The sequence below is a fragment of the Arvicola amphibius genome, chromosome 12, assembly GCF_903992535.2.
Source record: "Arvicola amphibius chromosome 12, mArvAmp1.2, whole genome shotgun sequence".
Lineage (NCBI taxonomy): Eukaryota > Metazoa > Chordata > Mammalia > Rodentia > Cricetidae > Arvicola > Arvicola amphibius.
This window is the reverse complement of record NC_052058.2, coordinates 87,960,247-88,031,156: the sequence shown is the minus strand read 5'-3', so window position 1 is coordinate 88,031,156 and position 70,910 is coordinate 87,960,247. Positions and strand designations below refer to the sequence as shown.

The 70,910-nt window shown below is 50.3% G+C and overlaps 1 protein-coding gene across 3 annotated transcripts; it reads right to left on the bottom strand.

Moving 5' to 3' along the window:
• Positions 1-39,880: 39,880 nt before the first annotated feature.
• On the bottom strand, positions 39,881-65,986 carry Cdk18 (cyclin dependent kinase 18). Of its 3 annotated transcripts, none has more exons than XM_038349688.1 (16): positions 65,699-65,986; positions 49,304-49,452; positions 49,024-49,103; positions 48,493-48,618; positions 47,181-47,237; positions 45,639-45,753; positions 45,391-45,485; positions 45,056-45,118; positions 44,362-44,485; positions 44,086-44,206; positions 43,046-43,143; positions 42,782-42,887; positions 42,631-42,673; positions 42,011-42,101; positions 41,677-41,754; positions 39,881-41,162 (listed from the first exon to the last, which is right to left on the bottom strand). In XM_038349688.1, the coding sequence occupies exons 2-16, from the start codon at positions 49,425-49,427 to the stop codon at positions 41,128-41,130; spliced, it is 1,356 nt and encodes a 451-aa protein (XP_038205616.1). In that variant the 5' UTR covers positions 49,428-49,452; positions 65,699-65,986; the 3' UTR covers positions 39,881-41,127. The 3 variants fall into 3 exon arrangements, with proteins under 3 accessions (XP_038205616.1, XP_038205617.1, XP_038205618.1); XM_038349689.1 differs by having other exon boundaries at positions 49,340-49,452; XM_038349690.1 differs by lacking the exon at positions 49,304-49,452.
• Between the last annotated feature and the right edge of the window lie 4,924 nt (positions 65,987-70,910).

The following is a 70,910-nucleotide window of genomic DNA, read 5'->3' as shown; positions in this document are numbered from 1 at the left end:
CAGCTCAAAGTTCTTGTTCCCATGCCATTTTCACGGCCAGTTGAAGAATTCTCTCCCTTGCCAGGAGGCTACATGCCTATGTTCCCAGTACTTGAAGGATAGGGGGAGGAGTTCCAGGTCACCCTAGCTGCATAGAGAGTTGGCTAGGCTACCTCAAAAACTAAACAATAAATCCCTATGAGACAGCCCAATATTTGCATAGGTCAGTAGTTTCTTAAAGTTCCCCCAATTTCATTTATTTATTTATTTATTTTTCTTCTTTCTGAGGCAGGGTTTCTCTGTGTAGTCCTGGATGTCCTGGAACTCACTGTAGGCCAGGCTGGCCTCAAACTCACAGAGATCTGACTGCCTCAGCCTCCCGAGTGTTGGGATTAAAGATGTGTGTCACCACATTCGATTTATGGCTCCAATTTTATTTTAAAGTTAAGCTTTTATGAGGAAGGGAGGCTCACAAGGCCCCATCCTTCCTTGAGGATCCTTAGGTAGTTAGTGGTTGCTAACTAAGGATGTGTAAGAGACATTTTCTTCAGTGATGTGGCCTCTGGTAAATCACTCATGTTCCTATAAATAGCCCCCTCGCGGGGTCCTGTAAGTAATCCTAGTTAAATTCATTGGATCAACACCCACACACACAACACAAACACACACACCACACACAAACCACACAAACACACATACCACACACAAACACTCATACCACACACACATACATATACCACACACAAACACACATATGCATGTTACATACAAACACACCAAATACACACACCACACACAAACACACATAAGCAATATATTACACATATACACCACACAAACACATACCACACAAGCATGCACACAAACACACACACAGGAAAGTACCAGGAGGACTAGTAGGGAAGAGGAAAGGGCTCTGTGGCAGTGGAGGGGATGAGAATAATAGGGAAGATGAACATGGTTAAAGTGCATTTTGAACACATATGAAAATGTCATAATGAAACCCATTATTGCTACAACTAATGTATGATAATAAAAATTATTTTAAAAAAAATAATGTTTTAGTCTGTGATGGTTACTTAGAATGCAAAGGTGTGCCCTCCTCCTGCATTTAAAATAAAATCAAACTGGGGGCTGGAGAGATGGCTCCGTGGTTAGTTGCACTGGCTGCTCCTCCAGAGAACCGGGGGTTTGTTTTCTAGTACCACGTGGCGGCCCACAACCCTCTATGTCTCCAGTCCCTCTTCTGACCTCAGCAGGCAATGGGCACACAAGCGTTGCACAGATAGACATGCAGGCAAAGCATCCATACACACAAAATAAAAATGAAAAGCTTTTAAAGGGAAACAGACTGAGGGGCTGGAGAGATGGCTCCGTGGGTAAAGGCACTCGCTGCCGAGCCTGGTGACCTGGGTTCCATCCTTAGGTCCATATGGTGGAAGGAGAGACTGATTCTTGTAAGTGGCAGATATGTGTCCACACTGTCCCCCACACTAATATAAATGCATAAAACGTGAAGATTGAATAGAAACAAAATGCAAATAAAAGAAACCCACCCCCATCTCCACCAAAGTTAGTCTCATCTCATGGTAATTTTCTCTTTGACTCCATGCTCCTTTAGGAACCTTCCCAGACAAACTGCCCGACTCCCCTCCACCCTGCTCTTCTTCCTACTGCTCTCATTCAGGACTGCTCCAGCTGCTGCCAGACTCTGCACCGCACAGGCGGTCTTCAGTGCTTCAGAACTGTCCCTTGAGCTCTTGGGCCCCACGGCAATAACCTATGTTCCAGCTTCCTGCTCCTTCCCTTTTCCCAGGATACCCTGCCTGCCAAGAGGACAGCAAGAACTGGATACACAGCTGGGAGCTGTTATTTGCACAACTTCTTTACAACTTTTGGTTTTATGTTTCTATACTTTATCGCTCAACTAAAACAAGTTCCTTAAGAACAGAGGCTGTCATCGTTTTCCTGTTTTAAGACAGGTCTTGATGACTCTTGAGACAGACCCAGCTGCCCTTGAACCCACAACCATTCTTCTGCCTCAGGATCCCAAGTACGAGGATTCCAAGCACGTGCACCTGACTTGAGTTTTCATTATGTTGTGTATTGTGTATTTAAACCTTTTAATTGATCCTGGGGAGCCTGGGGGTTCCAGGGATGGAACTCAGATCTTCAGGCTTGTCAACAGCCTGTATCTGCTGAGTCATCTCACCAGCTCTCAGTTCTGTACTAAACGTCTATTCTTAGGGCTGGGGTAGAGTACTGCCTGATGTGTGTGAGGTCCTGGGTTTGACCCATAGCATCATGAAAACAAAAGACCTTGCCTGTGATCTCTTTCTTATAAATTGGAAGGAAATTGCCCCCACCCCTCACAAGCTCCAGGGAGGAATTTAGGCTACCCCTCCCCCCCGAAATGTGAAGAAGCTGGGAGGGAAGAGTGCTCAGGGGTGAAGGGTTTCTAGCTTGGAAATAAACCTGTTGGTTTTCAAAAGTCACCTAAAGCTCCTATGACCTTCCTGGGTCCCTTCATGGGACTGGTAAACTATCTCCACCATCATGACTTGTTCACTGCTGCTCTGGGTCCTTTCACGGGACTGGTAAACTATCTCCACCATCATGACTTGTTCACTGCTGCTCTTCGAAGACAAGGACATGGAGTTTGGTGCCCGGGTCTCCTAGTTCTTCACACTGAGATCCTGCACTCCATTGGGAAGCTGTGTCAATCTGCCGTCTTTTACACAGGGGTGGGGGTGGGGTTGGTGGGAGGGCGAAAACCTGACCACACCCTGGCCACCCTCCTTTATGTTCACCGCTGCTGCCAGATTCCTTAGTGTCTAAATCCGCACCGCCCAGCTTGGGTTTGCTACCATTCCTATTAGAACTGAAACTCTTCAAAGTAAAAATAACGTTCAAGGAGAAAAGGTCTGTGCCCCCAGGCTTGGGTCTGTCATCATGCTTGGCTGGGTCATCTACAGGATCCTGAAGCTCTGTAGAGTCGCAGGGCCCTACCTGGAGCAGCACCAAAAGGTCCGCTCAGTTCAAGGTCAGTCAGTACACTCTGCTGTTCCCGTGGCTAACCTGGAGCGTGCGGTCACCCTGTCCACACCTTCAATGCTGTCATCACAACTGCCACATCACTGCCCTGCTGGCAGCAGCGTGGAACAAGCTTTGGTAGGCTGTGTGTGGGGGTTGGCGGCATGGGGCAGGTGAGATAGCTGGGTGCCAAGAACATTACCCTGGTAGTTAGGCCACCTTACCACACACAAACTCGAATAGAGCAGAGGCAGGTGTGTGCAGAGAGAGCCTCCTTTACCAAATATCCACGTGAAGTCTAAGTACCCAGCCTGCCTGGAAAGGGGAGGGTGTAGTCGCTTGTTCCAAGGAGGACATGAGAGGTGGGAAGAAGTGAAATGGCCAGGAAGCACCGGATAGAGAGCGAGCTGAAGACCCTCTGGAGAGACTGTACAGGAGCTGCTATTTTGTTGGTGCTTACTTATGTGCTCAGGTTTAGAAGTACTGGCTGTAGACAGCCCACCTTGAAGAGTCCAGAGGATCTGAAATTGTCTCATGTAATCTCCCACTGGAAAGTGGAACTCCGCCCTGCAGAGAGTCACTCAGTCTCAGCTTGAATATGCCCAGAATTATGGCCAGAGGGGTCTCATCTGCAAGAATGGAGATTCAGTGCACTCCTCTCTAAAATGGGGATACTTGTGATTCCTACAGAGAGGAAATGTCACCAGTATGCAGCATAGGAGCCAATCCCCATGAATTCTTTTTGGAGGGAGGGGATGAAGAAAGTATTCTTTCGTAAGTCATTGGGCAGCAGAAATCCTTTCTCTGATGTGAGAAGCCAGTCCTTCTAGCTTGGTTTTTTTTTTTTTTCAACACATAGCCAAGGATGACCTTGACCTTCTGATTTTCCTGCTCTGCCTCCTGAACACTAAGATTGCAGGCTTACATCACTGCTCCTGGTTTAAACAATGCTGGGGATTGAACTCAAGGCTTTGTGTGTGTAAGGCTAGCATTCTGCGACTGGGGCTATATCCCCAGCAATCCCTGTGAATTCTTACTGTCAACAGCATTACAAACAGCCCTCCCGGTTTGGCACACTAAAGACTAGCAAAGTGCATTCACGCCCTAGCAGCAGAAGCATGCCCAAAGAACTTGCCAGAAATGCAGATTCTAGGTATTGCTGAGTTAGAAACAGGATGGACTCAGTAGCTGTGCCTCGGCAGCCTTCCAGGAGCATGGAGATGGCTGAGGTTTAGAATCAGTGCTTTAGGCTAGGAAGAAGTCTGCTTCCCATCGACTAGTCAACAATGGCAATCACTATTCGAAGACACTGGCTACTCTGCCTCCCAGGCCACCCTTGCCACTTCCCACAGACACCCATTTACCACAGTTCTCATATCATCTAGTCCTCAAGTAGTGCTGCGACGGCCAGTGACTTTAAATGTGACGTCCCCAGGTGTCCTAATGACTGTTGTTTCCTTTGTTCTGGAAGTTCTAGTGAGATGGTATTTTATTGTTATTTTGTTTGTTTGAATAGGATGGCCAGGGTCCCAATGCTGGGGTTATAGGTGTGTGCCACCATGCTCTGGTTATATGGTGCTGGGTGAGGATGGCCATGCACACTAGCTCAATACTTACCAACTGAGCTACATCTCCAGCCCTGCACTTTGGTTTTGTCTTTTGTTTGTCAGATAAAGCTTTGTAGTGTAGCCCAGGCTAGCCTCAAACTCAAGGTCCTCCTGTTTCAGCCTCCTGAGTACTGGGATTACAGGGGTATATCACCGCTTCCACCTTTATTCTGGAAATTATGACAAGTACTTATCTTAGGGCTTCTCTGTTCTAAACGCACGGCATACAGAAACTTCTTGTGTTTTGGGGGGTGGTTGGGTGGTCTCATTTTTTTGAAGTGACTGAACCCAGAGTCTTGTGCATGCTTGGCAAGCTCTCATCCACTGAGTTATATACCTAAGCTTGTTTTTTTTAATGAAGTTACACTTACATATACTACAATGTGCAAGTATTAAGAATAATAACATGGTGATTTTGATGTGCATACACATCCCTGTAATCTTTGCTCAGAATGAAGTCTAGGACAATTCTAGTGCCCACCCAAAGAAGCACCAGAACATATATTCAGCAATGCCTGTGAGAGAATATCTGGTTCCTCTGCATTGCCTGTTCTATGGCCCCACCATATTTCCTCACCCTCTGTTCTTGGTGGACATTCAGATTGTTTCCAAATAGAATCTACAATGCACAAGGTTCTTCTGAATACCCCCATATTGTCTTGTGGTGGAAAGTGTTGGAGAAGGCCTCTTGTTGGTTTTCGGTCGCCCGGCCTAGTCAGTTAGTAGAGCATGGAACTCTTAATCCCAGGGTCGTTGGTTTGTGTACCATGCTGGGCACCAATCTGTTGTAGGAGAGAGGCCACTAGTTAGTTCCCAGCTGCTTAGCCCCAAAATGATCACACAGAAACTGTATTAATTAAATCACTGCTTGACCCATTAGCTCTAGCTCCTTATTGGCTAACTCTTACATATTAATTTAACCCATTTCTAGTAATCAACATATCGCGACATGGCTGTGGCTTATTGGGTAAAGTTCCCAGCATCTGTCTTCAGTGGTGGCTCCATGGCTTCTCTCTGACTCTGCCCTTCTTCCTCCCAGCATTTAGTTTAGTTTTCTCTGCCTAGCTAAGTTCTGCCCTGCTATAGGTCCAAAGCAGTTTTTTATGCATTAATTGTAATCACAGCACACAGAGAGAAATTCTACATCACCTTACAACAGATTGGCACACCAATGTGGTGGACTAAAATCTATATAAAACCTGAGAAAGCTTGGAAAAGCATCCTAGACACAAAAGAACAGAGTTAAGCATGGCTCCTTTGTAGCCAGCATTTTGCTGGCAGCATGTTGCAGCTTCTTTAAGAGAGGTTTTTCTAATTCAGTGGTAGCAGGAAAAAAGTGTCGGTTTTGAAATGCTGGCTTTCTGGGCCATGCTGCCAGTGCGACCTCTGACTCTTTCTGGAGGTCCAGCTATGGAGCACTTGAATGGGGTTTGTGGGCCCGGGTACTTGTATGCCCACTCAGGAAAGTATCTGAGGCCATGCCCGCAGCTCAGCACCCCCTACCTGGGTAGGCAGCGGGATCAGGACTGCTAGGAGTGCACAGGCAGGAGAGCATGGCAGACTCCTCCCACCATACACAGAGATATCTCCAGGCCGTGCAATGATCTGCATGGCATATTTAGCTATTACTCAGATACAAAGGGTTTATGTGCTGTATGCTCATTCTCAGAGTTAAAGTGCTAAGTATGGTTCCTACCTGGCGGTCCCAGAGCTGACAGTAATGGTATTGCCACCATTTTGAAAGTGGAGAGAGGCAGAGCCAGCATCCAGAGCTGCTGCAACCAAGCTGCTTACCATTTTAAAAGCTCTTCAAGACAATAAAGAATTATAGATACACAATAGGACAGATTCAGACATAAAAGACCTCTAAATGGGTCACAGTGTTGGATAAATGTACATAGGCTTGGGAGAGAGAAGAAAAGAGTTCAGAGAGTTATAAAATAAAGTAAATTTTTTTAAAAAATAAAACAAAGTCTTTAAAGAGACAGAGTATAGACAGTCAGAGATTTAAGATAATAAAATAATAAGGAGTAAAGATAATAAAAATAAATATTAAACTTGTAGAAAAAGTAATAGAGTAAAAACAAGCCATGTAAAGATGGAAAATCACAGAGGAGCTGGATTATGTATACGACTGCGTTTTCTTGGAATTTTTTGATCGCAGAGAGATATTTAATTCTAGGGACTGCTAAGGTAAGCCAAAATATATTTCAAAGGTATCTTGAATTCAAAATTTGAGTCTAAGGATATGTTGCTTTGGAAAAGAGGTTCTTTTTTTGTTTCCACAGAGGATGAGAACCTGTGCATTGCTTCCAGACTAATATAGTTTGATGGACCAAGACTTCCTGAAAGGTTAGCTTGAACACCCCTCAAGAAATTACTTCTCCCAATAAACAGCAAGAAGCAGTTTGGAGGATAACTATGCCCATAGTCTCAAATATTGTTTGTAAATATTTCTTTACATTTAAAGGAGGATAAGCTTTAGAGATTTGCATTGGTATGGATCTTGGTTTATTGATACAAGCTTAAGGTCAATTTTGTTATATGTATATTTCTGTTCTTGATTAAGGTATTGTGTTTGTGGAGCTCATTTTAAAAATGTAATGTATAATTAAGAAATATAGGTAAACAGAGAGTTATCTCTAATAGTCAAGCTTGTAGTCATGTTAGTTAGGTTTCCTAGATATATACAGATATATTTCAGTTAGATTAGTATCCTTCAAACCTTCAAAGTCTACAGAATATGGCATTTAAAATATTTAAGAACTTAGGACTTTTTATGACAGTGAGACACATCTGTTCCTGGCAGGACCAATCTACTTCAAGAGGATGATGGGCATCAAAGAGGCTCCTTATGGAGTTGGTTAGCCATTTGGGTAAGAAACTGCTCTTGCCTGGATTGTTTGATGAACTGGACATGCAGGACCCACAGAGAAATGACTGCTGAACTTGTCAATAGGTAAGACCATCCTTTGGGGTTCCTGTTCATGAAAGAGTCTGCAAGACATTCTGCAGGACACAGAAGAAAGTGACTAACTGCCAATATAGGTGGAACTATCTTTGAAATTTCCTACTTCATGGAAAAGTCTGCTGGATTCTATAGGCCTGTAGGCTGAAGACGGATGCCCCAACAATACAGAAGAACTTTGGGTAACTGTCCAGGTAATGAGATGTCTCTGTCAATCCTAGAGTTTTGGAAGTTATTTATAATGCACTTCCTGTTTACTTAGGTAATAGTATATCCTTCTGGAGTCTTTGATGGGGTTGAAGAATTTATAGTTATAGTTATAGTTTTCCTTAGTCATGATAAGAGATAAAATAGATATAAATATTGTAACTGTAATTCTTGCTTGATACCTGTTTTGTTATATGTAATTTTACTATGTTAAAATTAAAACCTTCCTTTTTTATTTAAACAGAAAGGGGGAGGTGATGTGGGGTTTCCCTCTGTATGCTATAATTACCATTAGTGAATAAAGAAACTGCTTTGGACCTATAGAATTTAGCTAGGCAGAGAAAACTAAGCTGAATGCTGGGAGGAAGAAGGGCAGAGTCAGAGAGAAGCCATGGAGCCACCACCAGAGACAGATGCTGGGAACTTTACCCGGTTAGTCACAGCCACATGATAATATGCTGATTACTAGAAATGGGTTAAATTAATATGTAAGGGTTAGCTGATAAGAAATTAGAGCTAATGGGCCAAGCAGTTACTTAATTGATACTGTTTCCGTGTGGTTATTTTGGGGCTAGGCAGCCAGGAACTAACTAGTGGCTTCTATCCACAACAGAACAGTATGCCCAGAAATAGAGTCATTAGGTCAGAATATTCAGCCTAGTCAGATGCTACCATGGTTTTTCCAAGTGGCTATACTAATGTGAAGATTGTCATGGTTTATTGGTACTCCAGTTGTCCCATGGGCTTCTCAACATTTGTCATTTGAAGTCATGTTAACATTAGCTGCTTTGCTGGGGAGCACTGAAATCTCAGGGCTCTTTGTGTTCATTTCCCTTCTTTTTTTTTTTTAATATTTATTTACTTATTTATTTATTTATTTGTTTGTTTATTGTGTATACAGTGTTCTGTCTGCGTGTGTGCCCAGAAGAGGGCAGCAGACCCCATTACAGATGGCTGTGAGCCACCATGTGGTTGCCGGGAATTGAACTCAGGACCTTTGGAAGAGCAGGCAATGCTCTTAACCGCTGAGCCATCTCTCCAGCCCCTCATTTCCCTTCTGCTCATAAGGTTCAGTGCCTTCTGTGCATATTAGCTTTGTACATCTCTTAGGAAATGCTCCTTAAAGACGTCTACCTACTTCTTCTTTGCATGTGAGAAGCTTCAATTTCTGTTTTAAGTATTACAGCTATAAGGTATGCTGTGATATTTCAATGTAGTGTGCTACATAGTTTTTGGTCTACTTATCATGAAGTAGGGTCATCTGGGAGAAGGGAGCCTCCACTATCAGGTTGGTCTGCAGGCAAGTCTGTGGGACATTTTCCTGACTGATGATTAATGTGAGAGGTCCAGTCTATGGGTAGTGCCACCCCTGGGCAGGTGATGCTGGGTTGAATAATAAAAAAAACAAGCTGGAGGCTGTGTATAGGGATGCACTCCTTTAGCCCTCACATTTAGGAGGCAGAGGCAAGCATCTAGAGGTGAGTTTGAGGCCAGCCTGGTCCAGTGATACAAGCTCAGTGTGCTATAGAGTTCTATACAGTTCAGTGTTCTATACAGTTCTATACAGTCCCCACCTCCAGTCTTCTGTGTTGAGCTACTGTGCCATCTTCCCTTCACAGGGACTATAAGCTCTTTGTTATTTTTTAAAGTAATGTTATATTACGTTTATTTGTTTATTATATTACATTTATTTGTGTGTTGGGGGAATGCTGATGAGCGTGTGCTATGGCACACATGTGGAAATCAGAGGACAGCTGTCTAGAATTTGTTTTCTCCTCCACCACGTAAGTCAAGGGGACTGAACTCAGGGTGTCAGTGTCCTAACCACATGGGGACCTTTATGTTGGCCCCACTCTGGATCTCTGTAACACTAGCTTTTCTTTTTGCATTTCTGGAGATCCATCCCAAGGGCTCACAATGCCTCGAATCTCATTTGTAGCCCGAGGGCACATTTTTGCTTTCTACCTACATATGGAAACATGGAGCGCCTTTTTATTTTCTGTGCATAACCTTTTAAAAAATTATTTTTCTTTTTTTATTTAGAGATAAAGGATCTCATTTATCTCTGTAGTCCTGGCAGGCCTGAACTTACTACTGTGTATGTAATCCAAAGGCATCTTGAACTTGTGGCAATCCTCCTGTCTCAGTCTCCCACGGGCTAGGATTATAAGACTATATTTATCACACTTCACTTACGTACCCATTTTTATGGCAAGGTCATGCTGTTTGGCTTTTTATGGCTTTGTAATTTGTTTTGAGGTGTTTGATGAAAGAGGTTCTTGCTTTATAGCCTTAAACTAATTATCCTTTTACTTCGGCTTCCACATGCTGGTAGTAAAGTCATTCCTCTGCTGTATGAAGTCGGGCTTTGATTCTCCCCTTTATAATCTTTGCTCAGGATTACTTTGTCTTTGGGAAGGTCTTCATGGTTTTATATGAATTTTAGGAATGTTTTTTTCATATCTCTAGAGAATGCCATTGGTATTTTTATAGAAATTGATTTTACTTGATTTTTTTTAAACAAACAAATAAAAAAAAAAAACAGGGTTTTTCTATGTAGTCCAGAGTGACTTGACCTCATGAGCCTCCTGCTTCATCCAGGTTCTCAGATTACAGTACATGTTGCCATTCTGAGCTAAACATTTAACATAGTTTTTAAATCAGACTATGTGTGTTAGTTGTAGTTTTGTTGCTGTGATAAACACCCAAGAGAAACAATCCAGAACAGAAAATGTTTAACTTGGTTCATGGTTTTGGAGGTCTCTGTCTATGATCACTTGGCTCACAGTCTTGGAGGTCTCTGTCTGTGGTCACCTGGCTCATGGTCTTGGAGGTCTCTGTCTGTGATCACCTGGCTCACGGTCTTGGAGGTCTCTGCCTGTGGTCACTTGGCTCACAGTCTTGGAGGTCTCTGTCTGTGATTACTTGGTTCATGGTCTTGGAGGTCTCTGTCTGTGATCACCTGGCTCACGGTCTTGGATGTCTCTGTCTGTGGTCACCTGGCTCACGGTCTTGGAGGTCTCTGCCTGTGGTCACCTGGCTTGTGGTTTTGGAGGTCTCTGTCTGTGATTACTTGGTTCATGGTCTTGGAGGTCTCTGCCTGTGGCCAGCTGGCTCTGGGGCTTCAAGCCTAAGGTGGCGTAGAGCATCATGGCTAAAGGTTGTGCAAAAACAAAGGTTTTTTTTTTTACCTTATAAGGCCAGGAAGTGATTGAAAACAAGGCATGTCTGTCCAGGGCACATTCCCAGTGACCCATTTCCCGTATTTCCAACACATGCCTGTTGTCTGTTCCAATCTTGAGTCTATCAGTTGATGAATACCTTGATAAGGGCTGAACCCTCATGACTCAACCCCGTCTCTAAAGCCATGCCTCCAACACTGCCCTTAATATATGAGCCTTTTACAAATATACGCTAACAGCACCTGCCCCTTTGATATCTACTTTAATTTGTGATATATTCTTGCTCTGAGCAATTTACATGTTCCAATTTCATTTCTGTTTCTGTGATAATACACCCTGAGGAAAAGCAACTCAGGAGAGAAGGGATTTATATGGCTTATAAATCCTTCATTGTGGCGAAGTCAAAGCAGGAACTTAACTTGCACCCTGACAGTCATGAACAGAGAGAAATAGAGCCGAATATGCTGCTTCCTTGCTTGCTTGCTCCAGCTAGCTTTCTCTCTTATGCTGTTCAGGACTCCCTGCCTAGGGAATGGTGTCGCCTACAATGGGCTGGGTCTTCCTACATCAATTAACAACCAAGATGGTTCTCTGAAGACGTGCCCACAGGCCAACCTGATCCGGATGATGCCTCACTAAGGATCTTGTCAGGTGATTCTAGGTTGTGAAATCTAGCCAGAACACACATATCACAAATGCCTTCTTGTCTGCACATATACTATCTTTAATGCTTACAGTGATTCTGTGAGGTAGCACTCATTATCCCTGTCATAGACAAGGAAAGTAAGGCTCAGGAAGGCCTTGCCCCCAGTCACATAGCCAGATAGTACTGAAGCTGTATATTGAGTCCATATCTGACTCCAGATCTAGATCTTTCCCAGGAGCCTGTCTGCCTCTCACAGTCTGTCCCAGTTTACAAACCTACCGCAAGTGGTAGCCGCTAACACATCCTCCTCAAGAGTTGCCATGGAATCAGCGCTCCTGCCTGGTCTATATACAGCCCATGTTTTCAATCAAAGCACAGGACTTGACCCATGTGCAGCAATGGAATCAGGTGGGATGGAGTTTGGGTGGCCACACACTTGCTGTGCCAACTCAGGGTTGCCACTTTGGCATCAGGAACCTAATTGCTCATCTGTGACCGTTGGTGGGGGATGAAAAAGAGTGTGTGCTTTGGAAGCACTCAGCTTCTCCGGCTCCTGTCCTTAACACCTTGCCTGGCTCCAGCCTCGTTTAGTTTAGGCTCCTCTCCTCTGCCAATCAGCCATGCATCAGTGGGTGCCCCTCCAGCTGCTCTGGAGTGAGGATGGTACCTCATAGGCCTTGGGGATGGAACTGTTACTCATCCAAGTTCTGAGGAAACGCTGAACAGAGCAGTGTATTCTCCTCTCTGCTTTTGTCCTGATGTAGGAGATCTGGGAGCCCCGACCTCAGCACAGGGCTGCCTTGGTGCCTGACTGTGTTCCCTCCAGCCCCTCACCACCCTTTCCTGTGTTGACCCAGTTGCTGTGTCCATGACAACAGAGTGAGGTCCCATATTCATCATGGAGGATTTAGTGGGCTGAGCTGCATTTATCTATGACCTGGGAGTCTCAGAACTTGGCGGCAGTCACTGGGTGTGGTCCTGTGTTGGTATTTGGAAAGCCCCTGGTGATCCAGGGAGACAAAGACCTTCTGTCCTGGTAGTAACAAAAATTAAAATGGAGGCTTGACATGTGGGCTCAATGCTCAGAAAACTGAGGCAGGAGGATCACTGCAAGTCTGAGGTCAGTCTGGGCTTCACAGTGAGTTCTAGACCAGCCTAGGCTACAGAGTATGACCCTAGCACACTTTTTTTCTGAGTGGGTGAGAGGCTTGGGTACAGCCTCTGCACATCAGTTTGATGGGCTCAGTCTGCTGCACATCAACAGAAAAACAGGCCCCGTTGTCAGCTTTCTGTAATGGCCTGGAGTCCCGCACATTTTCTATGAATAATGAGACTGACATTTTTTTCAACATGATTTATTTATTTTTATGTGAATTGGTGCTTTGCCTACATGTATGTCTGTATGAGGGTGTCAAATCACTTGAAGCTGGAGTTACAGGAAATTGTGTGCTGCCATATGGGTGCTGGGAATTGAATCTGGGTCCTCTAGAAGAGCAACCAGTATTCTTAACCATTGAGTCGTCTCTCCAGTCCCAGGATGGTATCTTAAGACATCTCTTTCTTTACATTTTAGATTTGCTTGTGTAAGACACAGACCAGTTCTTTAAGGACCTAATGGCATCATCCTGCTTCTGGAAGAATTTCAACCTCGCAATAAGAGCATAGTTCTAGGAAAGACATACTGTCAACTGGAGAGGTGGGCAGACATATCTTCCTTTTACAGAATATGAGTTAAGAGCTCAGAGGCACCCATGATGGCTAATCTTGGTTGTTAACTTTATACATCTGGGAAGTGAGGAACGACCTCCATCAGATTGGCCTCTGAGCATGTCTGGAGGGCATTTCCTTCATTGCTAACAGATGTAGGAGGGCCCAGCACACTGTGGATAGTGCCAGACCTAGGCTAGCTGTGTAGGCAAGCTGAGCAAGCTAGAGGGAGCAAGCCAGGAAGCAGCATTCCTTCATGGTCTCTACTTCAGTTCTTGCCTCAGCTTCCTTCAGTGAAGAACTATACGACTATAAGGTATAATAAACCCTTCCCTCCCAGGACTGATTTTGGTCATGGTGTTTATCATAGAAGTAGACTTCAAACTAGAACGGTCCCTGTGAGCATCTTTGTCTCTTCATTCACACCTCAGAGTTCTTCCTCCTTAATCAAGGACACAAAGAAGCACAGGTCTCTAGCCTTTTGTGGCTATTTCTGACGAATAGATGGACATCGCCCATGTCGCTAATAGATGGACATCGTCCATGTCTTTCCTTGGAGACAGTGATTTCTTTTCACCTGATGTACTGGGGACCAGATTGGGTGGCGTTAGGTCTCTGAGGAGCTTTGAAAATCCCCCGTAAGCATTAGTTTGACTTGGAACTGGTGGAGTCAGGAAGACATGAAACTTCTAAGCGTTTTAGCACTGAAAGAGGATGAGTGTTGTGATTTACAGCTGCAATCCTGGAACTCAGGAGGCAGAGGCAGTGGGGGTTGCCGACAAGTTTGGAGCTACACAATGAGCTCTAGGCCTGATGGAGGACTCTCATTGGTTAATAAAGAAACTGCCTTGGCTTTTTGATAGGGCAGGATTTAGATAGGTGGAGTAGACAGAACAGAATGCTGGGAAGAAGGGAAGTTAGGCAATCCTCATGCCTCTCCTCTCTGGGACAGATGCCATGGAGCCAGCCACCAGGTCATACATGCTGAATCTTTCCCAGTAAGCCACCACCTTGTGGTGCTACACACATTACTAAATATGGGTTAAAGCAAGATGTGAGAATTAATAAGAGGCTGAAACTAATGGGCCAGGCAGTATTTAAATGAATACAGGTTGTGTGTTGTTATTTCGGGGTGTAAGTTAGCCAGGCAGCCGGGAGCCGGGATGCAGCCCGACATTCTCACTACATAGGCCAGCCTGAACTGGAGTGTGAGACCTTGTCTTAAAAAACAAAAAGAGGAGGTTGGAGAGATGGTTCATCAGCTAAGAACACTGACTGCTCCTCCAGAGGAGGAGGTTCAATTCCCAGCACCCACATGGCAGCTCACACCTGTCTGTAACTCCAATTCCAGGGGATCCAACGTCCTCACACAGGCAGACATGCAGGCAAAACACCAGTGCACATAAAATAAAAATAAATTTTAAAAAAGCAAAAGCAAAATATCTCTGGCCTCCACATCCACACACACATGTGCACACTAACATGCAAACCCATACATCAGACACGCACAGACCAACCAAACTGACAAGAGACATAACACAAAACTTAGAGAACGGTGACCAACTGCTCCCAAAGTGGTGGCTGCAAAGAGAATTTGAGCAAGGTTTGGCACAAATCTTCCATGGCATCCCTTTTAGTTATATGTACACTGACTTTTAGCTTCTCTATTTCTCCCTCCATGTTAACCTTTGCCTGCGTGGGGTCTTCAGCCAGTCATAACAGGTAGAGGTTAACAGGAACAGATAGACCTTCTCTGTTTTGTCAATGAAATTAGACGTGGGCCAAGGGACTTAATGAGCCTTAGGCCAGCTAGTGACTCACTGTGCTATTGTTTCCTTCATGGACCTCGGCTAAGGCTTTCGTGTTTCAGTGGTGCAGTTGACCCAGAGAGGGGAGCTGATGGTCTCTCTGGCTCCGGTCCACTCGGGTGGGGCAGCTTACTCTCGTCTTGGGGTTAGGTTGTATTTGTAAGAGCCTCTGGGTTCCTTGTTTTATTCCCTCACTGGTGTTTATATAAAAACAATTTCAGAAAAGGTCCGGTGTTTAATCCTGGAATAAGGAGAAGGTATTATAAACCATAGAGTGGAGTATAGACAAGTATCCAGTTTGACAGGAAACCACACAAAGCTGTCTTTTTGTGTGTGTGTCACCATCTGGCTATTGGATTGTTTAGGCGTTGCGCTTGCTAGAGCCCTGATTACGGACCTGGCATCTGGCCTTGACTTGATACACCTAGAGAACGTCATAACGGTGACTGGCTTTGAGTAATTCCAGTGTACAAGGTTTGAGAGGACACCGGATAGGCTGTAGCTCAAAACAAGTGACATTTAGTGGCTAGACTCACACTGGCATTTTTGTCCCATAGGTAGCCACCCCCATGAGAAGCCAAATCTTTGCTCAGAGATCTATGTACTTGAATGCACAACGAAATGGCATCACGGCAGTTTGCAGAGACTGCCTACTGGATGCCTTCTGGAGGAGCTGGGACTGCTCAGGATCAGGACTTCTGCAGCTGCCGGGTAAGAAGCCACGGGTGTGGCCGAAAGTTGTAAGAATTTGTCAGCTGTTCTCCCAGCTCTGAATAGATCTTTTGTTGACAGCTGGTGTGGCTTTTAGAGCTGTGTCTCAGATTCAGTGTGGCTCCCCTACTGTGTATGACATCAGGATTTTACCTGAGCGTGTTCCAGACTGAGTAAGTGGCCCTAAATCACCCTTTTCCTTTCTGTTGTAAAGGTCAGCGGAGGCCCCTTTGGGAGTTACTTTTGGGGCCCTTCAATGCTCCTCTGCACTGTCTAGGTCTGGTGATTCTCAACCTTCCTAATGCTGCGACCCTTTAACACAGTTCCTCATGTTGTAGTGACCCCGCAATCATAAAATTATTCTCATTGCAGCTTCATAACTGTAATTTTGACATTGTTATGAATGGTAATGTAAATATCTGATATTTCCAATGGTCTTAGGTGACCCTTGTGAAAAGGGCGGTTAACCCTAAGGGGGTTGAAACCCACAGGTTGAGAATGACTGGCAGGAGCCGATGCGGCTGGGGTTAGAGACGTACCTAAGCTTCAGATCCACAGTCATGTTGAGAGACCTGCCTGTGGGTCTCATACCATTGAGGTCCTGCATTAAATGTCTTCAGTGAATTACCCTAGGGATTTATGTCTAGCTTCAGTGTTCCCAGGGCAGAGCCCTGTAGCTCCTGGGGTTCTAGGGATTTCACGCAATGGGCTCTCCTTAGGAAAGCACATAGAGAGATTTCTGTTGGGCGTAAGGACCAGAGAAAACCGCGGTCCCCTGAGCAACCAGTTGGTGTTTAACTAAAGGATTCTGGGAATCATTTAACTCATGCTGTTTTCCAACCTTGTAGTAACTGTTCACAGCCAAAGCTGTAGACCCTCTTAATCACTTGCACAGAATTTTATGATATGTATGCTGCATATCAAATTAGTTCTTATTTTCTGTCCTTCTTTCCCTTCTTCAATGTAGTGGTAGTTTTTTTGTTTGTTTGATTGGTTGTTTTGGGTTCAGATAATTCACATATCACAAAATTCACCTTTTAAAGTGTCTAGCCTCATGAGTTTTATTATATTTGTAAGATTGAGTGATCTATTACCACTCCCTAGCCTTATTTTCTGTCATGATTTTGGAGTGTATGTGGTGTGCATGTGTGTGCATGTGTGTGTGAGTGTGCGTGAGAGTATGTGTGTATGTGTCTGTGTGTGATAGTGTGTATGAATGTGTGTGAGAGTATGTGTGTATGTGTCTGTGTGTGTGTGTATGTGTGTTTATGTGTGAGTATGTGTGTGTGTATAGGTCACAGGTTGATGGTAGGTGTGCTCTTCAGTTCAGTAACTCTCCACATTATTTTTTGAGGTAGAGCCTCTCACTATACTTAGAGCTTCCTATTTGACTAGGCTGGCTGGCTGGCTGGTAAGTCCCAGGGATCCTCCTGGCTCTTCCTCCCCAGGGCTGGCATTACAGGTATGCATTGCAGCATCTGGCCTTTTACCTGGGTCCTGGGGATCTGAACTCAGGTCCTTATGTGTGAGGTGCAATCATTTTACTGACTGAACCATCTCTCCAGTCCCTGATCTGAGAGTCTCACGTAAGTGGAACCAAATAGCACGCAGCTTTTCAGGCCCAGTTTATCTTGCTCAGCCTAAGGTTTCTACATTTCCTCCATGTTATTGCATGAACTACACCCCTCATTTTTTTCTGCTTTTGGAAATAGGGTTTCATGCAGCCCAGATTGGCCTCAAACTCACTATGTAGCCAAGAATGATGTGAACTTGTGAACCTACTGCATTTGCTTCACAGCTGTTGAGGTTACAGGCATGTAGCTCCACACCTGGCCCTCCTTCTCTCCCTCCCTTCCTCCCTCCCTTCCTCCCTCCCTCCTTCCCTCCCTCCCTCCCTCCCTTTCTTCCCTTGTTCCTCCCTTCCTCTTTTCTTTCCTTCTTTCTTTCCTTTCTTCTCTAAAATAGGCACTCATTATAAGGTCTAGGCCACATTCGAACTCATGGCTATGCTCCTGCCTTATGTCCCCAGTGTTGTCATTGCAGGCATGTGTTTAGCTTTTTTGAGACCCTGTGCTCACTAATTTTTCTGTCTTGTTGTACTGTACATAGCTCTATAAGCTACTGCAAAAGTCTCTTTTTGGAATGAGGCAGAGTATAAATAAAAATAAACCCCCAACAACTCCCGAGCCATCTGTTTAATAATCTGTGCGAGAATTTTGCCAGGATTCTATATTGAGCCACTTGGTCTATAGTTTCCAGAAATATCTTCCATCTCCTTGTAAAAACCAGAGCATTTGCTCGCCCAGTGTCCTCCTGAATCGCCTTTCTGCCTGGCCTGGTCTTTCCTGAGTCTGGCGCATGATTCATCTGAATCCAGCCCCCAGGCTCAGCTACAGCCCCAAGCTCTCACCTCCGCCTTCTCCTCTGTCTCATAGTGTTCCTTCATTTTAATATCAACGTCATGTATGCACATGGTTAAAAATATATCAGAACAGAAGCGCTCACCAAACAAGTCCCGCTCGTCCTGCCCACCCTCTCTGTTTCCCAACTGTTCTCAATTCTCAGTGCTTATGCTAGGGCAATGGTTCTCAACCTGTGGGTCGCAACCTCTTTGGGGAGCAAACGACCCTTTTACAGGGGTCACCTAAGATCAATGGGAAGCACGGAAATATGCATTGTGGTTCACAACAGTAGCAAAATTACAGTTACAATGTAGAAACAAAAATAATTTATGGGGGTCACCGAAACACGTGGAACTGTGTTAAAAGGTCAGAGCATTGGGGGTTACTGCTAGTGATGACTTGCAGGGCTCTAAAGCAGGCTCTTGCTGCCGTTGCCTGGCTTCTCATGCTAATACCCTGCATTGATTTGTGTCTATGAAACTGAAGGTTGAGTTTACACGCACCCTCCAAACAGCAGCCCCCACTCACCATGTGACTAGATGGCTGTCTCTATTTAGTTCCTCTAAATAAATTTTTTTAAAAAATCTGTTAATTATCTTTGTCACTTCAAGCAGTACACTTGAATCTCTCTCTCTCTCTTTTGAGATGGAGTCTCACAGCCCAGGCTGGCCTCCAATTCACTATGTAGCTGAGGATGACCTTAAACTTGCAATTCTCCTGCCTCCACCCCTTAAATTCTGGGATTGCAGATGTGTACTCTCACTCCTAAAGGTTTTTCACTTTAAATTTTATTTTACATACATACACACACACACACACACACACACACACACACACATATGTGTGTGTGTGTGTGTGTGTATGAGGGGTGAGGGAGGGAGAACTTTTGGGGGTCATTTCTCATTTCTTTGGGTTCCACAGTTCCCCTGGGATCTGCCCAAGCTGTCGGGCTTGTATGGCTTGTATAGGAATACACATGGACCCTGCTCACCTGTCATGTACTTTTTAAAAAAATAACATTTGTATTTTAATTTTCTAAGCATAATCTGGTCTTCCATGCTTTATTAATGGATTAGTTCTTGAAGATTAAATCCAGTACATGGTTTACATTTTTGTGAATATTTATGTAAATATAGACTATTGCAGAGCCACCCAATGGTCTCTTTTCCATTTCCTTTCTTGTTTCTGTAAGTGTTTCACAGTTTCAGACACCATTCCCTCCCTTCCCTTTGTCTTCTCTTTCAGTACGCACCTCAGCCATTTGCTCAGTGTCTTAGAGTATTTTATTGCTAATAATGGACTACCAGACTGGTGGGTTATACAATAGAGGGGTTTGTTTTGCTCACAGTTCTGGCCCAAGGTCAGGGCTGCATCTGTTTGTGGTCTTTCAGCTTTTATAGGGGACAGCATCGCCAGAGATCCTATCAACCCATGAATCCCCACGTCGCCAGAGATCCTATCAACCCATGAATCCCCACGGCAGGCTAATTGAGACTGGCCCCATAGGCTCTTTAATTTGAAAGTTTAGTCACCAGGGAGTGGAACTGTTTGACAAGATTATAAGGATTAGGAGGTGTGGCCTTGTCGGAGGAAGTGTGCCACTGGGAAGGCTTTGAGGTTTCAGAAGCCCATGCCAGTGTTGCTCTCCACCTGTGAATCTGGATGTGGTTCTCAGCTACCACTCCAGCACTTGCCCACACACGGCCATGCTCCCTGCCACGATGGTAATGAGCTAAACCCCTGAAACTGTAAGCCAACCTCTAGTTAAATGTTTTCTTTCATTTTCATAAGGGTTGCCTTGATCATGGTGTCTGTGACTAAAATAATCCCTTAATCCATTAATTCAATGATTGGATTAATCCCCTCAAGAACTAAACCCTAACTACTTCTGAGAGGTCCCACCCCGTGAGACAGACTACTCAAGTCCGAGCTCTGAGCTGGTCCCCTCTCCCAACCTGGCACACAGAGCCCTGCCCTTCTGCTTTCCTTTAGGCTCAGTGCTTTTCTGTCCTGTACTTTGCCTGAAACATCCCCCACTCTCTGAGACACCCCACCCTATAAGATAATCCCCCACTTTCTGTGACATCCCCCCAGTTTCTGTGACACCCCCACACCCTCTGAGACACCCCCACTCTCTGAGATATCCCCCACTCTCTGAGACACCCTCCACTCTCTGAGATATCACCCACTCTCTGAGACACACCTCACTCTCTGAGACATTCCCCCACTCTCTGAGACACCCCCACTCTCTGTGACATTCCCCCTAACTTTTTGACACCCAGGCCCAGCTCCGCTTCTTCCCTTTCCTTCTCTTCCTTTTTCTGTTCTTCACCTTGTTCGTGTAGTCCTGCCATCTCTAGGGTTAGTAGTCTGCAGGTTTTCTGAGTCCTTTTGTCCCAAAGTGGTGTTGCTCTACCCTCACACCCAAATGATAATTTTTAAATTATTTTTTATTCTTGACAATCACCCTGCATGACCCTGGCTGCCCTCAAAATCTCCATCCTCCTGGCTCAGCTTCTGGAGTGCTGATTATGGGTGTGTGTCACCCAGCCTGAACAGTAGTTTGGACAGCTGAATACTCTTGGTTTAAAACAGCAGCTCTCAGCAAGCTGAAGGCATTTTCTGGCCTTTTCTAATCAGACTCCTGAGGCCAAGTTGCTGATTCTTTTTCTTTTCTTTTTTTTTAATGTGTCCATGAGTATTTTGCCTGCATGTATGTCTGTGCACAATCTGCATGCAGTGCCTGAGGAGACTAGAAAAGGACATCAGATCCCCTGGAACTGGAGTTACAGACAGTTGTGAGCTACCATGTGGGTGCTGAAAACTGAACCTGGTTTTCTGGAAGAGGAGTCAATGTGATTAACCCCTGAGCCACTCTCCAGCCCCTCCTAAGTTACTATTTAAAAGAACAGTGTTCTGCTAAGTATAATATTTCAAATAACTTATATGTTAATCTACACACTCTGAATTCAGAAACTATTTTAATACAGGTTGAATATGCCTTAGAGGTAATGCTTGGAGAACCAGAAGAGTTTCAAGTTTAAGCTGTTTCTGTATTTTAGGATATCAACATACATATCTAAAGGGATGTCTTGTAGATGGGATCATAGCTTACTTATGTTTAATGTACACTTTACATGCATTGCCTGAAGGCAGTGGTGGCTGCTGCTGCCGTTTCTCCTCCTCTTCCTTCTATTATCACCAATATGATGATGATGGTGACGATGACGATGATGAAGATGACGATGACGATGATAAGTGAACCCAAAGCATTGTGCACACTGAGCACATGTTCCACTACGGGACCATATTCCTTGCCAGAAGGCAATCTTATGCAATGTTTTTAGCACACTTGCATGTAACCACAACCTGCCACATGAGGGCAAGTGTGGACTTTTCTTTCTACTTGTAATGTCAATCGGGGCTCCCAAAGTTCCAGATTGTGGAGTATTTTGGATCTGCAGTTTAAGGATGCTCAACTGGTGTAGCATAATCTTGGTTATAAAATGTGGATTTTGCTACACTAATATGCCTATAGGATCAGGGGTTACAGTTCTGTGATAGAGCACTGGCCTCTCATGTGGGAGGTCCTGGGTTCATCACCAGCACCACAAAACAAAACAATGCAGTGCATGTTGTTCTGGTTCTGTGTCTGTGGTGTGTGTGTGATCTGTAGATGTACATACCCGCACAATCTGTGCATAGGCATCAAGAGGCTACCAAAGGATGTCCCATGACTTCCTCTATTGCTCCCTACTTCATCACCTTGAGACTGGGTCTCTTCCTGGATTGGGAACTTGCCTATTCAAGTAGGCTGGTACTATTGAGCTCCCAGGATCCACCTGTCTTTATCCCCACTGCTGAGGCTACAGACTCACACAGCCATGCCTGTCTTCTTACATGGGTTCTGGGGATTTGAACCCAAGTCTGTATGTTTGCACAGCAAATGTTGTTACCCATGGAGCCGTCTCCCTAGCCACCTATAGTACATGCCTATAATTTTGCATATGGTATTAGGGATAAACCCAGGGCCTGTGTCATGCTGAGGAACACACACCACTGAGTCATAGGATGACTTGGAACTTGAGAAATTTTCTTTCAGCCTTCTCAACCTCTGGAGTCACTGGGTCTCCAGGTGGGCATTATTACACTTATCAGTATGTATTGTGTATGTGTGTGTGTTATATGTGTCTTGATGTTTGTGTGCACCCGTGTTCTGATACATCGTGTAAGCATGCATGTGGAGGTCAGGGGTCAACACTGCATGGCATCCCCTGTTGTTCCTCATCTTATTTTTTGAGGCGGTAGACTGGCTTTCTTTCCAGGTAGGTACCACTATGCTGGCCGTTTTACCTGGTGCTAGGGATCCAAACTCAGGTCTGCAAGGTTTACAGACTGAGAAATCTCTCCATCCCCCTTTGCATATATTTTAAAACTTTTATTTGTTTATTTTATGTGTATGTGTACCTTAGTATATGTATGCGTACCGTGTGCAAGCAGTACCCAGATAGTATCAGATTTCTTGGACCTGGAGTTACAGGTGGCTGTGAGCCATCTGACGTGAGACCTGGGAACTAAATTTAGTTCCTCTGGGAAGAGCAGCAAGTGCTCTTAACCACTGAACCATCTCTTCAGTCCTCATACACTTTTTGAACTGAGGCTTTCGTACACACAGGCAATACGTTTTGACCAAATCCACCCATGTTACCTCCCCTCCAGTTCTTTCCCTACTCCCTCATCACCACTCCTTCCTGACAACTTCATGTTCTCTCTCTCTCTCTCTCTCTCTCTCTCTCTCTCTCTCTCTCTCTCTCTCTCTCTTCTCTCTCTCTCTCTCCCCCCCCCCCACTAAATCTGCTTAGTGCTGTGCTAGGTACCTAGGTGTGGGACCATCTACAAGAGTATGGGAAACCTTCAATGACCACACCCCTGAAGAAAACTTACCACTATCCCCCTGGGCAGCCATATCGTCTCAGCTAGGGTGGGATGTTATGAGCCTTGCATCTGCTCATGCTTAGATTTGGGCTGGCTTGTTCTCATGCAGTTGCCCCGTCAGGTCCAGCAGATAATGTTCGGAATCAGATGCCTGCTACTTGTGGCTCTTGTCATTTTTTCACTTCGTCTTCAGAAATGATCAGTGAGTCTTGGAGAAGTGTGAGTGCTCCAGACTCTTATTGTGATGGGTTTTCTTATTGTGATGGGTTTTCTTATTGTGATGGGTTTTCTTTTTTTGTTCATTTGTTTGTTTGTTTTGTGTTTTGTTTTGTCCTGAGACAGGATCTAACTACGTAGTCCTGACCGGCCTGGAACTCACAGAGATCCACCTGCGTCTGCCTCCTGAGTGCTGGGATTGAGGATCTGTGCCACCAAGCCAGCTTTTGTGTATTGTTTTTAGTGTTATATTTATAAAAGTCTGAAAGCAAAGCATACAGGTGTCTATTGGCAACGATTAATTATGAGAATCTGGCACATGAGTAACAGTGATTTTTGTTTTCTTCTTCCCCCCTCCTCCGCAACCTTTTTTAGAGAAAGGCTCATGTACCCTAGGTTTCTCTTGCATTTCCTATAAAGGTGTGATCACAGACTGTGTCACCATGCTAGCTTGTGTGAAAGTGGGGGTCAGACCCAGCTCTTCATGCTCAGCAGTCAGCCACTCTCCCAGCTGAGCTGCAACTCACCCCGTGTTGTGCTCCATTTTTTAAAATGATGAACATATATTGCTTCTAACAGTCAGTAGGTAATGATAAGGCCCCCTCGGCCTGCACTGCTACACAGGGCCTCTGCCACGTACAGTGGGAGCCCCTATGTACCTCCCGTCCTCCCTTCATCTCCTAGGCTCCCCAGGAGGGAGGTCTTGCAGTTCCTGGGCAGAGACCTTGATGGTTCTCCCTGGCTCTGCAGAAATGCACTCGGTCTTAGGGTCTGGCTCAAATGTTACCACCATCCAGCAGAATCAGTGTCTCCCTTGCGACAGGGTGGCCACCTGTTTCCTGCTGGCCTGGATTCTTCTGGTGGTGGACCTGCTAGTGTGAGTCATTGTGCTGCCAGGGCAGGCCAGGCCCTGGCTCAGAATGAGGATGAACATTCCTACAACAGGCGTGGGTCCAGACCCTACTGGTTCCTCCACCTCCTGGCAGATGAGTGAGTTAAGAGCCTCAGAGTGGAGCTTGCTGAAGCCCTCATATATCACTTCGATGTCTCCTTTCTGCTGCTGTCTCGGGAGCAGTCTTGGTGTTCTGCCTGATGTGACTGCAGTCTGTCTGTATTCACCGGTTGCTAGGGGTCTCTACCTGGTGACATTTTCTTTTTGCTAGTAGAGGGGAACGAACCTAAGACCTTTTGTATGGGAAGCATGTCCTCTATCACTGAGTTACCCCAGTCCTCCCTATAAATATTGGCTTAAAGTGCCTTTTTCTCTTCCCTTCCCCTCTTCCTCCTTCTCTGCATGGTTTCTTATAGCCTAGTCTGGCCTTGTACTCCCAATCCTCATGCTTCTACCTCCCAAGTGCTAGGATTACAAGTACTTATACCTAGCTGTTGTCTCCCTCCCCCTTCCCACTTTCTCCTCCCTTCCCTTCTCCTGCCTTCTTTTCTTCTTCCACCCTCTTTCTTCCAAGGATGGATAGCAGGTCCTTTTGTGCTCCACTGAGCCACACCCAAGCCCTTAGCAGCATCCTTTATGTAGAACATTATCTTCACATTCATGGTGGGTACCACTCTTTCCCCCATAGCTTGCACTGAGGGGAAGAGGCTCTCCAAGAATGGCTGGCCTGCCTGAGATAAAGGTATATGGCCTTTTGGAAAACTAAGCCATGTTTGCCCCCAGAGGCTTCCATATACTTCCCAGGAACCTTCCCAGCCCCTACTTAGTGGGTAACAGAGCAGAAGAGAGGAGGCCTGTGTAGGGCCTACCCACGTGTAGCTCCTCTGCAGAGGAGGGTGACTGTTGCTGCCCCTTGGACTCAAGCAGGACAGAGCTGGCAGAGGGTCCATTCCTCCTCTAGTTTCTTGAGTGCACAGATCTAGGGATTCACAATGTGCCCTGTCTGTCTCCTTCCCGGGGACCACCCCAAGCACTGGAAGCTGAGCCTAAGGAAGCAGAAGCCCGGCTTAAGAGACACCGGTGGCAGTGCCCTCTAACCCAGCCAGTGCTGTGTCATCCTGACCCTCATTCCCAGGAAGCTGTACCAAGAGGAGAAGGCCCAGCCTGAGAACTCTGATTCCTAGTGTTGTTTCCATCATCATCTGAAGCCAGGGCAGCCAGGGCTAATCTTAGACGTGGGGAGAACACAAGCAGAAACTCAAGAAAACTCAAGAAACCGGCACACAAAATATTCCCATTAATAGGCCATCATGACTAATATTTACTGTTTCCTTAATGTATGCCAAGCATGTTTTGAGTATGTTTCTCTGGGTTAGGAAGTGGGTACTTTCATTATATTTTACACACAGGGTACTGATACACGGAGAAGCACACTTAAGTAGCCTGGGGTGGCTCACTTAGCAATCTGCCCAGTGAGGATATGAGCCCTATGCCCTTAACTCATGAAGTTCTCCTGCCAGAGTTATGCTGTCTGCTTCAGAGTACTGCAAACATAGCTCGACACTTGACCCTCTGCTCAGTGACACCTATCTGTGTCCTAGGTCATGACTCTGGTACCTAGCCACTTACGCCACACCCAGCTCTCAACTCCTCAACAGGATACGTGGGCATGAACCGTAGTAAGCCCACTGGGAGCCCTCTGCTGGTATTTCTCGAAACATGAGACATCCCCTGTAGGACCAGAGCCCAGGGACGTTCAGTCACCCAAGACCATCCAGTGTCCTAGCTTGACCGAAGCGCAGTACTTATGCCATAGGCTGGCTTTTTGACAAACCCACAGCTGCATGCTTTTCTGGGGTGCTGTAGCCTTGGGGTCTACGGGATACTGACTCCTCAGGACCCCAAAGCGATCCCATTCCTGCTTCTCCTTCTCAGGTTTCCATTTGCGTTGGGATTGCCAGGGAGAAATCTTAAAGGCGAGCCTCCTCCCCTGCCCCAGGAGGAGAGACCCAGGGCTGTCTATTCATAGCAAACCTTCAAACACTGTGGAGCAGGAGGGTCATGGATACCTGGTTCTGAGAAATCTGTTCCCAGACCCCCAAGCCCTCTTTTCTGGCAGGAAGTCAGTCAGAACAACAGAAGTGTTGATTTTATTGTATAGGTGTCACTCTTGCAGGTGGGGGGAGCTAAAATGACCAGTCCTATTTCTGTACTGAGACTGTCTTAATTAGGGTTTGTGCTGGTGTGGTAAACACCATGACTAAAAGCAACTCAGGGAGGAAAGGGTTTATTTCATCTTCCTTAGGCCGGGCTCCAGCACTGAGGACAGGAACCAAAGCAGAAACCACAAGACAACATACTGGCTCACTCAGTTTGCTTTCTTAGACACCCAGGACAACCTGCCCGGGCACGGCACCACCCCAGTGGGCTGGAGCCTCCCCCCATCATCAGTCTCAGAAAGGCCCCTCAGGCTTGCCTGGAAGCCACTCTGATAGGAGGGGGGTGTTGAGATTTCCTGTTCCATGGTATGTCTAGGTTTGTGTCAAACTGACACAAAGCAACTGGCATGGAGAACCAAATGCTTCTCCTGGGTCACCCTCTCTAGGCAGAGGTCCTGAGGGCTAGCAGCCATCTGGGGTTCTCGTGTTCCCTGACCAGGCCATGCTTCCTGGCCAAGGCCCTAAAGCAGAGCCTCAAAATGGTTTCTTAAGTTGTGATGCAGTCACTTCCGAATCATCCCTGTAAATTAAGTGCATGAGATCTCTGCCCTCACCCAAGGCAAGGGGACAGAGCCTAAAAGTCTGGTATGCGATGCCAGCATCAAAGTATGTCTTATGCACCGGAACTTTGAGTAACTTTGTTTAGGACGTGTACTTTAGAGTGCCACAGACTTGGGTTCAAATCCCGGCTCTGCCATAGAGTAGTTGTGTGGTCAGAGTCTATTTCTACATCTCTATGAACTAGGTACTCCTCAAATGTTTTGGTTTTGCTTGTCCTCACAGAGGGACTAATCTCTGTGTGTGTGTGTCTCTGTCTCTCTCTCTCTCTCTCTCTCTCTCTCTCTCTCTCTCTCTCCCACACACAGACACACATAGATGGACAGACACCCACACATGACACACACAGACACACAGAGATCTACACAAACACTGGCTTACCTGAAGTGCACGCCTCAGCCTGATAAAGAGAGGCACAGACATAAATGCTGTTCTTTCTGAGGGAACAGCTGTGAGCCAGTTACCAGCAGCGCACATTACTCACCCACTGGCAAACACTCCATAACAATTCTAAATTTCCATTTCCTCTGGGATAGATTCGGTGGAGGTTTTGAAGGTGACCAGGTCCTTTCCCATCCTCAGGAGGGAGCCAGCTCAGGTTAGGGGTCAGGAATTGCGAATAAAATACAACGTAACTGTGACTCTCCTGATGTCCCCAGCTGTGTATCTCTATCTGCCCACCAACTGCCTGCCAGGTGTCCTCCACTTCCCATTCCCAAGGCCCTCATGGGCTTCAGGCCCAGCCTGGGAGACCTTTGGGACAAACCCTTAGCTTGTCAAGGTCCTTGGAACCTCCAACTTTGAAGCTGGCCTCCAGGGATTCTGGAGTCTTCATTGTTGCCCTTCTAGGTTCTTGCAGTCCAGCCAATCCCAAGGAATGGCAGAGCCTGTGAAAGTCTCAGCATTCATAATGGATAATGGGCCACTCCTCTCCGGAAATGTTCCCTAACTCTGCTGAGAGCCTGCCAGGAGACTTGGTGACGGCGCTCTTGGCACACACAATAGACTGGGGTCAGAACAATGTCGAGGAGAGAAAACATCCGCCTGTCGCCTGTCCATAGGCTGCCGTCCTCCAGGGACACCCCTCGTCCCATTACCAACTTTGGGATCCCAGAGGAGGGGGGTGGGGAGTGCACCTCAGGGCGAGAGGCCAGCTGTGGCAGCAAGCAGGGGAGGCGCAGGCTGGATGGGATGCACAGCTGAAATTCCCCAACTTGACCACACTCTGAACAGATGTGTGAGTCAGATTAGAAGTCAAATCCGCTTAGTCTGGCTCCCCTGCCAGCCCTGGGACCGCTACTTACAGCGCCAACACTGGACAGGATTAAAACCCAAGCTAGCACACAAAACAGTCCCGAGTGCACGGCTGAGGATAGCAGGGCTCGGCAGGTGGATACCTGGTGGGCTTGCTTCGTTCACCACGCATGGGGCTAATTGCTCTCGATGGAGTCATTCCACCTGCCCTCTCTGCCCTGGGAAAGCTCGGGAAGCAAAACTGGGCTCCTGTGTATGAGATGCCTCGGTACTTAAAAGGGGCTGCTTGGTTCTCAAGTAGTCCTACCACCCTAACGAAGGCCTCAGGGGAAGGGCTCATCTGAGGAAGAGCACAACCAAATACAGCACGTGCCCTCTTCAGCACAGGAAGATCCGTCCAACAGAAATCCCACAAGTGCCAAAACCCTGGAGACCGGGGGCAGGCCACAATGATAGGGAATTTCGAGATAATCTGGATTCCAGGGCCCTCCTATAGTGTGATTTCTCCCCTAAGTTCTGCGATGTTTAAATGGTGTCTATCTGGGTGGGCTTTGTGATGGTGAGTGGGTCCCATGGCCCTCTGTGCCAGCATTGCTGGAGGATGCAACACCAAGGAGGGCTTCCTGGTAGAGGGGAGTTTGAGACAAGCTTGAGAGAAAGAGAAGGGGAAACCGCTCACGAAACACTGAAGCGCTCACTTGGGCAGCACAGACAGTGAGAATGCAATGGGGTGGGGAAAGTGAGCATGCGCACTCCCTGTGCGAGGACAACCTGCGGGGAAGGTGAGCGTGGCAGGGACGACATGCAAACTCACGAAGTAGTCCACTTTGTATTCTAATTCTTTTGTCTGTGTTTACTGACATAGAAGTGAGTGTAAGCAGATGTCACGAAACTAAAAGAGGCCCATGAAGGGTCGGAGGCTGAGGCTTTAAGGTAGGGGAGAGTAAAGGAAGATGTGTCATGTGAGTCTTGTGAAAGTGGGAAGGGGGAATTCTGGGAGTGGAAGGAGAGGAAGTGCAGGGAGCATCTAAAACCAAGGATGCATGAAAATGCCATGGGGGGGGGGGGGGCAGAGAGATGGCTCAGCAGTTAAGATCATTGGCTACTCTTCCAGAGGACCTGGGTTTGATTCCTAGCACGCACATGGCCGTGCACAGCTGTCTCTGACTCCAGGGACTCTGATGCCCTCTTCTGGTCTCTGCAAGAACTGCATGTGCATGTTACACAGAGATCCTTGCAGGTGAGACATCCACACACATAAACAAGAATAACATTTAAAAGAAAGTGCTGTGGGCTTGAGAGGTAGCCCAGTCAGTAAGATGCTGATGGCACAGCATGAAGACCTGAGTTGGAATCCCCAGCACTCAGGTAAAAAGCCAGGATCAGCACTTGATACTGGGTGGGGTGGAGAGCAAATGGGGTGGACACCGGCAGACTCTAATCCCTAGTTTATTGGCCAGTCAATGCAGCCAATCAGAGAGCCCCACATCCAGGGAGAGACCCTGCTTCAAAAACAAGGTGAGAGCAATTGAGACAAAGGCAATGTTGACATCTGGTGAACACATGTGTACCATACACAAACAATACATGTACATACATACACCACAAACACACACACATGCAAAAAATATGTCATAAGGAAATCTGTTACTTTGCATGCTAATTAAAAATTAGGTTAAAAGCTGGCAATGTAGCTCAACGGTAGAATACTTGCCAAGCATGTGTGAGTCCCTGGGTTCACCCTCAGTACAGGGATAGGTTAGCAGGCTAATCAAGACAGGGAGGGCATTCTGAAGGCATCTGGAGCCCAGTTTCGGGAACCAGGGTTGTATGTTGGTAGAGCTCATTCTCAGCTTGTATAGACCTGGGTTCCATCCCCAGCGCTTCCTGGACAATCAGGCATCTAGGGCCCATTTTCCTGATAGAGATGTGAGCATTGCAGTCCAGCACACTCAAGGGGCCTGACCAAGGCTCACTGGGTAGCAACTGGGATAGAGGTGTTGCAGAGGGGTGGGCAGGGCATCCAGCAAGGGGTGCAAAGGCTTGAGGAAGGTGGCCCCTTCCGGGTAAGTGGGCCATCAGTTAGTACGACTGCAGAGCATGCAAAACAGGAAAAGGGCACCTTGCTGAGGAGCGGGCATAGCCCTTACCAATGCTAACAGGCCAGCCAGTAACATGTGCTAAAGCTCCCCAGCCTGTGACTTGGAACACCTGTTGGCATAGACAGGGAACTAAGGAAGCACACAGAGAGGAACACCTGTGGGCACAGACGAAGCACACGGAAAGAAACACCTGTGGGCATAGATGCACACTGAAGTCTAAAGAGGCAGCACTCAAGGGAGTGGGGTCCCAGCATGCTTCCCCGTGAGGGGGGCCTGGCTGGCAGGTGGGTTCCAGCAGGTTCCCAGTATAGCAGATGCTTCCTGTTTATGCTAATCCATTTAGACTTTCAGACACCTTTGAGCCTAGAGGTAGAAGTCCCATGCAGTTTCGGAGACTGGAAACACCTGCTGTACCACGGGGCTGAGCCCTCTGCGGAAGGGGCTCCCTCTGTATGTATCATCTCTGCTCAAACCTGTGGAACGCAGATGCAGCACCCACTTGCAGCCATGCTTGTCCTTTCTGAAACAGCTCCTTTCTCCTTGACCGGACTATAAGGAAAGATCCTTCTTTTACTTTTTAACTTCTAGTGTTTTACAGAGTACTTTGAGCTGAGTGGTTTTCTTTTTCAGGTAGTTCACTGTGGTGCCCAAGCTAGTCCCTGGGTTAGCTTCTGAGATCTACCTCAGCTTCTCAAGTCTCTCTCACTGACATCCCCCCCCCTCCTCTGACAGGGCTTCTCTGTGTAACAGCCCTGGCTGTCCTGGAACTCCCTTTATAGACTAGGCTGGTCTCAAACTCACAGAGATCCTCCTGCCTCTGCCTCCTCAGTGCTGGGATAAAGGTGTGCACCACCATGCTGGGCTCTAAAATGATTTCTAACATTCCTGTTTTAATAAAAATGATTTTGAGCACGTGTGGAGGCACAGGCCTTTAATCCCAGCCCTGAGGAGACAGAGGCAGGTGGATGTTTGTGAGCTCTGTAGTTCTAGAGTTTAGGAGGTGCAGGCCTGTTGCTGGCAGATCCAGACTGGCTGGGATTCTGGCCAGAGGATGCCCTCACCAAGCAGGGAATGGGCAGAATGGCAGGTGACTGAAGGTGTCCACTTCAGGATGTCTGTCTGAGGTGGGAAGAAGAAGCAGGCCCTAACTTCCCTCCTTCTCCCCCAGCCCTGGCAGCATTCTACTCTCAAGGGACCTCAGGAACCCCCAAACCTCACGCTAATCTGTGGTCCTCAAAGGCCATCTGGTTGAAAGCCAATACCTGGTTGCATCCTGAAGTCCAGGGAAGAGGGTCAAGCACAGAAAGCTCGCTGGATGTATTCTTCCCCAGGCTCTGGAGAATGTCTTTCTAGAGAATTCTTAGAGAACGCATCTGACTGGCCAGTTATACCTGGCTGCCCTGTGTAGCAAATGGGAGAAGCTCAAGCAACAGGGTCAGGCCAGGCATGGCGGTGCTTGCTTTGGATCTTAGCACTCAGGAGGCTGAGAGATGGATCTCCCTACGAGTTCCCTGCCAGCCAAGACTACAGGGTGAGACTCTATCTCAAAATAAAAGGGGGGTGGGGTGGGGCAGAATCAGAGTAGACGTGGATCTGCTGCCTTCCTCAGGACCCTGTTGTGACCTGTTGGGGTCAGTGGTGCCCCCCAAACTCTCAATCTTTTAATCGGCCTCCAGTCAGCTTGGAAGCTCTTAGGGATGAGCGCCCCCTCCCTCAGGAGGTAGCCAGGCTGCACTGAGGAACCTGTGACCCAACGCTTTTTGCTATGAATTTCCTTTCTATGTTTACTTCAGACACATTTAAAGCTCTGGGAAAACAATGCAAAACAAACGAACAAAATCCAGGGCTGGGCGAACGGCTCTGCGGTTAAGAACACGGGCTGCCCTTCCGTAGGTTCCAGCTTCATTGCCAGCACCTACAGGGCAGCTCTGGTTCCAGGGCATCTGTTGCCCTCTTCTGGCTTCCACAAGCACATGACATGTAAGCACGGCATAGACATACGCACAGGTAAAACACTCATACACATAAAATTTAAATAAAAAACACTCTTAGTCATCTGGTTTTTAGATTTTTTTGTGTTTTTTTTTGGGGGGGGTTGATTTTATTCAAGACAACGTTTCTCTGTGTGTAGCCCTGGCTGTCCTGGAACTCACTTTGTAGACCAGGCTGGCCTCGAACTCACAGAGATCTGCTTCCCCAGTGTTGGGTCACTACCGCCTGGCTCTAAAGTCATCTTTGGAAGCTTCACAATATATTTTAAATAGATTCTGCTAAATACATTCATACTGAGATCATACCATGGGTAAAGACTGAAAGAACAGTAAACAAGTAAACTTGACTTTCAGGTTTAATTCCTGGGCTGGGCTCCCCTGGGAAGAGAGAAAGCTGGAGCTCCTGGTGTAGCCGGGGTGGCAGCATGCAGAGGGAGGGCAGCAAATTTCCCAGAGTTCTCTGGGTATCAGGTGCCCTGTGAAGACTCTGTGAAGGGCACTGGCACGAGCTGTTTTACAGAAAAGGAAATGAAGGCTCAGAGCAGTCACAAATCACTCACAGTGACCCAGCATTGGGAACAGGGTGGGACTTGAAGCTGCTGTATCCCTAGGTTTGCAACTCTGTACCCCGCAAGCTGGGATGAGCAGGTCCTTGTCAAAGGCCATGCAGGCATTGCCACATGGCTCTGTTGCATCTCTTATGTGGTATAAGGGACTGGAACTCAGGGCTTTACCCAGATTAGGTAATTATTCTACCAATGGGCTATACACAGGCGAGGAACTGTGAAACAATGACTAATGGGCCATTCCTCATCCCTCAAGGCCTGAAGTCTCAGGAGAAGAGGCAAACCCACATCCTAAAGCCACAGGCTATACGGCTCTTGAGAGTAGGCGGGGCTAAGCCAGAGTGGTGTTTACACAGGGCACTGAGGACAGCCTGGCAGGTGACTGGGAGTGGTGGCAGAGAAGGAGGGAGCTAGGGAGTCGTTGGGGGAGGAGGAGGTACTGATGTGACGTTTCCAGTCCAGCAGGGAGCAGGGGCAGGTGCTCTTGCCTGGTTCTTGCTGTCACCCACGCCTGCTAAGCCATGTGCTGACATCACTGGGAAGTGGACGGGGCGCTGAAAGGGTTGATATCTGAGGCTTCTTGGGATTTGAGGTGGGGTGGTTACAAAGGTACAGCTATTAGCTTCTTCCTTGGGGAAGAACCTGGGTTGGGCTATTTATTTATTTTAGAGACAAGCTCTATGCTGTCCAAGCTGGCGCTGAATTTTGTCTCTGCGTGCCAAGTACTTGGCACTGTAACCTGTGCCACTGTGCCCAGGTGGGTCACATGACTGCTATGCTTGGTGTTGTCCTGACACCCTCTAGAACAGTGGTTCTCAACCTGCGGGTCATGACCCCTTTGGGAGTCGACTGACCCTTTCACAGGGGTCGCCTAAGACCATTGGAAAACACAGGTATTTACATTACAAGTCATAACAGTAGCAAAATTACAGCTATGGAGTAGCAACAACATAATTTTGTAGTTGGGGGTCACCGCCACTTGAGGAACTATATTAAAGGGTCCCAACACTAGGGAGGTTGAGAACCTCTGCTCGAGAACCACTGGGGAGGCAAGCCTCTGGGCACACTTGCGAAGGATTATTTAGCCTCCAGTCATACCTGCGATTAGATTACTTCAGGTATGAGGACCCAGCCCAAAAGTGAGCTTTTGTATAAAAAGGAGACAGCAAGCTGAGCAAAAGCCTTCATCACCCTCTGCTTTGTGACGTAGAAGGATGAGATGTGACCGCCTGCTTCAGGCTTCTGCTGTGTTTTAAGTGGTCCTTGAACTAGGAGCTGAACTAAATCCTTTCTTCATCGATTTTCCTGTTAGGGCACTTTAAACCAGTATTTATATTATTATTGTGTGTGAGATGGGGTGTGAGGGTGTGTGCTTGTGTCTTATCCCTGCAATGGGAACAGAAACTAAGACAGAAAATTGATTATCATCACTGTGATGAGCCTGACCTTTGGAACTGGTTTGTGGGAGGAATGTGGAACCGTCTGAGAGTTGGGGCTAAAAATGCCCTAGCATGGAGGAAGCAGAGTGTATGGGTCATTCTTGTGGGAGCTTGAGAGACAAGAATGCCAACAGAGACGCTGGCAATGGCTCATGAGGTTTCTGAGGGAGACAAAGCTTGTATCAGTGCAGCCGAGGATCATCTGACATTTGGACCCAGAATCTGGTTTCTTTCTACCTGTGTCCTGAGAACTTGAGTGAAATTCAATTTAAAACTAATGGGCCAATTTGTTTGTCAGAGAACATCTCAGGACAGGCGAGCTCTCAGGCTGGTGCTGAGAAAGCAGCTGTAATTGAGGTCAGCATCACTGAAGAGCAACCTTCTGCATGGCACTGGGACAAAGAGAAAGGTGTCCTGAGAGCAGACCTCACCCACCCATGAGAGGTTCCATCCTAAGCTGATGGCAGAGCTTGTGAGCATCATCCCCATGGAACAGGTTTTGCAGGCATGAAAGGAGTCAATTCTAGAACAAACTCCAAATTCCTCAGACTCCAAAAGGCAGTTCATGTATCCAGAAATGAGCTCAAGCTAGACCATAGGACTTCTGGCAGTTAGATAAAAAGCCAACATTTCTCAGAAATTCATGAAACCAAGTCCTATCTGACAAAAAGAGGCATTTCCCTTACTTCTGGTAGCAAGGGACATATGGCTACAGGTGGAGCCTGTCAGAATACCAAAGTTCATGCTGACCAGTATCACAAATACCTATTAGCAGATTTCAAAGTCCATGCTACCTACCATCCTAGCCCTTCTCACCTCCTCCACTACCCTAAACTTCCTCCAGCTCACAGGCTTCTCTACCCCTAGCTACTCATTCTTATAGCCTTGCTGTTCTCACTATTATTTACCTACCTACTACCTACCTACCTACCACCTACCTACCTACCTACCTACCACCTACCTACCACCTACCTACCTACCACCTACCTACCTACCACCTACCTACCTACCTACCACCTACCTACCTACCACCTACCTACCTACCACCTACCTACCTACCTACCTACCACCTACCTACCTACCACCTACCTACCACCTACCTACCTACCTACCACCTACCTACCTACCGCCTACCTACCTACCGCCTACCTACCTACCTACCTACCTACCACCTACCTACCTACCACCTACCTACCACCTACCTATCACCCACCTACCTACCACCTACCTACCACCTACCTACCTACCGCCTACCTACCACCTACCTACCACCTACCTACCACCCACCTACCTACCTACCACCCACCTACCTACCTACCTACCTACTTGTTCTCTTATCTCTCACTATGCTCTAGTCTCTGTCTCTTGCTCTCTCACTATCTCCACTATTCTCTCCCATTTCCCTGGCCCTGGGCCATGTTCAGTCTATGACTTTCTCTGTTCTGGTCTCTCCAGATGCCGCTGGTTATTTTCTTAAAACCTTAACCTTATCATGGAATGATCATGATCATGTCAGCAGGTTTTTTTTTTTTTTTCTGTATCCCTTGCATACAAAAGGTACAAAATTGGGAAAGCTATGGGATCTTGCTCCACTGAAGGCCAAAGCAGGGGCAAGAGCAAACATCTAATGTGGAGGGAAGTGGCTGGGGGTGTCTCATCATGTTGCCGTACTAAGTGCACCCTGGCCTGTCCATCTGTCTGAGGAAAGTCAGCACACTCATCTGGAGCAAGCCACCGACCGTCAGCAATGTCACCACCCAGCGTCATAGCAGATGGAACAGGAATAGGGCCTGCTGCCCTTAAAAGTTGATAAGGGGCAGTGGGGCTGGGAACCCAGGGGGAGGGATGGGTGAGGGTAGCGGCACCTGATGGAGCAGAGGACAGTGACTTCTGGCTCTTTGACTCTGCCACACACCTCCTGGCCATGGCTGCTCTCTGTAACAACGGAGTAAGATCCCACCGCTCTGTCCCATTGTTACAGAGAGCAGCTGTGGCCAGATGTGTGGCAGAGCCAATGTTCCTGTGAAACTATGAAAGTAAAGCCTAAGTCGCCAGGGAGATTCGTGAATGAGGGATGGCCGCTGAGGAAACCCACATGCAGAGCTGGGCTGACCGGAGGGGTGAAGGGCTACCCAATCCTTTAGGAGCACAGTTGATTTCATTGGGAACCCCAAGTGCCAGACATGGAGCTACAGGATTTAGTGTCTGTTGTTTGGGTTTGGGTATTTATTCTGACCATTCCTTGCTAAGCCCTGGCTCTTCCCTTTTAGGATAGGCATGCTAACTCTATGCCACTGTGTGCTGGAGGTATGTCACTTATTTCTTTTTTATAGGAACTCACACGGAAGAGATTGCTGTGGGCCTCAGATGAGACTTGGAATTTTAAAAGGCGTTGAAATTATTAAAGACTGGGGGTGGCTTTTGAAGTTGAATTAAATAGTGGATTTTTGGGGTATTATAAATTGGTCATGAGACGGTGGAAGGTTATGGTTTAAGTGATGTGTCTGAGTGTCGACTTGACAAAGGGGAGGGGCTGTGGTGGTGCCAGCCTGTCATGATCCAGAATCATGTGGGAGGCAAGCCTCCAGGCACACCTGGGATTGATTATTTAGCCTCTGGCATGCCTGATAGTGACTGATAGGTTAATTCAGGAGGGAGGAGCCATCTAAAGTGGGCTTGGGCGCTGGACTGTATAAGAGAGAGAAAGTGAGGGGCTGGGGAGATGGCTCAGAGGTTAAGAGCACTGACTGTTCTTCCAGAGGTCCTGAGTTCAATTCCCAGCAACCACATGGTGGCTCAACAGCCATCTTTAATGAGATCTGGTGCCCTCTCCTGGCATGCAAGCATACATGGAAGGAATGTTGTATACATAATAAATAAAATATAAAAAAAAAGAAAGTGAAATGGGTCCAGGCACTCATCTCCCAGCTTCCTGCTGGTGGGTGTGGTGTGACAAGCTGCTTCGAGCGCCCATGGCTTTCCCGCCATGGCAGCCTGGGCCACTGAACCCAGAGCTGGAGCTGTGTCTCCCACGTTACCGTCTGTGTATTTTATCACGGCAACAGGAAGAGAAACTAAGGCAGGGTATGGATGCTACTCAGTCACTCACTGGGTAGGACACCTAGCACCACAGAGGGAGAGAGAAAGAAGGCCAAAGCGGGGGCAAGAGCAAACCTCTAATATGGAGGGAAGCGCGAAGTCGGCACACTCATTGTGTGGCTGTGGTTGTGCAGGCAGGAATAGGGTGCCCGAGTCTGTGAGGAGTCGCTTCTGGCTTAGGAGGCTGGCAGGGCCTAGGGATGGATCCCGCAGGAGAGGTCTGTGGAAGAATGTAGCAGGGGAGCGCCAACCCTAGGTTCCATCGGTGGGAGCCAGAGCGTGGGAGCGGCAGCCCAGCTCTGCAGCACTTGGCACACGCGATCTTCTCAGCAGCAGCTGGAAGCGGGCATGGCGGACGATAGGCTAGATGCGGCCCTGGGCATTCCTGACCCACGAATGAGGGCAGTAAATGTGGTACCAGAGGGGACAATGACTCACCAGGGACTCCAACAAAAGGCTTCTGTTAGGAGTGTCACACAGCATCAGGAAATGATTTCTGGATACCCAGGAAACAGGGCTCCAGGGCCTGAGGCTGGGCTGTGGCTCAGCTTGGTCCCTTGGGGACCAGCAGAGGCTTCTGCAGGCCACAGCTCTGGCAGCTCATAGCTAGTCACTCACCCCGCCTCGCTCCTAGATCCATCTTCCCTCTCCAAAGCCAACATCTCTCCCAAGTATGCAAACCTGGAGTAAGCCTGATCCGCAGGGTAGAGGCCCACCTCTCCCCCAGCCTGCCTGTTTTCTAGGGTGAAAGTTCCTTGATCCAGGCATGCCTCCCTGCACCTTCACAACCACAGCTGCACAGGAAGGCTCTGGAAGACGCAGGGGCTTCTTCTGCACACGCTGGGCCCAGTGTGGTAAATGTTGGCCTCCAGAGTGCTGCTCTTCCCCGCCGGTCCTTATACCTGCTTCATGCTTCCCTGTCTCACTGTTTACATGATCCCCTCTCCGCCCCTCCCCTCCTTAAAGACCAAGGAGGGCTGGGCTGAACACAGACCTAGCGTTCAAGAATTCTAGGAAGGTTTTTTTTGTTGTTGTTGTTGTTCCTGAGTTGGTTTTCCCCAGCGCTAAGGATGGAACGTGGGGCTCACAGAACTTAAGGGCCTTGTACGTGGTAGGCGAAGCCTCTGCTCCTGAGCCACATCTCCAAGTCTTAACAGATTTGGGATTCTAATTTATTATGTGACCTGAGGCCAGGCATTTTATCTCAGGGGACTCCAGTGTTTTCATATGTGATCAGGCAGAAAGAAGTTGTAGCGGTGATTCGGTGAGATGGGTCTAACTAAGCATTGGAAGCGGGCACAGGGAAGGCACCTTGTATACAGGCTGCATCTAGTCCTCTTCTCCCGGGAGCTCAGTCTGCGTGTTGCCCAGTCTTTCCCCTACAGAAAGCACTAATTTCTGCCTGAGAGGTTCTGCAAGCTGATGCTTTGATGGGGTCTAGTGTGGGAAATGGTGTGTGACCAGGGACCAAGCCCTGGCCTAGGTAAACTTCCATGGCCTTGGTGAGGAAGCAGGAGCCCCCTCAAGTAAAAAACCACAGAACAGATAAGGCCAGGAGGCATGCCTTAGGGCATCCTGCATGGGCTTGGAACAAATTTGAGCAGTGGATTGGAAAATAGCTGGATTCTCAGCACTTAAGACCTGTGCGACATGAAGGAGAGCCAGGAAGTGCATTTGAGAGCATCAGGAAGTGCGTTCAAGAACTAGTAAGGTCTGCATTTGCCACTGCCCTGGTGTGGCCACCTCAATACCAACTCAGCACTCACTCATACATTCTCTCTCTCTCTCTCTCTCTCTGTCTCTCTCTCTCTCTCTCACACACACACACACACACACACACACACACACACACACACACACGGAGAGAGAGAGATCCACCTGCTGCTTCCTTAGTGCTAGGGTTAAAGGTATACACTACTATACCTGGCCCAATTCTCTTTTATCTTTGTGCCTTCCCATCTCATGAAGCCAAGGAGCCGTGTGGTATTGGCAAAGTCGAGTGACCCATGGAAGCCAGACCCCATTCACCTCCTCAGGATTATCTCTGGGCCATCCCCGTTGGTCCCACCTCGCAGGCACACCCTGAGCCAAAGGCAGGACACAGAACACAGAGACCCGGGCCTGTGTGTTTTCTGCCTCACCCGTGATCCTCAGGTGAGTTGAAATGGCCTCGAATACAGCAGGGAGGACACCAAAGGTCCTCCCTCCCCCAGCACAGGGCAGGTCCAGCGAGGTCACAGACCAGACTCTTCACTGGTTTGTGTGTCTGTACAGGAAGCCCAGACACTTAAGAGTCTCTAGTCCTCTAGCTTTGGCATGGCCCTATTAGTCACATTTTCTGAATAAGACTGCTCACTGCTTTCTGTACAACATGAATTAAATATATTCTCTGTTTTTGCTCTGAGTCACAGGACATTCACAGTCAGTGGGGAAGGGGGTTAGGGAGAACCCAGGCTCCAAGGGGTTGGGATGGGCGTGGGGCCTGTGGAGAAAACGTGAGCTTGACGTCCCCTTGGCCTTTGCCCTTCAAGTTCAGCCAAGTGGGGGGAGACCCTGGAACACGAGGTGGGTATGGAGGAAGGGTACCCTCTCCAGCTTATACTGCGGTGCCAGCACCTTTGCTCTCAGGACCAACCTCTTTGGAGGTTGGTGCCAGGGTCAGGTAGACAGGGCTAGGAAGGAGGTGGGGGATGGAGGAGAGGCCGCACCAGCCCCAAAGAGCCAAGGCTACCTTGGTACCAGTGTCAGGGTGACCGTGCATATCTGGGTGCCAGCCTCAGGACCCTGAGACAGGGTTGACTTATCATCCCTCAGGGCTGATAACACCCATGGGCGTGGCTTAGGGAGGAAGGGACACAGGGCTAGGTCAGAGCTCCAGGAACCGTGTACTCTTCCACCTGCCAGTTTAAGGCGACCCTTTCCAGACTGGGGGATGGGCAGGGGGATGGCTGAGGTGGCAGGAGTACAGCTGGGAGTCCCAGATTACCTCCAGGTGCAGCTGGACACGGGCAGCATGCTGTGCTCTTTAGCCTTGGTTCAAGCCAGAGGGCACAGGGCTCTGGCAAGGAGGGGACAACAGCATGGAGGGGTAGTGACAGAAGGGGCTCCTTTTCTTGATGCTCCAGGGAGGTCTGCCTTGGGGTGGGGTTAGCACACACACTGGCACATTTCCAGGGTCCCAGGGCCTTGTTCCTGGAGCAGTCCTTGTTCTCGGAGAAGAAGGTGAAGGGAGAGTGTCCAAAGGCTAAGGAAGGGGTCTGTCAAGCTGATGAGCCAGGCAAACCCAGGGCCCCCCAACTCCCCTGCACTGCAGCTGGGAAAGGGTCCCAGGTTCCTCCTTGCCCCTCACTTCCTCTCAGGGAAGCAGCTTACGCCCCATCCCACAGTGGGTGACAAAGGGGTTGGTGTCCAGGTAGGAACCATCACAGAGGTGCGTGGCAAGCAAGGAAAGGAAGCAACTGCTACCACCAGGGCTGCCAAGTGGTCCTCAGACTGGCCACAGGCGTTCATTGCTCAGCCCTCCGATGGCCACACAGGCCCCATACTTCCTGAATTCACATTCCCTGTGGTCTCCCGTCCCTCGAGTCGCAGCACGGTGGACATAGCTCAGAAGATGCTCTGTCGCCGGTTCTTCCCTCGCCCTGGAGAACAGAGCGGGACAGAAAGGATTAAAGGGATCCTTGTCTTCAAAGGCTTTGATCCAGGAAGCAAGGGCATGTGACTGGATTCAGGTCTCATTCTTGCTGCTTGTGAGCTGTGCGAAATTGGGACTTATCTTCTAGGGGCCTTGGTTTCACTGAAGTGGAAAGCATTTATAGTGCCAGTCCACAGGGTGTTTCATAGATTAGGCGAGACCATGCATGTCAGAACCACTGTCAGTCCAAGGCCATTGGCTGTGCTAGGGACAAAGTGTCGACTGGCCAGGAGCTCGGGATCTTCAAAGAGAACACACCAGGGACAGGGTGCACCCCTGTCAGGGCTACTATAAGAGGCAGTGGGTGAGGAACCTCGCATAAGGTATGTATGGGGGGTGTAGACTCCTCATCTCAAGGGTAGAGCCAAGCCCATATCTTCCTTAAAGGAGAGTCCTCCCTGGGGAAGGCAGTCTACTTGGTTGCTTCTAAGAGAGGGTATAGGGGGAGCATGTGACCCTACCTGAGTGCTGGAAGGCCAGGCCACGATAGCCTGGGTCTTTTTGGAGCTGGATCTCTTTCAGGGAGAAGATGGAGGCAGCTGGGTAAGAGAAGAGAGGAGGGGAGGCCTCAGGGGAGCCACTCTGCTTGCTCCTGTACCTGCCGTCCCCACTTCCACTAAATCCACAGAGCTGAGGCAGCCTCCAGTCAAGACTCAGTTCTCCAAATGAGAATTGGGAAGGGGAAGCCATGTGTCCAAGACCACTCGCCTGGACCCAAGGGTCCATCCCTTGTGATAGCCCCACCCACATCCACTGCCCCTTCGCTTATTCTGGCCCAATCTCTTGGGTACTTACTGTCATCAAGCTGGTGTACGCGTTCTCCCAGAGACTGGAAGTAGGGGTGACTTAGGGCTGCCTCTGCTGACATACGACTCTTGGATTCATACTGAAAGGCACAGGGTAGGCTCTTGGGCCCTGCTGGAGAACCTTCTAGAAAATGGGCCAAGGTGGAGAAGCCGCCATCTGACCCAAACCAGGCACCTCAGGGCTTAGGATACCAGGGTTCAGACATCAGGAAAAAACTAAAATGGGGCTTCATGGGGGGGGGGGGGCTGCTTCTTGGGATGGGCATACATGAGCAGATGATGCCAATCATCACCTGAGGGAGTGTTGGTGTTATTCGCAGATTGTACCGCTAACTACCCTTTACCCTGTGCATGCTCCCAGGTGGGCACTGTGCCAGCCCCACAATCTTAGCGTATCCCCGGCATCTTCTAAAGCATGAACTAATACCCGCCATGCAGTTGAGAAAACTGAGCCTCCCGTCCTCAGGAAGTGCCCAACCAGGCCTTGAGTACCAAGCACATGGACTAGTGTCCCTTTGGGGCTTTGGAGCCATAGGCCTGAGCTACCGGCCGGGCCTTCTTTAGTTCTCTCTCTCTCTCTCTCTCTGGGTAGGATTGGAGGAGACTCACCAGGAGGAGGCTGGTCAAGAGGTTGATGCCTTCAGTATCCAACCTGCAAGGAGGAGGCGCTGGCACAGGCACAGCCAGGGGCAGGCTGGGGACCCGAACCTCTCTGGGAGGGAGATCACAGTGGGGAGCCAGGGGCCTGGCAAGGGACTACCTGGGAGCGTGGCTGAGCAGCGGCTGTGGCAGGTACCGGGGGAAGTTGTAGGCTCGAAACTCAGAGAGGGACGTTACACCCGGCCATGTCTCTTCTGTAGGAGTTCCTGGAGAATCGGAATGGTAAGAAGCTTATATTGCAAGGGTTCAACACAGAAGAAGCCAACAAAAGTAGTTCCCACCCCGCCCAGTCCTCCGTGCTCCTGGGTGGACAGAGTTCTGGTGACCCCTGGTGGCAACGTGGAGGGTACAGAGGGAAACTAACCCAGGAGACGGAAGATGAGGTACAATTCCTCCTTGACAGTAGAGCCTGGGAAGAGGGGCTTCCCGGTGGCCATCTCATAGAGGATGCAGCCCACGCCCCTGGGGAAGTAAGGGCAACGGTGAGGCCAAGAAGCACAACCATCCCTCCTAAGGCTTCTGTGTGAGGGAGTCAATGACACCCTAACACAAGCCTGGGAGGTCACCTCTGGGTCTTGAAAGGCTTCCAGAACCAACCAGACTCCCACTACGATCCTTCTCTGTGAGCCCTGGGCCCCCTAAGTCTGCTAGGCAGAAAGACAGGTGCATATTCTCACTCTCTGGGGAGCCTTGAGCTTGGCCAGAAATGTGGGTTGGCTTTCAAGTTGAGCTGGTTTTCATTTTACACTAAATTGCTATGTGATAATGCTCTTGTACACTGTAAAGATTTGTCACTAATGTTGATTTAATAAAACACTGATTGGCCAGTAGCCAGGCAGGAAGTATAGGCGGAGCAACGAGACTAAGATAACTCTGGGAAGAGGAAAGGCAGAGACTCAGTCATCAGCCTGATGCAGAGAAAACAAGACGAGAATGTCTTACCAGGAAAAGGTACCAAGCCATGTGGCTAAACATAGATAAGAATTATGGGTTAATTTAAGTTGTAAGAGCTAGCTAATAATAAGCCTGAGCTAAGAGACCAAACAGTTTGTAATCTATGTTTATTTGGAACTGAATGTCTACAAGACCAGGTGGGACAGAAACTTCTGTCTATACCAAATCATACATTTGTCAAATTTAACAATCAAATAGTATGTCTCTTCCAAATGTTCTGGGAGAAAACTCATCTACCCTCTGGCGATTCCCACCTCTACTCATGGGGAGGCATATCAGAAGTACAGCATTAGAGGGTCTATAAGCTCAGAGACACTGATATATTTCTGATTTAATTTGCTAGCAGTAGCACAGCAGGGAGAAGTGGCACTCTGAGCAAGGTCAGGATCATCCTGGACAGGGTCTAAAGTCATGGACAGTCTCTCCCACTCCCCTCTGCTGCTCACTCACCACATGTCAATGGGGGTGGAGTATTCTGTGGATCCCAGCAGCACATCTGGGGGCCTGTACCAGAGAGTCACCACCTCATTGGAATACGTCTTTGTAGGCACTGATTTGGCACGGGCCAGGCCTAAGAACAGACAGGTTGCTGAATCTCTGCTAAAGGGTCCTGAAGAGTCAGGTTCTCGGGCATCCCTCAGAATCCCTATATCCTGAGGAGACTGTGCATCCCAGGGGTCAGACCCACTTGCCAACCCTGATCCCTGACCCTGGTGTCTGCCTCACCAAAGTCTGCCAGCTTTAGCTCGCCCCTCTCATTGATGAGCAGGTTCTGGGGCTTCAGGTCCCGGTGCAGGATCTTGCGGCGGTGGCAGTAGGCCAGGCCCCGGAGCAGCTGGAACATGAAGATCTGGCGGAGAGAGGGGAACAGGGAAGTGCAATAGGACCAGGTCCTATGTGGAAGACCCTTTGCCTCTGTCTCAGACTGGAGAGAAAGGCTCTAGGAAGGCTCCCTGGTTCTGCTGGCCACCCTGCAGGCCACCTGGGACCTGTATACACCAGGAGGCACACACGGAGAGGAGGCAGTGAGTGTGAGGGGCTGGCACGGCCTCTACATGGGAAGTAGGAGGCACAGTGATGAGGGTCCCCTAGGCGGGGATGGATGTGCTCAGTCATTGATCACCAGAGCTGGTCATCTGCCCTCCTCGCTTCTCAGAGGCCTCCCCTCACTCTGGCAGGGAGTTCATGCTTGATAGAGTTAAGAGAGGGATCTGTGCCAGCGGCTAGACAGAAGTGGAGGGTAAGTCTGTACTCGGCTGGGGTGCTCAGAATGGCTTCTAGACTAGCTGAGTAGCCTTTCCCTCCTTCCTGTGTTTGAAGCGCCGAGCCACCTCAGCAGCTGGCGGGAAGAGGAGCATCCCACGCTGTCCTTGATGACAGGTGGCTGCCATGATGAGGTCCCTACCTTAGAGGCCCTCACCTTGACATTGTGCATGCTCATGAGGTTTCCACAGTGGTCTAGATACTGTTTCAGGTCACTGTCCTGGAACAGACAATTGGGTTCAGTGCTGCCCCCTGCCGGGCCTGTGGTCCAGACCCAGACTGAAAGGAAGCCCTCCTCAGTCTGGGCCCTGCCTGCTGGCAGCACAGGGCCCTGGCTCTGAACCCTTGGCCCACTTCTGAATGGGAACTTCATTGACAAACAAATGCTAGGGTTCTTCCCTTGTCCCACCCTTCCCAGGCCCTCACCCCCTCTCTTCCCTACCCACTTCACCCACCACAGGGGAAGAGGCTGCCAGCCCCAGTCCAGCTCACCAGGTACTCAAACACCAGGGTGAGGGAACGATCTGTGTGAATGAGGTCATGCAGGGTCACAATATTGGCGTGTTTCAGGTCCTTCAGCAGAGACACTGGGGAGACAGGCCCACCTGGGTCCCCAGGCCCACCAATACCTCCCCATTATCCCTTCCAGGGACCAAAGACGGCCCTTCACCCAGGCTCCCACCAGGTGTAGGTTGATCCCCTCCTCCCAGAGGCCCAGGGTGCAGACCCGGACATTGTACCCTCTCTAATGGCAGTACAGGGTGCTCCCTCCTCATGCTCTAGTCTGATCTCCTTCAGGGCCACGAGGTTCTCTGTCAGCTTGCTGCGCCCCTTGAAGACGGTGGCATAGGTACCCTGGGACAGAGCATCCCTGGTCAGCCCCAGGAGGATCCTGTTCCTGTTCCCAGTTCCACCCTTTAGGTGTCTGCTTGGGTTAGGATTCAAGCTGGGTACCCTACTCCCTCTGTCCAAATGGTCTGCTTTTTCTTAAAGTATCTCAATCAACTCCCCGACTGGAGTGGACTGCCCATTCCTCTGCTCCCCTGCTAGAGTGGGCTGCCCATTCCGCTGCTTCCCCACTGGAGTGGGCTGCCCATTCCTCTGCTCCCCCGCTGGAGTGGGCTGCCCATTCCTCTGCTCCTCCCCCGCTGGAGTGGACTGCCCATTCCTCTGCTCCCCTGCTCCCCAGCTGGAGTGGGCTGCCCATTCCTCTGCTCCCCTACTCTGCAGCTGGAGTGGGTTGCCTATTCCTCTGCTCCCTGGCTGGAGCGGACTGCCCATTCCTCTGCTCCCCCACTGGAGTGGACTGCCCATTCCGCTGCTCCCCCACTGGAGTGGGCTGCCCATTCCTCTGCTCCCCCGCTGGAGTGGACTGCCCATTCCTCTGCTCCCCTGCTCCCCAGCTGGAGTGGGCTGCCCATTCCTCTGCTCCCCAGCTGGAGTGGGCTGCCCATTCCTCTGCTCCCCTGCTCCCCAGCTGGAGTGGGCTGCCCATTCCTCTGCTCCCCTGCTGGAGTGGGTTGCCCATTCCTCTGTTCCCCCGCTGGAGTGGACTGCCCATTCCTCTGCTCCCCTGCTCCCCAGCTGGAGTGGGTTGCCCATTCCTGTTCCCTGGCTGGACTGGACTGCCCATTCCTCTGCTCCCCCGCTGGAGTGGGTTGCCCATTCCTCTGCTCCCCTGCTCCCCAGCTGGAGTGGGCTGCCCATTGCTCTGCTCCCCTGCTCCCCCGCTGGAGTGGGTTGCCCATTGCTCTGCTCCCAGACTGGCTGCCCCTCGGTTATTATAGCCCAGCCTTGCTCTTAGGTCATGATGATATGGCTCTTGAAAGACAGGGCCTTTTCCCCTTCACAAGCCTATACCCACTCCAGTCACAGAGCCTGACACAGCGATGTAGAAGCAGTTTAGTAACAGAGCCCTTGCTGTGTGTCAGACACCAGGAACTTGTACCAGCTTCCTTTGGTACCCTGTAATCCCCCCAACAATAAAATCACTACTTTCATCCATTGATAGAGAATGAAACTGAGGTGAGAGGCCATGGGACGCATCACAGTCATAGGGCTAGCGAGGGTTCAAATCCAGGCATAACTACTTGACTAGATTCTGTCCAGAGACCTCTGTCCTCTAGGCCTCATTCGAGATCAAGGGAGATCTCAACAGCTGCTGAAGGCCAGGCCAGGCTGCTTGGCTGGGACAGTGTGACTCGGAGGGTCTGGAGCCGTGAGGGGCAGAAGAGTCGTCACCAACCACCCTGCTGCCCAGACAGAACAACACCGACGCTTACCTCCCCCAGCTTGTCCAGCTTCACATAGGTTTCCAGTTTCCCAAAGCCGATATCTGACTGGGAAGGAGACACAGGAGACTATGAGACTCAAAGTCCCAGCAGATCTTTCTAGTCCATATTCCCTCAGGAGGAAGGGCAGGAAGTGAGACGCCCCCATTGTACAGAGAAGCGCCAAGGCTGCTAGCTCCAGGGAGGACAGCTTCAAAGTCTTCCTTTTCTCCTTACGAGAGTTGAGGGACCCCTTCGATGGGGTCTCTTCCTCCATGAGTTGGAGATGGACACATCTTGCCGAGCTGCCTTCCCAGCATCCACCTCACTGCCTGCCTGGCTCTCTTGCTCAGTAGGTTACTGGCTCCTCCAGGGCAGGCCTGTCATTCTCTACTTTGTAGAGACACCCCCCCGCCACCCACCTAAAGTCTCTCATCAGTTCATCTCATCTGACTCAGGACAGGACATATCTTAATAAGACAGGCTCTGAGGCCCATTCACTGGTGAGGTTCCTAAGAGTTCCTCACAGGAAGCTGGGACTTGAAGGCCTGTGATGGGTGTTCTGACAGGTCGAACTGTTTGTTTCTTTATTGTTTTATTGGGGAGGGCTTTCATCTTTTATCAAGCATTACATAACATATGTGAGCTATATAAGAGACCACATGGCCTTGTAGCAGAAATAGAGAACCATAGCTGAGTGTGTGTGCTTGTTCTTCTCATCAGCAGGAAAATGCTTCCTTAATCCATGTTCTCCAGGTCCCTACGCACAGCGGTGACTGACTCCAGAGACGCGCCTATCTCTTTCCGTCAAAGGCCACTGGAGAGGAAGTGACAGCTCTCTAGACTTTGCTCCCATTAGTGCATTAGTAAACTTGTGGGTGTGCACAGTGGCTATTTGGGGATGACCAAGCATATGCCCATGATGGTGAGGCAGGGAGAATCTCGAACCACGTCTCTACACAGCGAAACACCACCTGAACCCTATCTGGCTCCTGGTTTTGGTTTTTTTTTTTTTTTTTTTTTTTTTTTTTTTTGAGATATAGTCTTACAGTGTACCCTTGGCTGTCCTGGAACTGTGCAGCCCAGGCTGACCTTGAATTCTTCTCACTCTGCATCAGCCTCCCAAGGAATGCTGGGAGTACAGATATGACTCACAACACAGGTTTATTGGTCTTAACCTGAGAGACCCTGGAGCCTACTTGTTGTAGGCTATTTATTGGAATCCAGAGAGGCCAGCAGGTGGCGCCAGAGGCACAGGAATCTTTCTGCCTCTACCCTGACTGGTGTCTCCCATTCAGCAAACTCTGACCCTCCTTGGACTCACCAGGGAGGCACGACGGGACATTCGGGTGAGTGGCTTGGGCAGCCCTGGGTTCTCCAGTTGTAGCTTCTGTAGGAATTCCTGGGGCAGGCGGATATCCATGGGCAGAGAAAGCCTCTTGTTGAGGTCCTGAGGTGGCAGATGAGAAGGGGATACCATGTTGGCCTCGGGAGGTCCCTGCCTTTCACTCTGGATTTATCTGTTCATATAGAGCAGGGCCAAGCCACAGGCTGTGACCTCAAGGATTACTGTGTGACCTTTAAGCGGTTTCATCCCCTCTCTGGGCCACAGAAGCTGGACTGTAGAGCGCGAATCTCATACCCTCACAATGTAATTTTGTAAGCATATTTTTCCTATACTTAGCACAGATATGTGGGTCATAACAACAGACAAGCTGTCTAGCCAGGAATGTTCTAGTCTTTGGCATATATTCTCATGCCATTCCCTCAATAACCTGCGTCGATTTGAGCCCCAAGTGATGGGGGAGCTACCCTGCCATGTCTAAGGCTGTGGAGCCTGAAGGGGCACCCTCACCTCCATGGAGAAGCGGCGCTGACTCTGCCGTTGTTGGTGCTGCATGCCAGGGGACAGCTGCCCGGGTTCATCCCCGCCATCTGTGGGAGAGAACATGCTCGGTCTCAGTCCACAGCGCTGAGTGGCACGCCTTAGCGGGGCAGGCGTCGGCTCCTACCTCCCACTCCACGGTCTTTGGACAGCTCAGGGTACCCCACTCCCCTCTGGCCCTGATGTACAGTGAATCAGCAGGGCTCACAGGGTGTCTGGGCGGGAAAGAGCGAGGTGGCCTGACCCTCACCCTCATTCCTCTGGGTGTGGATCTGGTTTAACTTCCCTGTGAACTCAGCCAAGGACTCCTCAATGGTCTCTGGGCGGGGCACGGACAGGGAAAGCCTTCGCTTAAAGTTCTTCATCTTGTTCATGGTCAGCAGGGGGCCGCTGTGGGTCCTGGGACAGAGAGGAAAAAACAAGGCGGCCATGGGAGCCAGGCTTTAGGTCATCCTGACCAGAGCCTCAGTTCCATGATACGGATCTAACCCTGTTCCTTCCTCCGTGACTCTCAGCCACCTTCTGTCCATGGCTATACCCTCCCCTGCTCTTACAGCATCAATGGGTACAGCTACAGGATTGAAAGAGGTCACTCTTAACATTCAGCCTTCAGCTAGGGTGTCTGGAGATCTCTGAGACCGATACCATACCTGGATGGCCTTCAGGCCATTGGCTCTTTCTGAAAGACCCTAACTGCTTGGTGCCCACTTGTCAATAGGTTTCAAACTCCATGACACCTGATACTGATACCAGAATGTCCCCGCTCTCATCCTGGGTCCTGGGGAAAGAGGTCAAGGGAGAGCGAGCGCAAAGCCCAACCTCTGCTCCAGCTGCAGTGTGCAAGTCAGGAGCAGTGTGGGAAACCCAGGCAGCCCAGGAAAAGGGAAGCCTGAACTGCTGGCCCCTCCCTTGCCTCAGTCCTCTGAGCAGGCCTGGGTGCCCTGGGCTGAGGACACAGTGGGGCGGGAGCTGCCCTGTTCTATTGCCCTCTAAGTTCTGGCCTCAGATGGCACCACGAATGTTATTGCTGCTTCCCACAGATGGATGCTCCATTCCCTCCTCCCCTCCCTCCTCCCTCTCTCCCTCTTTCCCTCCCTCCTTCCCTCTCTCCCTCCCTCCTTCCCTCTCTCCCTCCCTTCCTCCCTTCCTCCTTTATCCCTATTTTGAGACACAGTGTCACTGTGTATTTCTGCTGCCTGGCCTCGAACTCACAAAGATTCATCTACCTCAGCATCCTGAGTGCTGGGATTAAAAGCCCATACAACCATGCTTTTCCCACAGGCCCCACCCTCCGTGGGCTTCAAGAGCACCCATCCCAGCCACATCGACATCCTGCTGGGCCCCATACCGCCTTCAGTTACAGAGGGGCCGCAGGCACCAGAGGCTACACAACCCCCTTAGCTCCCCACCCTGGCCAGGAAGGCATCAGGAGGGCCAACCCTATGGGAGAGGGCATCTGCACTCCTCCCTGGGCCTACTTATAACCCACTTCTAGAGGATGTTCAGGCCTGTGGCTGGCCAGCACCCAGTTGCCAAGGCAACCAGGCCCCTCCTGAATCCTCCTGGTTTAAAGGATTATGGGTCAGTAACATGTTTGCTTTGCTTAACGATCATATCCTCTGTCCTCTGTTAGCCTGGAAAAGGTCCTCTTCCTGGCACTCCATGCTCCTGGCTGCCCCTACCACAACTGAGCTGGGCCCTCAGGCTCTCCTGACCCAAGAGAAGGCTCTGGCCTGCACGGCCCATTGAGTCCTCCTCTGCTGAGGAGCTTGCAGACCAAGTCAGGATGGCACACCACCGGTGGGTGGAGCATCTCCTGCGTACAGCCTGGCACCGGACACTTGGTTACAGTAACTACACAAGATCCCCGTTCCCTCCCGAGGAGCTCAGGCTAATGACAGTGCTCTACTGAGGGCTCTCATCAGCTTCCTTGCCTTGCCCACCTGGGCCCACCCCAGCCGGATGCCCACTTATAGCCCAGCCTGTATGACGTCACAGGCTTGCCCTCTGCAGAACTCAGGGAGCTCCCAGAGGACAGCCACCCTGCTACATGCCCCCGTGTATGGCATCGGGCTCAAAGGACCCACAGAGGCTCTGTGATGCTAACGGGACAGACGGGCTCCAGGGGCAAGAAGACTCAGTCGCTACCTGCCTGGTAACCCTCGTTCCTAGCAAGACCAGAGGGCGGCGAGCATTCCATGTACATGTTCACTGGTGTGCAGCCGAATGCTGGCGTGATCAGGGACATCCGAACACATGCTAACTACCAGCTTCTGGAGCTGGAGCCTCGGAAAACGCTTGGGGACTCGGGGCCTTGCAAGTGGTAGGCAAGGACTCTGCCTCCACCTTCTCCTTCTCCTTCAGGGTTCTTAAAGTCTCTCTCTCTCTCTCTCTCTGTGTGTGTGTGTGTGTACGTCACATGGGTACAGGTGCCCCTGGAGGTCAGAAGAGGAAGTCGGATCCTCTGGAGTTGGAATTTTGGGCATCTGAGAGCTGCCTGAGATGGATGCTGGGAACTGAACCCAGGTCCTCTGAAAGAGCAGCAAGCACTCTTAACCATTGAGCCATGGTACCCACTCACTCTACTGTAGCAATGGGTATTTCAATGTAGTCTTGGCTAGTTTTGCATTTCCAATCTTCCTGCCTCAATCTCTCAAGGGCTAGGATTACAGCCCTGTCTCTCCAAGACAGGCAGAGAAGATGTGTGTTTAAAACAGGGTAGCCGGGCAGTGGTGGCACACGCCTTTAATCCCAATCCTTGGGAGGCAGAAGCAGGTGCATCTCTGTGAGTTCAAGGCCAGCCTGGTCTAGAGTTGGTTCCAGGACAGCTTGGGCTGTTACAGAGAGAAACCCTGTCTCAAGAAAACAAAAACAAAACAAAAAAATAGGGTCCCTGATAATCAGCATGTGTAGACATGGCTGGCGGCATCTGGGGTTCAGGTGAGGTGGGCTTCCAATCTGCCATCTGGGCTAGGAGGGGAGCCCTCAGAGCTGCAGAGGGTACAGGAAGGAGACAGACACAGCTGCAGGAGCCCCACAGGGGAGCTGCTAGGACTGGGGAACACACACATACGCTTCCTAAGCTCTAGCTTAGGAAGCTAGAACAGCGTGTGTGTGTGTGCGTGTCTGTGTGTATGTGTGTGTGCATGCACATTTGTGTATGTGTGTGTGTGTGTGTGTGCGCGCGCGCGCGCGCGTGCATGCTACCAGAGCTATCTGAGGGGACATGGGGCACATAGCTAAGGCTGTTCAAGGGATGCAGGGGACACATGCACTTGGCTGTTCATGGTGTCAGCTCTATCAAGAGGGACCAGACGTGTCTGAAAGCAGCTCTCCCATAGGCCATCCTACAGTGTGGGCTTACGGGATGGTGGGATGGGTTGCTGGCTCGGTAACTCCCAGTAGCTGCCATGATTTAAACCCTGGCTTTTGTTCAGGGCGAATAATTTCTATCAGACAAAGATCAAGCCAAAATCCCATCTTCTCTCTCTAGGGAGTAAAGAGCCTATAGCTGGCCTAGGATGGAGTGGAGAGCAGAACAGGGAGGAAGAGCTGGAAAAGCGGAACGGAACCGAGGCTCCAGCCTCCAGGCTTAACCTGAGTAGTGTGATGGATGACCGCATAGCAACAGCAACCAGCTGTTCCCTGTACTGGAGAAGTGGCCAAGAGGAAATGGCTGTCACTACAGCATAAGGAACGGAGGTCAGACGTTAGGACGGACTTCCTGATGGTGACATGGGAACAGGCAGCAGGAATGGTGACCAGAGCAGAGAGTGGCTACTTCTCTCTGGTAGGACAATTAGGGCATTGAACCCAATAGGGTCTTGGGTGTGACAGGGCACCCGGGGCACTGAATGGTTTGTTGTTCCCCAGCTCAAGACACAAGATACTCTGTCACTCTTGCCTTGGGAGAATCAGCTCCTCAGATTTGGGGGCTGAGGGGGAAGGGAGACAGGGAAAGGGTCTGTCACCTTGGTGCTGTCTGCCTCTCGTCCCCAACCCAAGACAGAAAGACCCAGTGTGACCCAGTCTGAGGCCCGCCCAGGGCCAGGCACAGTGTGGCCTTTGTCCCCAGGCCAAAGAGCCATCTGGGTCTGTCCCGTGCAACTGGTGCCAGGGTAAGAGACGTGTGGTGTAGGGGTGTCACCCGGCAGAGTGGCATGGGGGAGGTCACAGCAGAGGCCCTTCTGAGACAGTGGGCTGGGTAGGCAGACCCTAGCCAACTGGCCTCCCGCCTCCTGCCCAGGTAAGCCTCTGCCTCCTAGGCACACACCAGCTGCCGGCACTTCCTGATGGTGCCAGAGACAAGGGTGTCACAGGGGACGGGAGGAGGAGCCAGACCTGGAGGAAAGGGGCCAGACTCCCAGGCCAGCAGGGAGCCAGTGAGGAAGGAGAAGGTGCTTAAGGAGAGTTTCAGTCTGCACCATAGACGCCCGCAAGAAGGGACTGTCCTGCTCAAACCAAGTGCATGACATTGACCACATCACTCCTCTCTGCTAGCAGAGCTTCTTCCCACTCCTGTCCCCTCCCTGAGCCCGGAGTTGCAAATGTTCTTCCCCACCTCAGTCAACAGTCAGGCAAGCACTCTCCAGCTGAGCCACCCTCCAGCCTGGCCTTGTGCCTTCTGATGGGTAGAGAGATAAACAGCCAGGGAAACAGGCAGGGTTGTAGACGCAAGAAGGACAACCAAGGAGGTGGGAGGAGGGATGGGGAGGAGGGATGAGTTTTAAAGGGCGGATGGGAAAGGGCTCCCTAGGGCTGGAGAGATGAGTCAGTAGCTGCTCTTCCAGAGAACCCTAGGCTCAACTCCCAGCACCCACAGGGCAGCTCACCACGGTAACTGCAGTTCCAGGGGATCCGCCACCCTCACACAGACATACATGCAGGCAACACGCCAGTGCACATACAATAAAAATAATAAATTGTTAAAATGAAGGTGAAACCTCAGAAGTAGTTCAGAATAGAATGTAAGGGAGCAGGTCAGCGTGGGGAGGGAGGTCAGTGGGGGAAGTGGGGGCAGGGGGGGAAGTCAGTGAGGATGGGGGAGAGTCAGTGAGGGTGGGGGGAGCAGGTCAACAGGGGCGGGGGGGAGCAGGTCAGCGGGGATGGAGAAGGGGCAGGTTAGCAGGGGCGTGGGGGGGGAGCAGGTCAGCGGGGACGGGGAAGGGGCAGGTCAGCAGGGGTGGGAGAAGCAGGTCAGCAGGGACTGGGGGGCAGGTCAGCGGGGATGGGGAAGGGGCAGGTTAGCAGGGGCGGGAGGGGGGAGCAGGTCAGCGGGGATGGGGAAGGGGCAGGTCAGCAGGGGCGGGGGGGGAGCAGGTCAGCGGGGATGGGGAAGGGGCAGGTCAGCAGGGGCGGGGGGGGGGCAGGTACAAAGGTCCTGAGGCAGAAGTGAGCAGTGAGCGCTAGCCTTTTGAGCAGTCCTATGCAGTCCAGGGGAATGCATCGCAGCTGCTGTGTCGGGAATCTTGGCATACCGGAGGCTGCGAACAGAGGAGTGGCAAGATCCCACCCGTGTTTGAATGGACTCCCTCTGGCTGCTATGCTAAAAACAGACTGTACATAGGCAAGCAACCCTGTCAGGCAGCTCCAGTAGAGACCCAAGTGAGAGACAGCGGACTGGGCCCGTCATGGCAGCCTTGGAGGAGGGAAGCGGTGGCTGGCAGGTAGGTTTTATGTGGGGTGAGAATGCAGTCAAGGACATGCGGCTGAGCAGTCATAGCGTGGAGCAGTGGGGGGGGGAGGCAGGGGGAGGCTGGGAACGTAGGTTTGTGTGGAAAGATCAGGAGCTGGATGGAGCGGTAAGGTTTTGGTATCAGATGACCTCGGGTAGCATCAGCACAGCCCGTGGTGGCTCTCGGTGCGGCTGCAACCTAACCACACAGCCCCGCCCACTGTCTCCCCAGTGGCCCAGATGCCAGCAGGGAAGACAGCAGGCACTGGGGGCAAGCCAGTTCGGTGCCCTGGAAGAGTGTATGCTGAAGTCCCCCTCTTCAGACAGCTCTGCAGGTCACACGGCAGGGCCAGTGCAAAGCAGGGGAGAGGTCTTAACGCCCCTCTTAGGAGGAAGCAAGCGCCACACAGTAGCTCAGGCCAGCTACAGGGGCCCATGGTCCAGATGGAGGGTACACTTAACCTGCTGTTCCCTAGCCCAGGACAACCCCAGGTATCTCCTATCCCTGTCCTGAGCTTGGGACCCTGGCCAGGAGAACATGGAGGCTGAGGAGGTTGGCAGAACAGACGGGCACTAGGAAGGAGCTAAGGGTAGGGATGAGCATGAGTTCTTAACTTCAGAGGCCAGCCCTGAGCTCAGCGAACTCCTTCCGGGCTCTCTGGAGCCTCCCACCTAGACAGGATTGCAGATACCCAGCCTGCACCAAGCTCTGTCAGGATCTGGGCCCTCCTGACTGGCCTCCTGTCTCACCAGCCCTGCTCCATGGGCTCTGCCTCCAGAGCTCTGCACATGTGCTCTGGGTCTCTTGGGTCTTCAATTTTGTCACCCCAGCCCAGGGTAGCTGGGTGCCCTGCTCCCAATGGGGACTGACTTACTACTTGTCCCACACCAGGGCATGGTGGTTCTTATGCTTTGCTGGCATGGGACAGTGGGCAAGCGTGGACACCTACTCTGTTTGGGGCACCACTCACTGGGGGGGTGAGGCTTTGTTCTGGAGTCAGTTCCTGGGCCTACGGCCAGAGGCTGAAAGATATAATGAGGGGCTACCCACTTTCTAAAGCCCAAGAGGGTCTGACCCTCAGTCCCAAAGGCAGACCAACAACTGGGGACTTCTTGACACCCTCTGCTCCCCTGCCCTGTCCTTATCTCAGGCACCCAGCCACTGTGTGCCTTGGGGAAATTTCAAAGAACCAGAGGCAACAGCTGACCAAGTTTGCAGACGTCATAAGCAGGGACTCAAAGGCATTCACCTTCAGGGGAAGCTGTACTTCGGGGAGCTGGCAGATCCCATCATCCTCCGCCAGCCACCAGGCCCTGCGGGAGGATGAGGCACAGGGAAGCTGGCTGCCCCTGCTGCCTGGGGCAAGAGCAGCAGCTGGAACTCACTTCACTGACACCCTGTCCCAGCTGGATGAGAAAGGCCGTGGGTCTGGTTCCTTCAGGGTGGCCAGAGCTGAGGAGGACAGACAGGCCTGCGGTCACTGTGCCAAGGAACAGATGCTGTGGACAGTGACTGAACTCAAAGAACATTCCTACAGATTCTGGAATGCAGGAAGCAGGAGAAGGCCTTCTGGGACCAAGCTGGGCAAAGCCTAGAGGAAGCCGGCTCTGGAGGCTAAGTGTTGGGCTCTGGGCCCTGCAGCGTCTTTCGTCTGGCTTTGGTGTGGGGATGTAGCTCAGTGGTTAAATGTGTGCAGTGTCTCATTCTGACCAGAAGGATCCTATAGTGAGAGCCACATGCCATGAGCCCTATTCACCAAAGTTCTCCATCTGTGTCTGTGTCTAAGAATGTACACATTCTGGCAGTGCGCGCCGGAAGGTACCCTGTGTCTTAGTCTTGCTTGTAAGCAGAGGTAATGCCTAGCCTCTAATCCTACTATGACGGGCACCTATGCTCCACTTTAGCATGCTTCCAACATGATGCCCCGACATGCTAAAAATCCCTCAAGTGTGCAGAGCCTTCACAGGAAGCACAAACTCCAGGGTCCGGCACACAGGACTCTGGTGCCTGGATTTCTTGTCTCCTCCCCCTCTTTTTCTTTTGGTGCTGTTTTAGAGACAGGGTCTCTCTATGCAGTCCTGGAGCTCACTATGTAGACCAGGCTGGCATCAAACTCACAGAGATCCTCCTTCCTCTCTGTGTCCCAAGCACGAGATCAAAGATGTGCACCACCACATCCAGCCCTCTTGTCTTCTCAACAGCTCCCAACCCTTCCAAGAGGGACCCATTCGGTTGACCACCCTTGCCACGCTCAAACCCCACTGCTCTGCATACAGCACCCTTCTAGAATGCTCTTCTTCATTCCTCACCTCCTGGGGAAGCTATACAAGAGCACACCTCCTTCCTCCAGGATAAAGGAGAGGCTTTCTCTTGCTGTCATCTGAGCAGCCTGCATATACTCAGAACCAAGCCTGACGTCGGTCAGGGCAGGTATGGGGCCTTCCTCACTCAGTGTTTCCCTTATACACAGCAGTGCCTGGCTGGACTCAGCAGCTCCTCAGAAGGAATAAACAAGGGAGTGACAAGCCCACTGAGCTCCAAGTCACAGTGCTTAAAACGTCTTTCTTCCTAGATACACACAAACATTAGACTCCTCAAGGACAAAGATGGTACCTCGGTCAAATACGAGTTCCAGGACCCACTGCCACATGCATTCAGGGACTGCTGTCCTTCCTACTACCTCTTTCAGGCAGCCAGAGACCTGTCTCTAGGCTTATCATCCCCTTGGTAGGGTCACAGGAGGGCTAGCCTGGCCCGGCTTTCTTCTTGGGTACCCTAGAATAAGCTATACAGCTCCCCAACACTGGACACTCTTCCTTGGCTCTCTGTGGCTAGAAAAAGAACTGGATTGCAGTGGGAGGTGGACCAGGGACCAGAGGAGAGCCAGCTACTGACCCTCCAGACCCACGTCAAGTGTGACCTCTCCCCCAGTGATATCTCCTCCAGCCTGGGACTTTGGGGTCCCCACCATATCATTCTGGAACACCTGGCAGAGCACCTGACTCGGCCCTGTAGCTGTCTGATCCATCACTTCCCTTGCTTGCCTGTGCATAGACAAGGGCCGGGTCTAACTCACCACACCCCCACGATCGTGGTCTGCCCAGAGCCACTCATGAACATGCAAAGGCTGGGCTCAAGGCTTGCATTATACCCTAGCCCTCCTCATCCACATCTATGGCTGTGGGGATGGGAGGATGGGGCAGAAGGGACAGCTTCCTGGCCAGTAGAAATTCTCACAGGAAGTCACACAGTGTAGAATCTGGAGGTGTTCCAATGAGGGCAGACAGTGAAAAGAACCAAATGCATCTGGCCGCTTTCAGGGCTGTGGGATGTGGCGGGTGCTGTTCTGGGGCCTCGTCTTAGCCCTCCCATCACTTGCAGGCAGACTCCGCTAGGCACAGACCTGGCTCCAACCCCACTTCTAGCCCTCCATGTGGACACCTCAGGCTCCTGATGTCCCTCTTTACCCTCTGGTTTCTCGGAGCGCAGGGACTTCTGCACATATGGAATCTAATAGTTTTTTCTTTTGAGAGAGAGATGGGGGAGTGGTACTCGGTTAAGGTCTGCCTGTAATTTTCAAGGAGGTTCTGGGTTTCCCCGGCCATGAGTTAGGACAAGCTGCCTTCTCTCCTCTGTCAGCTCTGGGCCTGGTAGACAGAACAAACCATCTAGGGCTGACAGGGCCTTCCTCAATCTTTCTCTTGGCAAAACCACTCCCAAACTCAACTAAAGTGCCACTTCCCTGAGAAGCAGTCAGTACATGACCACACCACAGCCGGGAGCAGGGGCAGGGCAGGCCCAGCCTCCATCTCCTATCCCCTCTGCTCCCACTCAGAACTCTCTTTGTCCTTTCTGGCTCCTCTCGGCCTCTACCTTAAAGGTCCTCCCTCAGACGCCCTCTCAAATCTGTGACCCCAAAGGTGTATACCCAAAGGAAGGGAAAGCTGTCTAAGGAGCCACTTTCCTGCGCCCATGAAATACGACAGTCAAGTGTCCAGGGCACGTGCGTGGATTTTAAAATCGGGAATGCTATTCAACCGTTAAGAAGGAAATCTTGCGGGTTATGCCATGGGCAAGCCAAGTGGATAAGACAAGACACGGAGGAGACACACAGAAAGCTGCTGTTATGAAAAAGGACAGCAGAATGGTGGGTCCCGGGGCTGGGGCAGAGAGACAGCAGGAGAAGGGAGAGCCAGCAGGGCAGAGTTGGAGCAGGGCACATAAATCCTGCTGCTGCACACAGGATGGAGTCTAGAACTAGCTAGGAAAGGCTCTGAGCATTCCCACCGCTAAGTAACAGTTACACCCAGGTTTAATCACTAGGCAAGGGCTACATGTAACATGACATCACAACGTGTCCTCGAAACATGTGTAATTCTTATTAGACAGTGCAAAATAAATTTGTGTATTTTCTAATCCAAATTCTGCAACCTTATCTGGGGTTTTCTTCAAGCCCTAAAGGAACAGCTGTTTTCCCTCCTTCTACATCTGTAGACACTGCCACTGTCACCTTCGGAACAAACAGCAGAAACACAGGACATCAAGTTCAGGCCCCTTTGGTTTTCCCTGGTAGCTCATGGTGTCTCAAGTTTTTGTCTCCATGCCTAACTTTAGCGCAGAACTGCAGGGGCCTTTGAACACTAGTGTCCCGGGGGAACTCAGAGTCCTAGAAGCAGGGAGTGAGTATACAAGGGAATTTCCTGGCATCTTTTAGTCACGGTCCTATTTATTTTCCACCCCACCAGCCTGACCCACACTAACCCCTAGGCACATTTTGACGGGTCACTCTCTTCTAAAGCCCCTTGTTCCCATCCCCAATGCGGGGGTTGGCCACTCCCGCAATCACGGCCAGGCTCACTGACAAGCCCAGGCTCTCCTTGGGACTGTCCCAGGTGACCGCCCTGACATGGGCTCCCCCATGCCCTCCTCTGGAGAGCCTCTGGGTGGCCCTGGCTGTTCCACAGTTCCCTAAATATCCCCGTCAGTGTCACTAGCCAGGTCACAGGCCCCTCGAGGGCTCCCTTCTGCTTCCTGGGCTCACAAGAACCAGGCCCTCTCCCATGCTCTGTGCTGCTTGGTCTCAATAACAGCTCAACTCCTGGGTCCCCTCCATTTCTTCTCCTTTTCCTCCCCTCCCCCCCATCTAGTGAACTCACTTCCTCACCTGTCCCTGAATGACAGCACATCCCAAGTTCCCTCTTTGGCCCTTTGCTCTTCCCCTCTACAGTAGATTTCCTGGGTGATCTCATCCTCTCCCGGGGTGGAAACCACAACCCCCGTGCTGGTGACTCTCAGACCCACAGCTCCAGGCCCCCTCAACCCTGGGCCTCGGCATGCAAGGGCCAACTATCTACCAGGAATCTCTGGCCGAATGTCTCCCATGAGTCCAGTTTGAGAGGCATTTTCAAGTAAAAAGGGCAGCTGTGTACAACTATGTACAGCAGGAGAAGCTGCATGTCAGGTTACTGACACGCCGGCCCACATGCATATGCAAACACCATTGCAGCAGATGAAGAGCGGTCAGTTGGTCCAAATGCCGTGAGTGGTCGCCTGGCTTCTAGAGCCGTGGGTGGTTTTCACTGCCCCTCAACTGTGCCTTCTACCATTCCCATACTGTACACTTACCGCTCACCTAGCAAGGAAACAGCCATACCTCTTTGTAAATAAAGAGTATTTTTAGCTTGAGATTCCAGAGCAATTTAGTGCAAGGCCCAGAGAATAGCATGATTACTTTGAGCAAGGATCAGAAAGCTTTTCCTGTAAAAAGTCAGCCAGCCACTCTTCCCAGGCTCATGGGTTACGTTCCCTGCTGTGGTCATGCAATACCACCCTTGTGAAGGATGATTGTGTCTTGCGTTTTAGGAAACTTTTAAGGACACTAAAATCTCAGTTTTACACATTTAAGTGCCATAAAACATTCTTTTGAGTTCTTCCCAACCACTCAAAAAAAAAAAAAAAAAACCAAAAACCTAAGACCAACTCTTAGACCTGGAGCGCTAGCGCATGTCTATAATTCTAGTACTCGTGAGTGAGAGACAGGAAGATTGCCACAAGTTGGAGACCAGCCTGGTCTACAAGTCCCAGGCCAGCCAGGGCTACATAGCAAGACATTGTCTTGAAAAGTCGAATCAGGCCTACAGGTAAAGTTCAGCGGGCAAAGTTCTGGCATGCATGAGGCCCTGGGTTCAATCCTAGTACTACATAAACTATAGAAGTTGCATATGCCAAGAGAAATGAGGATTAGAATTTCAAGTTGCCCTCAGCTATATAGTGAGTTCCAGGCTAGCAGGGGAATACATAAGACCCTGGCTCAATAAACAAACAAACAAATAAAACCATTCTTATTTCATAGACCATTCTAAAAGTAGGCGAGACTTGAAAGGGGCCCTACCTTACAGCCCCTGCCCTTGAGAATCCAACATATACAATATTTGAATTCTGCATCTACTTCCTTGCTAACGCTTTTCTCCTCCTACCTGACTGGAGGGTGAAGCTCCTGGAGTTTCCTTGCCTCTCTGAACCATGGCAAGAACTAGGTACCCAGACCTCAGTGGAAAGAAGTTTCTAGGCTGTGAAGTTTGGAGGGTCGCAAGGCTAAGACCCTGCTGGGGCTTCACAATACAGCTCACCAGCCAAAGATGGTGGCATAAGATGGGGGTTGACGGGGCATAGGAATCCGTGGCCTATGTTTCTGTCTCAAGCAAGACAGCTTTCTGTCCAAGGCTCTTGAGAGCGACAGAACAGAGCTGAGACCAGAAGTGAGCTTGTGACATGGAGCTCAATGTCCTTTCTGCTCCCCACAGCTACTGGGTACCATTGTCAAGGAAGCCAACAGCCCACTCCGCCTGCCTGGCTTGATGAAGAAGCTTCATGGGAGAATCAACTCAGAAAATGGCACCCAGCTCAAATGCAACAGTTAGATCAGGGGAGGCTCTGTGACCTCCTGGCTGGCCGTAGCTAGTCTGGAGACCCTGCCCTCCAGCCCACACCTGCTTCCTGGCAGTGAATCCCACCAGCACATGGAAAGGACAGCTATGTCCCCTAGGCCTGTCGACCCTGCAAGAGTTTCCTTGGCTGGATGGCTGTCAGCAGAGGAAAGGCCTGGTTCCTGAAGGGACTCCCCAGACAGAAGAGGGAGCGATCTAAAGTGTGTAGGCAGAAATCAGAAGTGCTCTCAGGATTTCCTGTGATAACAAGACAGACCTGGTGTTCAGAGTGAAGAAAGGGATATTGTCAGAGAACTCTCTTCCTACTTAGGGGACTAAGCCTTGTGTCTCTACCACAGATCTGGATCCTTCCTTTAGAGAAGATTCAGGTGCAGGCCCAGCAACTCCATGCACCACCACCTCTCAATAATGACAACAGGTAAGGCACGAAGCTGAGGCCCAGGGAAGACATGACGTCACTGCAATCCTCACAGCCACAGGAACCACTGCAAAGCCAGGAGGCTGAAGCTTGCGGGGAGAAGATTGCTTGCCCAAAGGCAACCAGTCATTGAGTGTAGGGGTGGATTTTATACTAAGCATCAGCCTGCACCAGGGGCCAGCAGGAGACACACACATGTAAATGGTGAGTGAACTAGTCAACCTGCCTCTTCTGGGCCATTCTTTCTGCTTCACCTGTTTCCAGGGAAGACCAGCTAATGGCGGGGAGAGGGAGGACATGAGTTCAAATCTCCAGGATCTATGGAAATGCCAGACACAGTGGAGTAGGCTTATAATCCCATCATCAGGCAGCAGAAACAGACAAATCAAAGGACAGGTGGCAGACAAGTCAGCCTGACCAGAGGGTGAGCTCCGAGCTCAGCAAAAGACTCTGATTAAAAAAAAGTAGCGCAGACATCTGACATCAGTCTCTGGTCTAAACACAGTGGGTTTGTTGTTTGTTTTTGTTTTTGTTAAAGAAAGGTCAGCTTGGGGCTGTAGAGATGGCTCAGAGGTTAAGAGCATTGCCTGCTCTTCCAAAGGTCCTGAGTTCAATTCCCAGCAACCACATGGTGGCTCACAACCTGTAATGGGGTCTGGTGCCCTCTTCTGGCCTTCAGGCATACACACAGAGAGAATATTGTATACAAAATAAATAAATAAATAAATAAATATTTTTTTAAAAAAAAGAAAAGTCAGCTTAGCATGGTGCCATACGCCTTTAGTTCCAGCATTTGAGTGGCAAAGGCAGGCTGGGTGGCAAAGGCAGGCTGATCTCTGTGAGTTCGAATCCAGCCTGGTCTACATAGTGAGTCTGAGGACAGCCAGGGATTTGTAGAAAGACTCTGCCTCAAAAGGAGAATTCATTATATCCAGGGTATACATACTTTGGCCCTTTCCAAAGTTTGGGACAATGTCTTCCACGGCAGAGTGTCCTGACTTACCAGTGTTCCATTGGGCAACTGTGTGACCCTGACCTATCTCCCAAACCCACCTCCTCAGCTGACAGGGCCTTGGGATCATTGGGGGCAGATACTTCCTACAGGCAGTAGGGTATGCAGAAAAGCACCCACTTTCTCCCTCCTTTTTCCTACTGTGCACAGGCTAGCTCAGGCCTGGACACCAGCTCTATAGTGATCCTGGGCCTCTGGCCACCTGGGAGCTGCAGTGTGTGTGTGTGTGTGTGTGTGTGTGTGTGTGTGTGTATGCACATACGTGTTCATATGCACTCATAAGCACAGGCCGCTGTAGGATCCGGGGCTAACCTTAGCGTGTTCCTACCCCCTGAGATGGGGAAATGCCTGCTCAGCAGCCAGTACCCAGAGAGCGAAGGTGAAGGGTCCAGGGAAGGAGAAAGAAAGGGTTACTGGGGGACACAAAGCCCAGGGAGAGAAATGTGACTGATTCTCAAATGAGTGAAGCCAAGCAGGTAGGTCTGGAACTCAGCCAGCCAGTCCCTCGTGGACAGGGACCTGCTAAAAGGCTGAAGTCTACCTGACCCACTGGGCTTAGCACAGAGCCCTGGCCCTTCCTGGCAGGTTTCCATTCAGCTCCCCTACTCTCTTATAGAGAACCCTCCTCTCCAAACTAAAGGGACAAAACTTCCAGTCCAGACTCAGCCCCAGGGCATCGCTGAGAGACTTGACTTTCCCAATTCTTACCACACACGGCTTCCGTGTGTTATCTTACACAGCTCACATAATAGCCTCCTTATCAGAAGCCCCTCTTCACACACCGAGGACACTGAGGAAGTTCAGGCTGGGAGGACATGGGGCCCAATAATGGCTTAGGTGTGGCCATCCTTCTTCCCCTCCAGGTCCCAAACTCAGTTAGGAAAGGAAAGGAGGAATCAGAGGAGGAGGAAGAGAGATGAAGGGGGAGGCTAGAGCCAGAAGACACACATCAGGCAGGCTCTGGGAGCAACTAGCAGAGTAACTAGCAGAGAACACACAGTCTGTAGAGAAACACAGCCCCATTCCCTCTAGATCCTAGGGCAGGGAGCCCCTCTGTGCACAATACCATACTAGGAACCGACTTGCTTCTCAGATCTTGTCCCTCTAGTAAAGCCTGGTTCTGCCTGGCACAGGACAGGGGAGCCCGGTCACTGAGAGAACTACCCCAATCATCCTTGCTGAGGATGCCAGCACAGGGTGGGTCCTGCCCAGGTGGAGCAGGGTTGAGAGCAGGCTTGAGGTCAGCTAGAAAGAGACAGATCACACCTCTACATCCCCTTGGGAGCATTCATCCCGGGGTCTGTTCCCTGGCTAGCGAAATGGTGATAACAGCAATCATGAAATATCATGAGATTATTGTGACACCTTGCTTGGCACTCAGCAGGGACTGGAGGGAGACAGGAGCTTGGCTGGGGCAAAGGAAACATCTCTCTGGGTCTTTTACCATGCACACCAAGCCCACAACCACAGTTGCCTGTTGGCCACACCCCAGGAGATATTCCAGGCCCAGGGCATGATAAAACAAGAACTGTCCAGGATACAAGGATTTGTCTCCCCCAGCGCCCTCACCCCCACCTCACTGTGTGCTATGTGTCTATGCTGAATCTCACATCTAATGTAGTGGGGGCCGGCTGGTAGTGAACCACAGGGCCCGGGCCACAGACTGCAGCAGGGTAGGATGGGGAAGGTTGTTGTGGGCTGAGCTGGGATGGGAAAGTCAAAAGGTTCTGAGGACAGCTTTTATCCTACAATTCTACCTACCCCTGCTACTGTGAAAGGCTTCAGGAGAAATAAATGAGACCACTAAAGCCTAGAGGGGCGCTGACCCCTCAGTATAGAAAAAAAAAAAAAAAAAAAAAAAAAAACCACCAGGCATTCAGAAGCCAGTGACCTGTCCCTCAACAGGGTGGAATAGGGCCTCTGATCCACCCCATTTTCAGAGTCCTGTTTGCGTCTTCCAAACACAGCAAGCTGCGACTTCTGAGCCCAAACCATCCACCCTCCTTTTCCACACTATCATCCCTGTCCCTAGATCATGAAGAGGGAGGGTCACTGCCTCTCTGGACTTCCCCAAGAGAGAAGAGACACGTTCTCTAGCGACCTTATTCACCACGGAGCCAACGCTGGAAGCTGCAGGCTTCACCTGTCCTCGGTTTTCCCCAGGTCTCTGGCCTACCACCCACGGCCTCTGGGGCTGGAAAGTTCACTAAAGCCCAGAAAGCCCTTCAAGGAGGCAATCCGGCCCTACACTCCAGGGCCCTATCGTTAGCCGGGACTCCTGACCCTTGTCCTTTCCATAAGGAACGCACTTAGCGTCCGGCTTGCGCCTGGGTGGGAACTTTTGCTTTCGTAGGCTTCCGACGGAGCCCGGGGCCAAAGGGAATCCCTGATCAAGAGTCCCCGCGGGGCACGCATTCTGCCTCAGCACCTGGAACTTGGGAGTGGCTTTCCCAGGGCATCCTTCACTCCCCCCCCCCCAAAACACAAGCGCGCCCAGTTATCGCCAATCGCCCACAACAGCTAGGGAATTTTGCTCCGAATCTCTCTCTCCAGCGCAAAGGCAGACGGCCCCTTTAAGGGCTGCCTGGCTTACCTTTGCTCAGCTTGCCCGGCGCGGTGCCCCTCTCCCGCCGCCGCGGTCTCCGCGCGTGTCTGGGTCGCGACGAGCTGGCTCCCGCCCGCCGCGGCCGCGCTGCCAAGGCTGGGTGACCTGCCCCGCTCCCCACGCCGTGCTGGGGTCCCTACTCGGGACCCTGACTCTCCTGGCTCTCGAAAGGTGAGTGGTATCCCCCCCCCCCAAGAAGCTGCAACCTGAGCTGCGGGAGGAGGGTGAAGGGAGGGGTGCAGGAAGGTGGGTAAGAGGAGGAGGAGGAAGGCAAAAGCCCGGCCCCAGCCAGAGTTTTTCACGTGTACAAGTTGACTCCGCCCTTGTCCAGACCGGCCCTGCCCACAGCCGCTGCCAATCCCCTGCTCTCCCTCTGTCCTTGTGGCCACCCCTTTCTCCCACTCTGAAAACTGGGGCCGGTGTGTCTTCCTGTTCCCCTCACAAGCTGGCCCTGAGTACTGGTGAGGCCCTCTGCTCTGGACCACAAGGGGACAGGTCTCTAAATGCCCCTACCCAACCTACTGTGTGCCAGCTCGCCCCCTCCTGCCCAGTGCCTATCACCCAAGTTCAAGCACAGGGCATAGGGCATTGGCCATTCTCCTGTCTTCTCTCCGGAGTGTAAGATTACCATTTATCTGCTAATGTTTCTCTGAATCCCCCCTCCCTGCCCCCAGCTCTGCCTCTCCATGGCCTGGAGGAAGAGTTCCTCCTTCTTCAGCATTCCACTTCCACTGTGAAGAGGAACTGTCTTTTTGGCCAACTGAGTCATTAAGAAGCTCTGCAAATAGCCAATGCCAGTTCAGTTCTCATTTTACACAAGGGGAAACTGAGTCTCAGAAATGAGACTGAAGAGGCCCAAAGTCCTGCAAGGTATTCGTAGGGAGTCAAGATGAGAACCAGGTCAATGATCACCCTACCTGCGCCATCTAACTTCAGGGGTCAAAAGAACAACTGCCCCCTGGGGGTACTGGAGAGATGGTTCAGCGGTTAAGGGCACTGGCTGCTCTTGCAGAGGACCTAGGCCCAGTTCCCAGTACCTATATGACAACTCACAACAGTCTGTGTCTCCTGTTTTAGGGGATCTGGCCCCTTCTTCTGGTCTCCATGACACCAAGAACATATGCGGTATACACGCATAGATGGAGGTAAAACACATATACACATAAGCTAAAAATAAATATCTTTTTTTTAAAGCACACAACATCAAAAGGCTGGAGCAGCTTGAAGGACAGTGATCTCAGGCAGGGCCCCTCTAGTCTTCCTTCCTGTGCTCTGAGGGGTCCTCCGTCACAGGCCTATGCCCTAGAAGACATGACTTCTACAATCTGGGTGCTCTTGAGAAGGGCGCTTTGAATCCAACTCTTGGATTCAGGAGGATGTGATATTGGGAGTAGGTCAGTCTTCCAAAAGACATGGGCCTGAGTACAACCACAGCTGGAGACAGAAGAAAGAAGACAGAGGGCCTAGGCATGAGAGTGACCTATACGGATGGTTGACAATCCCACAAGGGCCTCCCAACTCTAGGCTACCTGTTTTCTCTACCAAGGCATAGAGGTTTTTCTGGGCATGAGTGCTTTATAAAAACCACAAGCTGAAGGCTGCAAAGAGCGGCTGCAGCCAGAGCCTCAGAGGATACAGCCTGTCCTGCTCAATGAGTAAGTAAGAGGAAAGGGAGTGAGGTGTAGTGGCCCAGGCCTGTAAACCCAGCAGGCAGGAGGAAAAGACAGGTCAACCTGGTCTGCAGAGTGAGTTCCAGGCCAGTCAAGGCTGCCCAGTGAGGCCCAGTTTCATGACGACGAGGAGGAGGAAGAAGAGGAAGAGGAAAAGGAGGAAGAGGAGGAGGAGAACAGTAACAGCAGGAGGGGGAGGCAATGCCAAGTTCAGGCAGGACTGGAGGGCTGGACTATGGCTAAGTTTCTAGGGGATTAGAGATGATGGGGCCAAAGGGTAGAGTTTCAGAGAGCCAGGGGGTAAGATCAAAAGGTCTCAACAAACAGTTTCTGAGGATCTTCTGCACGTCAAACAGTAGTCAGGCCTCTGAGAACAGAGGATATATAAAACCCAGACCCTAGCCTCCTCCAGGAGCGTGTGGAGAAGGGAAGCAAACGGGATGCTCAAGTCCGCTTTCCGTTGCTTTATCAAATGACTGAGATAGCCATCTTATAAAGGGAACATGGGAGGGAGGGAGGGAGGGAGGGAGGGAGGGAGAGAGAGAGAGAGAGAGAGAAGAGAGAGAGAGAGAGAGAACAAGGTTTTGGAGATCCCAGTCCATGAACAAATGACTCTTTTCAAAACTATGACAGCATAGTACGCCATGGTTAGAAGCAGGTGGAATAGCAAAGCCATTCATCTAAGGGCTTGGAAGTCAAAGAGGGAAAAGAATAGAGCTGGGGTCCTACTGTCCCCTCAAGGGTACAAGTTCAGTGGCCACTAATCCCTGAAGTGTGGCCACAGGATGGCAACTGAGCCTTCAGAACTCACTTCTGCAGCCCAGGGGTCTGTGTTGGATGGCCCAGGGACAGTCCCTGTGCCCCGCCTGAGCTGAGGGTTACTGGAAGGGAAGCTGGGAGGGAAGAAGGGTCATTCTCTTTTCCCAGCACGGGTGATACTAAAGCCAGGATGACAGGAAAGAGATTTCACCAGGTCACCTTGGGTCACTCCAGTGACCGAGTGGAAGGCTGCTGGAGGGGGCGAAGCCAGAGATGGCAATCCCAGTCGGGGGCCAATCCCAGTGAAAAGTGAGGCAGTCTTAGACTGTGACAGTCGCAGAAGTGGAGAGAGAGAACCTGATTTGAGAGCTGGTTAGAACACTCACAGAACTGTGTGTCTGTTTGTGCCGCAAGATCAAAGAGTTAAGAGAGTCAAGGTTGGGGGCAGCAGTGTGACAGGCTGGACAGGGCCTTGAGGCTTCTTCGGTGTGCCTTCATACCCAGCCCTCCTTTATACTACTATGCGATCTTGAGCCTAATTTTGCAAATCTATAGAAAGACACTAAAGTCAATGTTACAATTGTGGTATATATCAGAGATCGTGTACGCTAAAGGCTTAGCCCAGGGCTTGGCTCAAAAGGACTCAATAAGCAGTAGAGGTCACTACCCTCATTTGCCTACCCAAGAAACATTTATAAAGTGCTTGCTGTAGGTAAGATACTGTGTCGTTGGGCTTAGCCTGTTCTCATGCGACTCATTGTCCACTGGGAGAGAGGCGTGCAGAGGGACTGTCATGCCGAGACAACGTTGGCTGGGGCAGAGGACAGAAACCTTATTCTGTCCCAGCATCCCTTGACAAAGGACAATGACAGTGTAAACAATACAAGGCCAGTTGCCTGGCTCAAGACTGTCAAATCATCCCATCTCCATTTAGGAGTTCCATTCAGAATTTTGAAGTCACCCCTTTAAAAGGGCCGATTTCAAAAGGTCTTAGAGGGGCTCATGGCTGCAATCCCAGCTCCTCCGAAGCCTGAAGCAAGAGGATAAAAACTTCAACACATGTCTGGTCTACATGTGGAGTACAGTCCAGTCTGGGTGTCTAAATAATACAAAGGGCTAGGGGTATAACTCAGGGGTAGAGTGCTTGCATAGCAGGCATAAGGCCCTACATTCAATTTCCAGTACCAATAATAAAAATAATAATTTTTAAAAAATAGAGTCATTGTCTCAGCTGGTGTGGTGATCCCAACACCAGGGATGCTGAGGTAAGAGGATATAATGAGCTGAAAGCTAGCTTAGACTACTCAGTGAGATCTTGTCTCCAAAAACCTAAACGAAGGCATCGGTGGCTGCAGTGGGTATGTAGACACACAGAGCGTCAACAGTCCCAGAAAAAGCCCTGGGAAGAAGGGTTAGCTAGAGTAAGAGTGAAGGTCTGACGTGGCAGGGCCCCAGCTGGGTCCTGAGTATGCCGTGGGCGCTTCATGTCCATCCAGGCATAGGCACTGACGATGTGACACTTGAGACACCCTCATCTGCTCCCCATCTGTGTCCTTCTGAGACTGCCTTCCAAAGCTTTCACTGTCCTCCCTCAGTTATGCCAGTTTCCTTGCACACATCTCTCCAGACAGTTCGGTAGCTGCAATACTACCTGGCACTTCCCACTAAGGCAGGACGGCCATTCTTCTAGCCTCTGATCAAGACCTCAGCCGGTAAAGCCCCAAAGACCGTGTGACCTTGGCGTGTTCTAGCTCTGGCTTGTTTTCTCTCTGTGCAGGAGATGGTAACAGGCCCTCTCTCGTGAGGCTCTGTGAGTTCAGAGAGATGTAAACTTGGCACCCGACACCCCATCAATATTCCTTCCTTCTCTGCAGCCTATGTGTCTCCCTCCTCACAGATCAGACAGCAGGATCTCAACTGGGAGTGTTCCTAGCAGCCCCACTCCTGGGGTCTCTCCTTCAGCATCCCCTTCCTTCTATCTGGGAGAACTTGGAATATTCCTGGGAAGCCCCGGGGTGGTCCTTGCAGCGGGCATGATTCTGGCAGACCTGAGCAGCAAAGGGTGGGGGTGAGGAGCAGCCCAACTCCCCTCTTTCTGTTCTGAGCTGAGCAGATAGAATGGTGTCCTGAGGTGCCTGAGGGATATGTGGGGGATCTGGAAACTGCTCTCCCTCACAGACTGTGTGGGCAGCACATTTGAATAATTTCTGTAAACCCAAAGTTCAAGCTTGTTCCACTTCTTTCCCCAGAAGGCTACAGGGAGAGCTTGGCCAACTGTGAAGCTCTCTGGTGTCCACGTGCACGCGTGTGTGTGCACACACACAGACGCACACACACGCACACAGACACACAGACACACACATAGACACACACACGCACACAGACACACACACATACAAACACACACACACGCACACAGACACACACACACACACGTAGGTGGTCTTCAGAAGCCCTTCAGGGACCCCTTGGAAGGCTGGAGACCCAAGCCTTCCATGAAGATGCAAGACTTACTCTAGTTACCCAGGGCCCAGTCTCAGTTTTTCTCGCTAGCAGAATGGTGCAGTAGGAATGTCCATATCCTGGGGCATCAGGATTTAAAGGGTCAGGGTTCCCATGGGCTGGACGAGCTGCAAAGCCATCTGCTTGAGACTAGGGAGTCCAGTGAAGGTTTCAGAAGTAGGAAATGAAAAACAGAGAGGTTTACCCTAAGAACAGTCATGTCCTTGGCAGGGAGGACAGAGAGGGACTGCAGACACCTGAGGATAGAC

Coding starts and splice junctions, on each gene's coding strand:
- Cdk18 (XM_038349688.1), bottom strand. CDS start 49,427: ATGAACAAGATGAAGAACTTTAAGCGAAGGCTTTCCCTGTCCGTGCCC. Junction 48,619..49,023: donor AGCGCCGCTTCTCCATGGAG/GTGAGGGTGCCC, acceptor CTGCCACCTCAG/GACCTCAACAAGAGGCTTTC. Junction 44,207..44,361: donor GCTAAAGCTGGCAGACTTTG/GTGAGGCAGACA, acceptor GTCTGTTCTTAG/GCCTGGCCCGTGCCAAATCA.